This window comes from Amia ocellicauda, chromosome 13 (genome assembly GCF_036373705.1).
Source record: "Amia ocellicauda isolate fAmiCal2 chromosome 13, fAmiCal2.hap1, whole genome shotgun sequence".
Classification (NCBI taxonomy): Eukaryota; Metazoa; Chordata; class Actinopteri; order Amiiformes; family Amiidae; genus Amia; species Amia ocellicauda.
In genome coordinates, this window is record NC_089862.1 from 4,173,813 (window position 1) to 4,245,901 (window position 72,089).

At 44.4% G+C, this 72,089-nt stretch overlaps 12 non-coding genes across 12 annotated transcripts; 10 read left to right on the forward strand and 2 right to left on the reverse strand.

Moving 5' to 3' along the window:
- Window positions 1–279: 279 nt before the first annotated feature.
- trnar-ucu (transfer RNA arginine (anticodon UCU)) lies at window positions 280–370 on the reverse strand. Its single transcript is given in 2 exon segments — window positions 280–315; window positions 334–370. It is a non-coding gene; the product is annotated as a tRNA-Arg (tRNA).
- Window positions 371–2,120: 1,750 nt separating this feature from the next.
- trnar-ucu (transfer RNA arginine (anticodon UCU)) lies at window positions 2,121–2,212 on the reverse strand. Its single transcript is given in 2 exon segments — window positions 2,121–2,157; window positions 2,176–2,212. It is a non-coding gene; the product is annotated as a tRNA-Arg (tRNA).
- Window positions 2,213–12,742: 10,530 nt separating this feature from the next.
- On the forward strand, window positions 12,743–12,833 carry trnar-ucu (transfer RNA arginine (anticodon UCU)). The gene is given in 2 exon segments: window positions 12,743–12,779; window positions 12,798–12,833. It is a non-coding gene; the product is annotated as a tRNA-Arg (tRNA).
- Window positions 12,834–18,741: 5,908 nt separating this feature from the next.
- Window positions 18,742–18,832, forward strand: trnar-ucu (transfer RNA arginine (anticodon UCU)). The gene is given in 2 exon segments: window positions 18,742–18,778; window positions 18,797–18,832. It is a non-coding gene; the product is annotated as a tRNA-Arg (tRNA).
- A 1,712-nt stretch (window positions 18,833–20,544) lies between these two features.
- trnar-ucu (transfer RNA arginine (anticodon UCU)) lies at window positions 20,545–20,635 on the forward strand. The gene is given in 2 exon segments: window positions 20,545–20,581; window positions 20,600–20,635. It is a non-coding gene; the product is annotated as a tRNA-Arg (tRNA).
- A 1,696-nt stretch (window positions 20,636–22,331) lies between these two features.
- Window positions 22,332–22,422, forward strand: trnar-ucu (transfer RNA arginine (anticodon UCU)). Its single transcript is given in 2 exon segments — window positions 22,332–22,368; window positions 22,387–22,422. It is a non-coding gene; the product is annotated as a tRNA-Arg (tRNA).
- A 4,118-nt stretch (window positions 22,423–26,540) lies between these two features.
- trnar-ucu (transfer RNA arginine (anticodon UCU)) lies at window positions 26,541–26,631 on the forward strand. The gene is given in 2 exon segments: window positions 26,541–26,577; window positions 26,596–26,631. It is a non-coding gene; the product is annotated as a tRNA-Arg (tRNA).
- A 1,706-nt stretch (window positions 26,632–28,337) lies between these two features.
- Window positions 28,338–28,428, forward strand: trnar-ucu (transfer RNA arginine (anticodon UCU)). The gene is given in 2 exon segments: window positions 28,338–28,374; window positions 28,393–28,428. It is a non-coding gene; the product is annotated as a tRNA-Arg (tRNA).
- A 1,696-nt stretch (window positions 28,429–30,124) lies between these two features.
- Window positions 30,125–30,215, forward strand: trnar-ucu (transfer RNA arginine (anticodon UCU)). Its single transcript is given in 2 exon segments — window positions 30,125–30,161; window positions 30,180–30,215. It is a non-coding gene; the product is annotated as a tRNA-Arg (tRNA).
- A 1,716-nt stretch (window positions 30,216–31,931) lies between these two features.
- trnar-ucu (transfer RNA arginine (anticodon UCU)) lies at window positions 31,932–32,022 on the forward strand. The gene is given in 2 exon segments: window positions 31,932–31,968; window positions 31,987–32,022. It is a non-coding gene; the product is annotated as a tRNA-Arg (tRNA).
- A 16,810-nt stretch (window positions 32,023–48,832) lies between these two features.
- Window positions 48,833–48,923, forward strand: trnar-ucu (transfer RNA arginine (anticodon UCU)). Its single transcript is given in 2 exon segments — window positions 48,833–48,869; window positions 48,888–48,923. It is a non-coding gene; the product is annotated as a tRNA-Arg (tRNA).
- Window positions 48,924–50,635: 1,712 nt separating this feature from the next.
- On the forward strand, window positions 50,636–50,726 carry trnar-ucu (transfer RNA arginine (anticodon UCU)). The gene is given in 2 exon segments: window positions 50,636–50,672; window positions 50,691–50,726. It is a non-coding gene; the product is annotated as a tRNA-Arg (tRNA).
- Window positions 50,727–72,089: the final 21,363 nt, after the last annotated feature.

Sequence of the window (72,089 nt, forward strand, 5' to 3'; positions counted from 1 at the left end):
GTGCAAAACACAACGGCTTAGTAGTCCATGGCCTTAAGTACAAGGCCACCTGATCCAGCTGTTCCCGGAGATGCAACTGACACGGAGGGGGACTGGTACAGTGACAGTGGCTAGGAAAAGAAGCAGGGTATGAGGTCTTGATAGTCAAGCAAGGATTTGGGACAAAGTTGGCATTCCAGAAAAGTAAGAAGTGAAGGCGTCAGCGAGGCACTTGACTGCAAGATACCTCTGGCTGTCACAAGGAAGCCCAGCAAGCTGTAAGTTTCATGAAGTGAGCACTGACTCTGGTCGGACTCAAACCCACAACCTTTGAATGACCACTGCCCTTTTCACTAGAAGTCCAACGCGCTATCCATTGCGCCACAGAGCCCCACAAGACATTTATCGCCATACTGTTCTGCACGCCTACTGATGACGGGGCATCTCAGCGTGCTTGTACAAGTAGCATTTACAGATGTGTTTTTTTAATCCCTGTCTCGCTGATATTGAGACGAAAGGAAATGAATGGTTCTTCTTTTAGATAATGCGACTCATGTTGACTTGACTGTGAGGGGAAGTATTTGTCAGGCACACTGTGTGTTTGTCTGTTTATCTGTGGCTGTCTTTGTGTCTGTGGCAGTCTGTCTGTGTGTGTGTGTCTGTCTGTGTGTCTATCTGTGGCTGTCTGTGTGTCTGTTGCAGTCTGTGCTTGTGGCTGTCTGTGTGTGTGTCTGTGGCTGGACCGTTGGGGCTGGTTGGAAACATCATCGACCTGGGTTTCTCTTCATCACAAATACATCTTTCCCTGCCCACATGCCCGAATTGCTTTTCAGCTGGATCACAGCCTCGCCCCAGGTGGGCAAAACCTCCAAAAGTGGTACAAACTCATCCACGTATTGCAGTGTTTCTGGGAAAGCTGGCATAGTGAGTGAGAAAGTCAACCCTGACAGTGTGGCGAGAGACGGGAAGCCACGGAATTTATGCGCTCTGTGAAGTCATAGAAGTCAGCTGTGAGAGAGTTCTGAGATGTCATCGCTGAACTGGCAGTGAAGGGAGAGGGAGAGGAAGGCAAAGCATGTACGTGGCTTCTCTCGCTGACTGGGCAAGATTGGATGAATGAGAGAGTGCAGAGATGGGAACGCAGTAAATATACAATGGTATTATGCAAATTCTGAATCGATTTATAATGTATATTCATGATTTCTTGATTGAGAGAGTTCTGTATCTTAAGGTTAAACTTGTTTGCACATTGAATATTTAATTGCTGTGTGTGTGTGTGTGTGTGTGTGTGTGTGTGTGCGTGTGTGTGTGTGTGTGTGTGTGTGTGTGTGTGTGTCACTAGAAGTCCAGCACACTATCCATTGTGGCACAGAACCACAAAACTGTACGACGAAGGTACTCTTCTGCATGCCTGCAGATGACCGGGTGTCTCAGTGTGATTTGACAAGTAGCATTTACAGCTGTGTTTTTTAAATCCCTGTCTCATTGATATTGAGACGGATGGAAATGATGGGTTCTTCTATTTGGTACAAGCGGCTCATGTTGACTTGAGTCTTCAGCTTGCAAGCAAGTGCAATGGGTATGCTTTCCAGCCTGTCCCTGCAGGGTTAGGCAAGATCTTGCAGGCCCATCCCTCCCGACGAGCGTGGTGTATACTCTGTCCGATTCCACCGTCTTGATTTCTGTTGCAGCCACTTTCCATGCTTTGCTCACTCGAGAGGCAGCCAGGTTAAGCGGGCAATAATGCACAAGTAGCTCTGTCTTGCGAATCTTGGAACTGTCCATTGGACGTACACGGCGTCACTCGTCAAGAAATGTCAATCAAGGAATGCCCACGACGAAGGTGGGATAGAAAGCCACGTGTGCAAAACACAACGGCTTAGTAGTCCATGGCCTTAAGTACAAGGCCACCTCATCCAGCTGTTCCCGGAGATGCAACTGACACGGAGGGGGACTGGTACAGTGACAGTGGCTAGGAAAAGAAGCAGGGTATGAGGTCTTGATAGTCAAGCAAGGATTTGGGACAAAGTTGGCATTCCAGAAAAGTAAGAAGTGAAGGCGTCAGCGAGGCACTTGACTGCAAGATACCTCTGGCTGTCATGAGGCAGACTAGCAAGCTGTAAGTTTCATGAAGTGAGCACTGACTCTGGTGGGACTCAAAACCCACAACCTTTGAATGACCACTGCCCTTTTCACTAGAAGTCCAACGCGCTATCCATTGCGCCACAGAGCCCCACAAGACATTTATCGCCATACTGTTCTGCACGCCTACTGATGACGGGGCATCTCAGCGTGCTTGTACAAGTAGCATTTACAGATGTGTTTTTTTAATCCCTGTCTCGCTGATATTGAGACGAAAGGAAATGAATGGTTCTTCTTTTAGATAATGCGACTCAAGTTGACTTGACTGTGAGGGGAAGTATTTGTCAGGCACACTGTGTGTTTGTCTGTTTATCTGTGGCTGTCTTTGTGTCTGTGGCAGTCTGTCTGTGTGTGTGTGTCTGTCTGTGTGTCTATCTGTGGCTGTCTGTGTGTCTGTGGCAGTCTGTGCTTGTGGCTGTCTGTGTGTGTGTCTGTGGCTTGACCGATGGGGCTGGTTGGAAACATCATCGACCTGGGATTCTCTTCATCACAAATACATCTTTCCCTGCCCACATGCCCGAATTGCTTTTCAGCTGGATCACAGCCTCGCCCCAGGTGGGCAAAACCTCCAAAAGTGGTACAAACTCATCCCCGTATTGCAGTGTTTCTGGGAAAGCTGACATAGTGAGTGAGAAAGTCAACCCTGACAGTGTGGCGAGAGACGGGAAGCCACGGAATTTATGCGCTCTGTGATGTCATAGAAGTCAGCTGTGAGAGAGTTCTGAGATGTCATCGCTGAACTGGCAGTGAAGGGACTACCATGGCCATGGACTACTAAGTCGTTGTGTTTTGCACACGTGGCTTTCTATCCCACCGTCGTCGTGGGCATTCCTTGATTGACATTTCTTGACGAGTGACGCCGTGTACGTCCAATGGACAGTTCCAAGATTCACAAGACAGAGCTACTTGTGCATTATTGCCCGCTTAACCTGGCTGCCTCTCGAGTGAGCAAAGCATGGAAAGTGGCTGCAACAGAAATCAAGACGGTGGAATCGGACAGAGTATACACCACGCTCGTCGGGAGGGATGGGCCTGCAAGATCTTGCCTAACCCTGCTGGGACAGGCTGGAAAGCATACCCATTGCACTTGCTTGCAAGCTGAAGACTCAAGTCAACATGAGCCGCTTTTACCAAATACAAGAACCCATCATTTCCATCCGTCTCAATATCAGCGAGACAGGGATTTAAAAAACACAGCTGTAAATGCTACTTGTCAAATCACGCTGAGACGACCGGTCATCTGCAGGCATGCAGAAGAGTATCTTCGTCGTACAGTTTTGTGGTTCTGTGCCACAATGGATAGTGTGCTGGACTTCTAGTGACACACACACACACACACACAGACACTACAATTCAATATTCAATGTGCAAACAAGTTTAGCCAGAAGAAACAGAACTCTTTCAATCAATAAATCATGAATATACAATACAAATCGATTCAGAATATGCATAATACAATGTAAAAGCCAGACACAGGGAGGGAGAGAATCTTTGGTTCCGTTGGTGTCCGGGCTTTATTGTGGTTCACAGGGTAAACGGGACAAAATACAAGGGGTAAAAACAACCAAAACAAAACGTCCACACAAAACAGGGTGCTCCGGGCAGTCAGGGTTGGGAGTGTCAGCAGTCAGGGTTGGGAGTGTCAGTCCTCCTTATCAGCGGGTTAGCTGCCTCCGTCTGGGAAGGAGAGGGATTAAATAGATAAGGCACAGCTCACAATCGCCTCGGTACTCATTGCCCGCAACCGTGAGTCCACAGCCTGTTAGCGAGGGAGCAACAACACAGCTGTGGCACATGAGCACCTCATCAGCAGACGTCAGCAGCAGCCGTGCCGTGACAGACAGCGGCCTGTCACATACAATTGTATATTTCGTGCGTTCCGTTCCTGCACTCTCTCATTCACCCATTCTAGCTGAGGCAGCCAGTGAGCCCACACATGTGCTATCCCTTCCTCTTCCTCTCACTTCACTGCTATATCAGTGATGACATCATAGAAATCTCTCACCTGACAGCAATGACATTACAGAGCACATACATTATGTCTCTCGCCACACTGTCAGTGTTGACTTTCTCGCTCAGTATGCCAGCTTTCCCGGAAACACTGCAATACGTGGATGAGTTTGTACCATTTTTGGATGCTCTACCCTGCTGGGGCGGAGCTGTGATCCAGCTGAAAAGCAGGTAAGGCATGTGGGCACCTGGGCAGCGAAAGATGTATTCGTAATGAAGAGAAACCCAAGTCCAACCCTCCGGTCCAGCCACAGACAGCCACAGAAGTAGTATAGATGGCGGCATCACTTATTTTGACAGCTGGAAGTCCCGCCCTCCCTATGTACCTTTGAACCGGAACTCCTCTCTCCTTCCCAGCACCCCCCTTGGGTTACCATTTGACCCTCCCTTGTCAGCCATCTTGGATGATATCGGCTATTTTGAAACACTTAAGTTTCTATTCCTTTGGAAATACCTTAATTTTCAAACCTACAAATACATGGTGACAACTGCAAGCATGACACACATACAAAACACAGAAATAGGGACCACATTGCAAGGATATAATAAGCACAAATGGTATTTTACTGCAAATTTTAAGTTTTGTAAAATTATTTATATAACTTCTAGGAGTAATCTGCAAACTACATAGTGAAAATTCAATCAGTCTTCAGGAAACACACACAGCATGAAGTTGCATGAATAGATTAATAATACCCCTGTACTACTGGTAAACCTTTAAGTTTACATCATAATTTTTGTAAGTGTTGGAATATGTTGAGGGTGAGCCTATTTGTTTCTGTGTCTGTGAAATAAGCCATTTTACAAAACATAGAGTTTGTAGTGATTTTTCAGAGTTTCAGGGTTTAGTAGAATGCAGTTTTGGTTCATATAAATATGACGTTGTGCTTATTTCAGTCTGCTGTGTGTGTTTCCTGAAGACTGATTGCATTTTCACTATGTAGTTTGCAGATTACTCCTATAAGTTATATAAATAATTTTACAAAACTTAAAATTTGCAGTAAAATACCATTTGTGCTTATTATATCCTTGCAATGTGGTCCCTATTTCTGTGTTTTGTATGTGTGTCATGCTTGCAGTTGTCACCATGTATTTGTAGGTTTGAAAAATAAGGTATTTCCAAAGGAATAGAAACTTAAGTGTTTCTCACTTTATTTACAATAGATACCTGATGTACTTTGTCGCCAGAACCTGGTATAACTTTGAAAAAGAAGCCAAGAGTGAAAGACTGAATAGAATATATATGGAATATGCTGGAAATGACATTACTCCGTACAGGTCAGTGTTTCTTTCTGTCCAATGTTGGTGTTGTGAACCAGAAATTAATGATTACAAGTATCTATACAACATTTCATGGAGTATCTTTTTCTACTTCTGACTATGTTCCATGTTGTAAAATGCTTGTTTGTCACAATAAAAGTCACCATTGTGTGTGTGTGTGTGTGTGTGTATTTTATTAATTCTACACATTTGAGCACAAACAAATCATATATACATATATTATTTATTACATATGAGTATTCACAAATAGTGCTTCACTGTGTCTCTCTAAGAAAAGTGGTGTGCATGTCTTTAGTGTCTATTGATAAATAAAACCTAACAAGATATATATATATATATATATATATATATATATATATATATATATATATATATATATATATATATATACATTTCACTGTTGTTCTCTATTGTCTATTGATAAATATAAACTAAAGAGATATAGGTATGTGTGTTTATCTGTGTTTGCTTAAATATATATGTAATGACATGCAATATATGTAAGTCTATACATTTCTTAATTGATTTTTTCTTACCTTTTTATTTTGCAAACACAGTATCATCCTAAGACTAATCATTAAACATATAAACAAAAAACACATGTGGGTTCAAATATTCATTTTATTTTTTAATTTACTAAAACAGTATCATAAAACAATATAACCTATTGATATATATATATATATATATATATATATATATATATATATACACTCACCTAAAGGATTATTAGGAACACCATACTAATACTGTGTTTGACCCCCTTTCGCCTTCAGAACTGCCTTGACATTGATTCAACAAGGTGCTGAAAGCATTCTTAAGAAATGTTGGCCCATATTGATAGGATAGCATCTTGCAGTTGATGGAGATTAGTGGGATGCACATCCAGGGCACGAAGCTCCCGTTCCACCACATCCCAAAGATGCTCTATTGGGTTGAGATCTGGTGACTGTGGGTGCCAGTTTAGTACAGTGAACCCATTGTCATGTTCAAGAAACCAATTTGAAATGATTCAACCTTTGTGACATGGTGCATTATCCTGCTGGATGTAGCCATCAGAGGATGGGTACATGGTGGTCATAAAGGGATGGACATGGTCAGAAACAATGCTCAGGTAGGCCGTGGCATTTAAACGATGCCCAATTGGCACTAAGGGGCCTAAAGTGTGCCAGGAAAACATCCCCCACACCATTACACCACCACCACCAGCCTGCACAGTGGTAACAAGGCATGATGGATCCATGTTCTCATTCTGTTTACGCCAAATTCTGACTCTACCATCTGAATGTCTCAACAGAAATCGAGACTCATCACACCAGGCAACATTTTTCCAGTCTTCAACTGTCCAATTTTGGTGAGCTTGTGCAAATTGTAGCCTCTTTTTCCTATTTGTAGTAGAGATGAGTGGTACCTGGTGGGGTCTTCTGCTGTTGCAGCCCATCCGCCTCAAGGTTGTACGTGTTGTGGCTTCACAAATGCTTTGCTGCATACCTCGGTTGTAACGAGTGGTTATTTCAGTCAAAGTTGCTCTTCTATCAGCTTGAATCAGTCGGCCCATTCTCCTCTGACCTCTAGCATCAACAAGGCATTTTCGCCCACAGGACTGCCGCATACTGGATGTTTTTCCCTTTTCACACCATTCTTTGTAAACCCTAGAAATGGTTGTGCGTGAAAATCCCAGTAACTGAGCAGATTGTGAAATACTCAGACCGGCCCGTCTGGCACCAACAACCATGCCACGCTCAAAATTGCTTAAATCACCTTTCTTTCCCATTCAGACATTCAGTTTGGAGTTCAGGAGATTGTCTTGACCAGGACCACACCCCTAAATGCATTGAAGCAACTGCCATGTGATTTGGTTAGTTAGATAATTGCATTAATGAGAAATTGAACAGGTGTTCCTAATAATCCTTTAGGTGAGTGTAAATATATATATATAATATAATGTATATATATAAAACTTAAAATTTTCTTATTTTTTAATTCACTAAAACAGTATCATAAAACAATATAAACTATATATATATATATATACATATATATATATATATATATATATATATATATATCTGTATTTAAAACTTGTATTCTCTTTTTATTTACTAAAATAGTATCATAAAACAATATAACTTTAAATATATATATGTATTTAAAACTTTTCTTATTCTCTTTATATTTACTTAAACAGTATCATAAAACAATATAACATAAAATATATTAAACTTTTATTTTCTTATTTTTTAATTTACCAAAACAGTATCATAAAACAATATAACCTTAAAAACACAGTTTATGCTATTAAACATTACACCAGCAGGGTGAGGTGCCCTTGGACATTCACCATGATGGATGTCACCCTAACAAAATGGCTACCATCTCACCAGATGACCGATGACCTTACAAATGGCCGATATCAGCCAAAATGGCTGATATCATCCAAGATGGCTGACAAGGGAGGGTCAAATGGTAACCCAGGGGGGTGCTGGGAAGGAGAGAGGAGTTCTGGTTCAATGGTACATAAGGAGGGAGGGTCAAAGGGTAACCCAGGGGGGTGCTGGGAAGGAGAGAGGAGTTCCAGTTCAAAGGTACATAGGGAGGGCGGGACTTCCGGCTGTCAAAATAAGTGATGCTGCCATCTATACTACTCACAGACACAGTTAGCCACAGCCACGGCTTCTTCCAATTCTCGTCAGTGTTCCAGATTCGATGTTTTTTTTCTTCAGTGACATTGTAAACACGCACGTGGGGAGCACATCAAAACCCAGTTTTGTGATTCAGTTACAGCAACAACTGACACAGCGGAGCAGTAGGGGTTGTAGCATTTTTTGGTCCAAGGTCTGGACCACAGCGACTGAGTGGTCCGGACCTCGGCACTGTGGTCCACGGAGTGGTCCCGATCACGTAACGCAAATTGGGATGGGTTTTTGTTTCGTTTTTTTGGACACACCATATAAAACCCATTTACTGTCAAATATATTATCGACATATCCAAACTACAAACATAATGATCATAAATGTACAATATTAATAGTATAATTCTCATTTGTAACATAGCCGATAGCTGATTTCTTTTTTAATCTTATCTATCAGACAATTTGTAGGAAGCTGTGCTAACGTTACTCTGAAAAATGCGCTTACATTGAGCAACTTTGTCATTCTGAATGAAATTATTTAAGTTATTAATTTTTCCTCATCATGACTGAAGAGAAAAGATAGCTTATTTAGAATCTTATCTTTAATTTAATGTCAGCCTATTTACATGTCCTCTGTTTGCGTTCTGCCAAGAAATGTTTTATCAACTTTTTTGGTTAAACCATATCTTCCTTACTTTATCACTGTGAGATCTAGCAACATTAAAAACAAAAGCATAGGTTGTTTTGTTTATGTATGGTTAACATTGTAATAGTTGGTATTTTAAAGAGAGATTATAAGAGATGTATTAACGTATTGATCATCTGATGCCCTTTGTCTTTTCTTGAAGGATAATGTCATTATGAAGAAGATAAAACTTTTTTTTTTTTAAACACCTCCCCCCACCAGGATTAGGGTCGCCTCCGCACTGTTTCTACTGAAACAAAAAAACAAGTGTCAATCTCTGCAGGAATCTACTCCGGCTCCCCCTTCTGGTGATGAAGAGGAACCCGAGTCCAAGATGCTTCCAACCAGCCCTCAGGCGCTCCCTTCGGCTGTAGGTCACGCTCCAGGGGGCCGGGGGAGTTAAGAGGGAGTCACTGGACGGGGACGACAAACGCCTCCAGTGACAGACGGACGCACACAGAGAGAGAAAGAGACAGAGAGAGAGAGTTGCACTTCCTCCTGCAATGCAATAAATATGCCCAAAATAAGGGACACATTCCTTAACAAAATAATGAATGCCACCCTACCTTTGACAAAACTGAGAAAAAATAAAAATGGTCAGTCCTCCTGGAGGAGGGACACACAGCCTCCCTGGCTGCCCAATATGTCACCGCCTGCCACAGCCTGAGGGGCACAGTGACACATGAGCACCAGCTGTAAATAAAATGTAAATACTCATTTGTAATGCATGTCATTGTATTTCCAAAAAGGAATCTGTAAACACTAAACCTATTTTCTTTAGTTCTATGTATTAAAGATCATTTATAGTTTATTACATTTTGTTTTTCTGTACTTTTATACATCTTATTGTGATTTTGGCAGGACGCTGTCTGTCACGGCATGGCTGCTGCTGACGCACACTAATTAGGTGCTCATGTGTTGCAGCCGTGTTGTCCGCTGCTTCGCAGACAGCTTGTGAGCTCATGGCTGCAGGCAATGAGCACTGAGGCAACTGTGACGTCATTGGCAGGTGTGCTTCATCTATTTAATTCCTCTCCTTCCCCGAGGGAGACAGCTAACCATTGAGAAGGAGGACTGGTGATCCTACCTCTGACTGCCCGGAGCACCCTGTTTGTGTGGATGTTTTGTGTGCTGGTTTTGCCTTGTTTTCCCCTTTTTGTGTTTTTTTCTGTTAGACTATTGTGAACCCCAATAAAGCTCGGACACCGCCGGAACCCGAGACTCTCTCCGTTTATTGTGTCCGGCATTTACATTTGGTGACCAATGTGGGGAAGCTTTGTGACATACTTACCCTGAACTCTGTACCCGGAAGGACAGCTATGGAGGCGTCTCCAGTGGAACAGTTGTTGGCCCCAGAGGTGAAGCTGCAGGCTCAAAAACAACAAACTCTCGAGACGCTTGTCCAGCAACTTCAAGTACCAGCTCCTGCACCTAACCCTGCTGTGGCCGCAGCAAACCCGGCTTGGGCAGGTCTGCAGATTCCAAAGATGGGACCGGAGGACGACCCAGAGGCTTTCTTCATCATCTTTGAACGTACTGCCCGGTGTTGCGGCTGCTCTGAATTTCTGTCCAATATTAAAGATCCTAGGCTCTCATTGTCTGATTTGGCTGGGGCACAATTGGGACATGTCTCTGGGGACCGGTCACCATTAGTGACTGCAGGTGATGAGCAGGGCAGGGACAGCCTTCCCTCTGACTCCAGTCGTGTAGCAGCCAACAGTACCCTGTTGGACCCAGGGGAAAGAACGAGTTCTGGGACTCACCTCCTCTCTCCTTCTTCCAGTGGAAGGCCCGACACTGGATCCCGCCTTCAACCGGGTTTCCGATTTCGCTATGGACCAGACACAGGATGATGCCCTGGGACGTATATATGACCAGGTCAGAGTTGTTGATGGTTGCATAGTGAATACACAGAGGGCACTTTGTGTTTCTCTCCAAACCAGCAGCCAAACCGGTCATGCTGGATGATGTTGCAGGCAGAATAACGTTCACCACGGTGCCTCCAGGCTCTTTCACGAATACCAATCGAGCTGCACGGTGCTGGGCTGTGAACACAGGTCCCACTAGAGGATGACGGGCCCTCATGCCACCCTCATAGAGTCTGTTTCTGACAGTTTGGTCAGAAACATGCACACCAGTAGACCGCTGGAGGACATTTTGGAGGGCTCAGGCAATGCTCCTACTGTTCCTCCTCGCACAAAGAAGCAGATACTGGTCCTTCTGGTTCTTCTGATAGCACGTATGGATGTGACATCCTGGAGGAGCTGGACTTCCTATTCTACCTGAATGGGCTGCAGGGAGCGCCTCATATTACCAGTAGTGACAAGGACACTAGCAAAAGGCAAAACGAGAGAAGAATCAGTCGGGAAGGATAAGGAGAGAGCAATCGTCTGTGGCCACCACCTGCAAAACCATTCCCTTTTTGGGGTTGTCTTGCTGTTGCCTCTCTCCGGTGCACCTGCTGTCACTTTCATTTGCACCAAAACAGGAGACAGTGATTCAAAACCACTTAGGCTTCCTAACTGTACAGATTGATATGCCTGAAGTGTAATTGACTTGGTGTTATGCTGTGATGATTACGTGTTCCCTTATTATTTTGAGAGGTGTATTATAGAAGATAGCCTTGAGAATGCGGCCACAGAATTGCGGGAATCCGTGACTTTCAACACTTATGCAACCGAGTCGAGGTGACCAACAGCTCAATGTCTGGTTGGCACCATGGCTTAGATGTGCCATTCATGAAACTTGCGTTGAATCTTGAAGCCACTGGCATTGCTTCCCTCTCCAAGTCTGTGTAATAAGGAATTGGCAGGAGCCCACGAGTTGAAACAATCAGAGGACAGAATGCAAATGAAGTGTTCTGAGAAAAGCAAAGCAGAGAAAGGACATTTTCCCGTGTGCATGTAGATGGCTGACTTTGACACGGCTTGATGAAGTCTTGTGGATCCTACCACTGCTTAAGTGCACTACTACGCTTGCCTTCAGGGAGTTTCATCTCAAACTTTCATAAAACAGGACTCGTACTAGACGGATGAGCACCTTGGACTGGTCTTGGCCGATGTGGGGATCGAACCCAGGACCTTGGCATTATTAGGACGTTATTAGGCATTTGCTCATGTTTATGTAATATGGCTGCAAAATGCATTACACACAAGTGTGAAAAGAACACTGTTGCAATTCCTAGCATTGGTGATGCTATAAATCAGTCTATCAGAAGTGGGATTTGAACCCACACCTCCATCAGGAGACCAGAAAACTCTTATACACTATTTGAGGGAACAACTGCATTTCCATCCTAGCACTCTCTCATTAATCCAATCTTGCCCAGTCAGCGAGAGAAGCCATGTATATGCTTTGCCTTCCTCTTCCTCTCCCTTCACTGCCAGTTCAGCGATGACATCTCAGAACTCTCTCACAGCTGACTTCTATGACATCACAGAGCGCATAAATTCCGTGGCTTCCCGTCTCTCGCCACACTGTCAGGGTTGACTTTCTCACTCACTATGCCAGATTTCCCAGAAACCCTGCAATACATGGATGAGTTTGTACCACTTTTGGAGGTTTTGCCCACCTGGGGCGAGGCTGTGATCCAGCTGAAAAGCAATTCGGGCATGTGGGCGGGGAAAGATGTATTTGTGATGAAGAGAATCCCAGGTCGATGATGTTTCCAACCAGCCCCAACGCCCAGCCACAGACACACACACAGACAGCCACAAGCACAGACTGCCACAGACACACAGACAGACACACACACACAGACAGACTGCCACAGACACAAAGACAGCCACAGATAAACAGACAAACACACAGTGTGCCTGAGAAATACTTCCCCTCACAGTCAAGTCAACATGAGTCGCATTATCTAAAAGAAGAACCATTCATTTCCGTTCGTCTCAATATCAGCAAGACAGGGATTAAAAAAACACATCTGTAAATGCTACTTGTACAAGCACGCTGAGATGCCCCGTCATCAGTAGGCGTGCAGAACAATATGGTGATAAATGTCTTGAGGGGCTCTGTGGCGCAATGGATAGCGCGTTGGACTTCTAGTGAAAAGGGCAGTGGTCATTCAAAGGTTGTGGGTTCGAGTCCCACCAGGGTCAGTGCTCACTTCATGAAACTTACAGCTTGCTGGGCTTCCTCGTGACAGCGAGAGGTATCTTGCAGTCAAATGCCTCGCTGACGCCTTCACTTCTTACTTTTCTGGAATGCCAACTTTGTCCCAAATCCTTGCTTGACTATCAAGACCTCATACCCTGCTTCATTTCCTAGCCACTGTCACTGTACCAGTCCCCCTCCGTGTCAGTTGCATCTCCGGGAACAGCTGGATCAGGTGGCCTTGTACTTAAGGCCATGGACTACTAAGCCGTTGTGTTTTGCACACGTGGCTTTCTATCCCACCTTCGTTGTGGGCATTCCTTGTTTGACATTTCTTGATGACTCACGCCGTGTACGTCCAATGGACAGTTCCAAGATTCGCAAGACAGAGCTACTTGTGCATTATTGCCCGCTTAACCTGGCTGCCTCTCGAGTGAGCAAAGCATGGAAAGTGGCTGCAACAGAAATCAAGACGGTGGAATCGGACAGAGTATACACCACGCTCGTCGGGAGGGATGGGCCTGCAAGATCTTGCCTAACCCTGCTGGCACGGGCTGGAAAGCATACCCATTGCACTTGCTTGCAAGCTGAAGACTCAAGTCAACATGAGCCGCTTGTACCAAATAGAAGAACCCATCATTTCCATCCGTCTCAATATCAGTGAGACAGGGATTTAAAAAACACAGCTGTAAATGCTACTTGTCAAATCACACTGAGACGCCCGGTCATCTGCAGGCATGCAGAAGAGTATCTTCGTCGTACAGTTTTGTGGTTCTGTGCCACAATGGATAGTGTGCTGGACTTCTAGTGACACACACACACACACACACACACACACACACACAGCAATTAAATATTCAATGTGCAAACAAGTTTAACCTTAAGAAACAGAACTCTCTTAATCAAGAAATCATGAATATACATTATAAATCGATTCAGAATTTGCATCATACCATTGTATATTTACTGCGTTCCCATCTCTGCACTCTCTCATTCATCCAATCTTGCCCAGTCAGCGAGAGAAGCCACGTACATGCTTTGCCTTCCTCTCCCTCTCCCTTCACTGCCAGTTCAGCGATGACATCTCAGATCTCTCTCACAGCTGACTTTTATGACATCACAGAGCGCATAAATTCCGTGGCTTCTCGTCTCTCGCCACACTGTCAGGGTTGACTTTCTCACTCACTATGCCAGCTTTCCCAGAAACACTGCAATACGTGGATGAGTTTGTACCACTTTTGGAGGTTTTGCCCACCTGGGGTGAGGCTGTGATCCAGCTGAAAAGCAATTCCGTCATGTGGGCAGGGAAAGATGTATTTGTGATGAAGAGAATCCCAGGTCGATGATGTTTCCAACCAGCCCCAACGGTCCAGCCACAGACACACACACAGACAGCCACAAGCACAGTCTGCCACAGACACACAGACAGCCACAGATAGACAGACAGACAGACAGACACACACAGACAGACTGCCACAGACACAAAGACAGCCACAGATAAACAGACAAACACACAGTGTGCCTGACAAATACTTCCCCTCACAGTCAAGTCAACATGAGTCGCATTATCTAAAAGAAGAACCATTCATTTCCTTTCGTCTCAATATCAGCGAGACAGGGATTAAAAAAACACATCTGTAAATGCTACTTGTACAAGCACGCTGAGATGCCCCGTCATCAGTAGGCGTGCAGAACAATATGGCGATAAATGTCTTGAGGGGCTCTGTGGCGCAATGGATAGCGCGTTGGACTTCTAGTGAAAAGGGCAGTGGTCATTCAAAGGTTGTGGCTTTTGAGTCCCACCAGAGTCAGTGCTCACTTCATGAAACTTACAGCTTGCTAGTCTGCCTCATGACAGCCAGAGTGCCTCGCTGACGCCTTCACTTCTTACTTTTCTGGAATGCCAACTTTGTCCCAAATCCTTGCTTGACTATCAAGACCTCATACCCTGCTTCTTTTCCTAGCCACTGTCACTGTACCAGTCCCCCTCCGTGTCAGTTGCATCTCCGGGAACAGCTGGATCAGGTGGCCTTGTACTTAAGGCCATGGACTACTAAGCCGTTGTGTTTTGCACACGTGGCTTTCTATCCCACCTTCGTTGTGGGCATTCCTTGTTTGACATTTCTTGATGACTCACGCTGTGTACGTCCAATGGACAGTTCCAAGATTCGCAAGACAGAGCTACTTGTGCATTATTGCCCGCTTAACCTGGCTGCCTCTCGAGTGAGCAAAGCATGGAAAGTGGCTGCAACAGAAATCAAGACGGTGGAATCGGACAGAGTATACACCACGCTCGTCGGGAGGGATGGGCCTGCAAGATCTTGCCTAACCCTGCTGGCACGGGCTGGAAAGCATACCCATTGCACTTGCTTGCAAGCTGAAGACTCAAGTCAACATGAGCCGCTTGTACCAAATAGAAGAACCCATCATTTCCATCCGTCTCAATATCAGTGAGACAGGGATTTAAAAAACACAGCTGTAAATGCTACTTGTCAAATCACACTGAGACGCCCGGTCATCTGCAGGCATGCAGAAGAGTATCTTCGTCGTACAGTTTTGTGGTTCTGTGCCACAATGGATAGTGTGCTGGACTTCTAGTGACACACACACACACACACACACACACACACAGCAAGTAAATATTCAATGTGCAAACAAGTTTAACCTTAAGAAACAGAACTCTCTCAATCAAGAAATCATGAATATACATTATAAATCGATTCAGAATTTGCATAATACCATTGTATATTTACTGCGTTCCCATCTCTGCACTCTCTCATTCATCCAATCTTGCCCAGTCAGCGAGAGAAGCCACGTACATGCTTTGCCTTCCTCTCCTTCTCCCTTCACTGCCAGTTCAGCGATGACATCTCAGATCTCTCTCACAGCTGACTTCTATGACATCACAGAGCGCATAAATTCCGTGGCTTCCCGTCTCTCGCCACACTGTCAGGGTTGACTTTCTCACTCACTATGCCAGCTTTCCCAGAAACACACGGGGAGATCGGCGGCCGACATCGCCATGCTGCTCAGGGATGTCGTGGCCTACTCGAACGAGAGAGGGCTTCCCCTGGTCCTAATCAGCTTGGACCAGGAGAAAGCCTTCGACAGAGTGGGCCACGAATACCTGCAGCTCGTCATGGAGAGGATGGGTCTCGCTCTTGGCCTGAGGAAGTGGGTTAAGATCATCTACAGCGGCCTAAGCAGCAGGGTCCTTGTGAACCGCCACCTGACCGAACCATTTCCGGTCAGGTCGGGGGTCCGGCAGGGTTGTCCCCTGTCGGCCCTGCTGTACGTCCTCTGCTTGGAGCCGTTCATGCAGGCGATCCGCCGGGACGTCCGGGTGACAGGTTTCCATCTCCCAGGTTCCGGCGGAGAGCAACTGAAGGCCCTGTCCTATATGGACGACGTGGCCGTGGTTTGCACGGACGCTCCGTCCGTGGCCAGGGTCGAGGAACTGCTGGACGGCTTCTGCAGGGCGACGGGGGCCGCTGTGAACAAGGCCAAGAGCGAGGTCTACCTCTCCAGGGCATGGCCTGTCGGCCGGGGCCCGCCGACCGTGTTCCCTGTGAAGCCGTCTATCAAGGTTCTGGGGATCATGATCGACGGGACCAACACGGGCACCCGGAGCTGGGAGGAGGCCATAGCGAAGGTCCAAAGGAAGATCCACGGCTGGAGCACAAGGACCTTGACGATGGCTGGTAAGGTGCTGGTCGTAAAGGCCATCCTCTTCCCGATACTCCTCTACGTAGGAATGATCTTCCCCCCAGACAAGGTCATCGCAAAATTAGTGACCCGAATTATATTCCGGTTTGTCTGGGGGAGCAAAATGGAGAGGCTGAAAAGAGTGCAGATGGTGAAGGGTACCCTGGATGGAGGCAGGGGGGTCCCGGACGTTGTGCGGCTGATAAAGGCGCAGGGGCTGGCCTATGTGGTCAAGAACATCCAGGCTGCTGGCAAGAAAGTGAGTTTCATGAACCGCTTTTATTTTGCCAGCAGCCTGAGACCATTCGGCCTCTGCGCCATGAATAACACCAGGCCGCACTCGTGGGATCCCCCGCCGTTCTACAGGGCGCTCCGAGCCTTTGCGCTCGAAGTAGGCCTCCATAAAGTCGTGCTGGCCTCCTGGGATTATAAGACCATCTGTAGCCAGATGAGATCTACCCAGGAGACCAGCCGGATAGAAGATTTCCCTCCCGAAACCTGCCGGTTTATCTGGGCTAACGCTACGCATGTTTGCCTCACGAATACGCAGAAAGATGTCTCCTGGATGGCTGTGAGTCGGTGTCTCCCCACCCGAGTGTTCATGCACAGAAGGGGCATAGCTCCTTATGACACCTGCCCCTATAAGGGTTGCCTGGGGAAGGAGACGGAGGCTCACATCTTTAGTGAGTGCCCCTCCGCCCACAGGGTCTGGCTCCTGTTTTCTCCGTTCCTCCACAGGTTTGCCGTTCCTGTGCGGGCGACCGCCCAGCAGATCCTGTACGGTCCGGCCAGGGGAATATCATCATCCACCCTGAGGTGCTGGTGGCGTGTCGTCTGCGCAGTGAAGCAGGCACTGTGGGAGGGACGGAACATCTGTCTGTTCAACAAGCAGGAGCTGGACCCGATCGTCATCGCGCGGAGGGGCATGGTGTTCGTAAGAGACTATGTCAATCTGGAGGTCCATCAGAGGGGCAAGGAGGAAGCCTATAAGAACTGGCACATACAAGATCTGGGGGAGCTCAGGATCCCATGATGGGACCCACCTCCGGGGACGGTCAGTTCCCCCTGCTGGAGCCCGAGTCCAAGATCTTTTAAAGATTTTATGGATGATTGTTTTTAAAAAAGATTTTAAAAATGAATCTTAATTGTTTTTAAAGATTTAGTTGTTTTTAAACCACATTGTTTAGGGTCTTTTGATTTAGTTTTGTTATATTCTTTTGTCAAATACATTGACCGTTTTGGATTTAATTTTAAATGCATTGGACTTTTTTTTGTTTGTTTTTTATTTTTACCTTTTTAATTGTTTCTTTATTTTGTCCAATGCATTTTCAGTTATTTTCAATGTATTTGACCTTTATGTTGGTGAGCAGTTTTTGCTTTTATCATGTTTGTTTTGTTGTTTTGGGCACGTTTATTTTGAAGTTAATTGTCTTGTTCTTTGTTAAAATCACAGATTTTAAAAATTTTAAGTGATTTTAAGGATTGATATTTTAATGATTTTAATCATGAGCATTAAAAAATTTGAATTGTTTTTATTTAATGTAAATGTAAAATACTAAACCAAATAAACAGTATTTCCCAGAAACACTGCAAACACTGCACTGACATCACAGAGCGCATAAATTCCGTGGCTTCCCGTCTCTCGCCACACTGTCAGGGTTGACTTTCTCACTCACTATGCCAGCTTTCCCAGAAACACTGCAATACGTGGATGAGTTTGTACCACTTTTGGAGGTTTTGCCCACCTGGGGCGAGGCTGTGATCCAGCTGAAAAGCAATTCGGGCATGTGGGCAGGGTAAGATGTATTTGTGATGAAGAGAATCCCAGGTCGATGATGTTTCCAACCAGCCCCATCGGTCAAGCCACAGACACACACACAGACAGCCACAAGCACAGTCTGCCACAGACACACAGACAGCCACAGATAGACAGACAGACAGACAGACACACACAGACAGACTGCCACAGACACAAAGACAGCCACAGATAAACAGACAAACACACAGTGTGCCTGACAAATACTTCCCCTCACAGTCAAGTCAACATGAGTCGCATTATCTAAAAGAAGAACCATTCATTTCCTTTCGTCTCAATATCAGCGAGACAGGGATTAAAAAAACACATCTGTAAATGCTACTTGTACAAGCACGCTGAGATGCCCCGTCATCAGTAGGCGTGCAGAACAGTATGGCGATAAATGTCTTTTGGGCTCTGTGGCGCAATGGATAGTGCATTGTACTTCTAGTGAAAAGGGCAGTGGTCATTCAAAGGTTGTGGGTTCGAGTCCCACCAGAGTCAGTACTCACTTCATGAAACTTACAGCTTGCTGGTCTTCCTCGTGACAGCGAGAGGTATCTTGCAGTCAAATGCCTCGCTGACGCCTTCACTTCTTACTTTTCTGGAATGCCAACTTTGTCCCAAATCCTTGCTTGACTATCAAGACCTCATACCCTGCTTCTTTTCCTAGCCACTGTCACTGTACCAGTCCCCCTCCGTGTCAGTTGCATCTCCGGGAACAGCTGGATCAGCTGGCCTTGTACTTAAGGCCATGGACTACTAAGCCGTTGTGTTTTGCACACGTGGCTTTCTATCCCACCTTCGTTGTGGGCATTCCTTGTTTGACATTTCTTGACGACTCACGCCGTGTACGTCCAATGGACAGTTCCAAGATTCGCAAGACAGAGCTACTTGTGCATTATTGCCCACTTAACCTGGCTGCCTCTCGAGTGAGCAAAGCATGGAAAGTGGCTGCAACAGAAATCAAGACGGTGGAATTGGACAGAGTATACACCACACTCGTCGGGAGGGATGGGCCTGCAAGATCTTGCCTAACCCTGCTGGCACGGGCTGGAAAGCATACCCATTGCACTTGCTTGCAAGCTGAAGACTCAAGTCAACATGAGCCGCTTGTACCAAATAGAAGAACCCATCATTTCCATCCGTCTCAATATCAGTGAGACAGGGATTTAAAAAACACAGCTGTGAATGCTACTTGTCAAATCACGCTGAGACGCCTGGTCATCTGCAGGCATGCAGAAGAGTATCTTCGTCGTACAGTTTAGTGGTTCTGTACCACAATGGATAGTGTGCTGGACTTCTAGTGACACACACACACACACACACACACACACACACAGCAATTAAATATTCAATGTGCAAACAAGTTTAACCTTAAGAAACAGAACTCTCTCAATCAAGAAATCATGAATATACATTATAAATCGATTCAGAATTTGCATAATACCATTGTATATTTACTGCGTTCCCATCTCTGCACTCTCTCATTCATCCAATCTTGCCCAGTCAGCGAGAGAAGCCACGTACATGCTTTGCCTTCCTCTCCCTCTCCCTTCACTGCCAGTTCAGCGATGACATCTCAGATCTCTCTCACAGCTGACTTCTATGACATCACAGAGCGCATAAATTCCGTGGCTTCCCGTCTCTCGCCACACTGTCAGGGTTGACTTTCTCACTCACTATGCCAGCTTTCCCAGAAACACTGCAATACGTGGATGAGTTTGTACCACTTTTGGAGGTTTTGCCCACCTGGGGCGAGGCTGTGATCCAGCTGAAAAGCAATTCGGGCATGTGGGCAGGGTAAGATGTATTTGTGATGAAGAGAATCCCAGGTCGATGATGTTTCCAACCAGCCCCATCGGTCAAGCCACAGACACACACACAGACAGCCACAAGCACAGTCTGCCACAGACACACAGACAGCCACAGATAGACAGACAGACAGACACACACACACAGACAGACTGCCACAGACACAAAGACAGCCACAGATAAACAGACAAACACACAGTGTGCCTGACAAATACTTCCCCTCACAGTCAAGTCAACATGAGTCGCATTATCTAAAAGAAGAACCATTCATTTCCTTTCGTCTCAATATCAGCGAGACAGGGATTAAAAAAACACATCTGTAAATGCTACTTGTACAAGCACGCTGAGATGCCCCGTCATCAGTAGGCGTGCAGAACAGTATGGCGATAAATGTCTTGTGGGGCTCTGTGGCGCAATGGATAGCGCATTGTACTTCTAGTGAAAAGGGCAGTGGTCATTCAAAGGTTGTGGGTTCGAGTCCCACCAGAGTAAGTACTCACTTCATGAAACTTACAGCTTGCTGGTCTTCCTCGTGACAGCGAGAGGTATCTTGCAGTCAAATGCCTCGCTGACGCCTTCACTTCTTACTTTTCTGGAATGCCAACTTTGTCCCAAATCCTTGCTTGACTATCAAGACCTCATACCCTGCTTCTTTTCCTAGCCACTGTCACTGTACCAGTCCCCCTCCGTGTCAGTTGCATCTCCGGGAACAGCTGGATCAGCTGGCCTTGTACTTAAGGCCATGGACTACTAAGCCGTTGTGTTTTGCACACGTGGCTTTCTATCCCACCTTCGTTGTGGGCATTCCTTGTTTGACATTTCTTGACGACTCACGCCGTGTACGTCCAATGGACAGTTCCAAGATTCGCAAGACAGAGCTACTTGTGCATTATTGCCCGCTTAACCTGGCTGCCTCTCGAGTGAGCAAAGCATGGAAAGTGGCTGCAACAGAAATCAAGATGGTGGAATCGGACAAAGTATACACCACACTCGTCGGGAGGGATGGGCCTGCAAGATCTTGCCTAACCCTGCTGGCACGGGCTGGAAAGCATACCCATTGCACTTGCTTGCAAGCTGAAGACTCAAGTCAACATGAGCCGCTTGTACCAAATAGAAGAACCCATCATTTCCATCCGTCTCTATATCAGTGAGACAGGGATTTAAAAAACACAGCTGTGAATGCTACTTGTCAAATCACGCTGAGACGCCTGGTCATCTGCAGGCATGCAGAAGAGTATCTTCGTCGTACAGTTTAGTGGTTCTGTACCACAATGGATAGTGTGCTGGACTTCTAGTGACACACACACACACACAGCAATTAAATATTCAATGTGCAAACAAGTTTAACCTTAAGAAACAGAACTCTCTCAATCAAGAAATCATGAATATACATTATAAATCGATTCAGAATTTGCATAATACCATTGTATTTTTACTGCGTTCCCACCTCTGCACTCTCTCATTCATCCAATCTTGCCCAGTCAGCGAGAGAAGCCACGTACATGCTTTGCCTTCCTCTCCCTCTCCCTTCACTGCCAGTTCAGCGATGACATCTCAGATCTCTCTCACAGCTGACTTCTATGACATCACAGAGCGCATAAATTCCGTGGCTTCCCGTCTCTCGCCACACTGTCAGGGTTGACTTTCTCACTCACTATGCCAGCTTTCCCAGAAACACTGCAATACGTGGATGAGTTTGTACCACTTTTGGAGGTTTTGCCCACCTGGGGCGAGGCTGTGATCCAGCTGAAAAGCAATTCGGGCATGTGGGCAGGGTAAGATGTATTTGTGATGAAGAGAATCCCAGGTCGATGATGTTTCCAACCAGCCCCATCGGTCAAGCCACAGACACACACACAGACAGCCACAAGCACAGTCTGCCACAGACACACAGACAGCCACAGATAGACAGACAGACAGACACACACACACAGACAGACTGCCACAGACACAAAGACAGCCACAGATAAACAGACAAACACACAGTGTGCCTGACAAATACTTCCCCTCACAGTCAAGTCAACATGAGTCGCATTATCTAAAAGAAGAACCATTCATTTCCTTTCGTCTCAATATCAGCGAGACAGGGATTAAAAAAACACATCTGTAAATGCTACTTGTACAAGCACGCTGAGATGCCCCGTCATCAGTAGGCGTGCAGAACAGTATGGCGATAAATGTCTTGTGGGGCTCTGTGGCGCAATGGATAGCGCATTGTACTTCTAGTGAAAAGGGCAGTGGTCATTCAAAGGTTGTGGGTTCGAGTCCCACCAGAGTCAGTACTCACTTCATGAAACTTACAGCTTGCTGGTCTTCCTCGTGACAGCGAGAGGTATCTTGCAGTCAAATGCCTCGCTGACGCCTTCACTTCTTACTTTTCTGGAATGCCAACTTTGTCCCAAATCCTTGCTTGACTATCAAGACCTCATACCCTGCTTCTTTTCCTAGCCACTGTCACTGTACCAGTCCCCCTCCGTGTCAGTTGCATCTCCGGGAACAGCTGGATCAGCTGGCCTTGTACTTAAGGCCATGGACTACTAAGCCGTTGTGTTTTGCACACGTGGCTTTCTATCCCACCTTCGTTGTGGGCATTCCTTGTTTGACATTTCTTGACGACTCACGCCGTGTACGTCCAATGGACAGTTCCAAGATTCGCAAGACAGAGCTACTTGTGCATTATTGCCCGCTTAACCTGGCTGCCTCTCGAGTGAGCAAAGCATGGAAAGTGGCTGCAACAGAAATCAAGACGGTGGAATCGGACAGAGTATACACCACGCTCGTCGGGAGGGATGGGCCTGCAAGATCTTGCCTAACCCTGCTGGCACGGGCTGGAAAGCATACCCATTGCACTTGCTTGCAAGCTGAAGACTCAAGTCAACATGAGCCGCTTGTACCAAATAGAAGAACCCATCATTTCCATCCGTCTCAATATCAGTGAGACAGGGATTTAAAAAACACAGCTGTAAATGCTACTTGTCAAATCACACTGAGACGCCCGGTCATCTGCAGGCATGCAGAAGAGTATCTTCGTCGTACAGTTTTGTGGTTCTGTGCCACAATGGATAGTGTGCTGGACTTCTAGTGACACACACACACACACACACACACACACACAGCAAGTAAATATTCAATGTGCAAACAAGTTTAACCTTAAGAAACAGAACTCTCTCAATCAAGAAATCATGAATATACATTATAAATCGATTCAGAATTTGCATAATACCATTGTATATTTACTGCGTTCCCATCTCTGCACTCTCTCATTCATCCAATCTTGCCCAGTCAGCGAGAGAAGCCACGTACATGCTTTGCCTTCCTCTCCTTCTCCCTTCACTGCCAGTTCAGCGATGACATCTCAGATCTCTCTCACAGCTGACTTCTATGACATCACAGAGCGCATAAATTCCGTGGCTTCCCGTCTCTCGCCACACTGTCAGGGTTGACTTTCTCACTCACTATGCCAGCTTTCCCAGAAACACACGGGGAGATCGGCGGCCGACATCGCCATGCTGCTCAGGGATGTCGTGGCCTACTCGAACGAGAGAGGGCTTCCCCTGGTCCTAATCAGCTTGGACCAGGAGAAAGCCTTCGACAGAGTGGGCCACGAATACCTGCAGCTCGTCATGGAGAGGATGGGTCTCGCTCTTGGCCTGAGGAAGTGGGTTAAGATCATCTACAGCGGCCTAAGCAGCAGGGTCCTTGTGAACCGCCACCTGACCGAACCATTTCCGGTCAGGTCGGGGGTCCGGCAGGGTTGTCCCCTGTCGGCCCTGCTGTACGTCCTCTGCTTGGAGCCGTTCATGCAGGCGATCCGCCGGGACGTCCGGGTGACAGGTTTCCATCTCCCAGGTTCCGGCGGAGAGCAACTGAAGGCCCTGTCCTATATGGACGACGTGGCCGTGGTTTGCACGGACGCTCCGTCCGTGGCCAGGGTCGAGGAACTGCTGGACGGCTTCTGCAGGGCGACGGGGGCCGCTGTGAACAAGGCCAAGAGCGAGGTCTACCTCTCCAGGGCATGGCCTGTCGGCCGGGGCCCGCCGACCGTGTTCCCTGTGAAGCCGTCTATCAAGGTTCTGGGGATCATGATCGACGGGACCAACACGGGCACCCGGAGCTGGGAGGAGGCCATAGCGAAGGTCCAAAGGAAGATCCACGGCTGGAGCACAAGGACCTTGACGATGGCTGGTAAGGTGCTGGTCGTAAAGGCCATCCTCTTCCCGATACTCCTCTACGTAGGAATGATCTTCCCCCCAGACAAGGTCATCGCAAAATTAGTGACCCGAATTATATTCCGGTTTGTCTGGGGGAGCAAAATGGAGAGGCTGAAAAGAGTGCAGATGGTGAAGGGTACCCTGGATGGAGGCAGGGGGGTCCCGGACGTTGTGCGGCTGATAAAGGCGCAGGGGCTGGCCTATGTGGTCAAGAACATCCAGGCTGCTGGCAAGAAAGTGAGTTTCATGAACCGCTTTTATTTTGCCAGCAGCCTGAGACCATTCGGCCTCTGCGCCATGAATAACACCAGGCCGCACTCGTGGGATCCCCCGCCGTTCTACAGGGCGCTCCGAGCCTTTGCGCTCGAAGTAGGCCTCCATAAAGTCGTGCTGGCCTCCTGGGATTATAAGACCATCTGTAGCCAGATGAGATCTACCCAGGAGACCAGCCGGATAGAAGATTTCCCTCCCGAAACCTGCCGGTTTATCTGGGCTAACGCTACGCATGTTTGCCTCACGAATACGCAGAAAGATGTCTCCTGGATGGCTGTGAGTCGGTGTCTCCCCACCCGAGTGTTCATGCACAGAAGGGGCATAGCTCCTTATGACACCTGCCCCTATAAGGGTTGCCTGGGGAAGGAGACGGAGGCTCACATCTTTAGTGAGTGCCCCTCCGCCCACAGGGTCTGGCTCCTGTTTTCTCCGTTCCTCCACAGGTTTGCCGTTCCTGTGCGGGCGACCGCCCAGCAGATCCTGTACGGTCCGGCCAGGGGAATATCATCATCCACCCTGAGGTGCTGGTGGCGTGTCGTCTGCGCAGTGAAGCAGGCACTGTGGGAGGGACGGAACATCTGTCTGTTCAACAAGCAGGAGCTGGACCCGATCGTCATCGCGCGGAGGGGCATGGTGTTCGTAAGAGACTATGTCAATCTGGAGGTCCATCAGAGGGGCAAGGAGGAAGCCTATAAGAACTGGCACATACAAGATCTGGGGGAGCTCAGGATCCCATGATGGGACCCACCTCCGGGGACGGTCAGTTCCCCCTGCTGGAGCCCGAGTCCAAGATCTTTTAAAGATTTTATGGATGATTGTTTTTAAAAAAGATTTTAAAAATGAATCTTAATTGTTTTTAAAGATTTAGTTGTTTTTAAACCACATTGTTTAGGGTCTTTTGATTTAGTTTTGTTATATTCTTTTGTCAAATACATTGACCGTTTTGGATTTAATTTTAAATGCATTGGACTTTTTTTTGTTTGTTTTTTATTTTTACCTTTTTAATTGTTTCTTTATTTTGTCCAATGCATTTTCAGTTATTTTCAATGTATTTGACCTTTATGTTGGTGAGCAGTTTTTGCTTTTATCATGTTTGTTTTGTTGTTTTGGGCACGTTTATTTTGAAGTTAATTGTCTTGTTCTTTGTTAAAATCACAGATTTTAAAAATTTTAAGTGATTTTAAGGATTGATATTTTAATGATTTTAATCATGAGCATTAAAAAATTTGAATTGTTTTTATTTAATGTAAATGTAAAATACTAAACCAAATAAACAGTATTTCCCAGAAACACTGCAAACACTGCACTGACATCACAGAGCGCATAAATTCCGTGGCTTCCCGTCTCTCGCCACACTGTCAGGGTTGACTTTCTCACTCACTATGCCAGCTTTCCCAGAAACACTGCAATACGTGGATGAGTTTGTACCACTTTTGGAGGTTTTGCCCACCTGGGGCGAGGCTGTGATCCAGCTGAAAAGCAATTCGGGCATGTGGGCAGGGTAAGATGTATTTGTGATGAAGAGAATCCCAGGTCGATGATGTTTCCAACCAGCCCCATCGGTCAAGCCACAGACACACACACAGACAGCCACAAGCACAGTCTGCCACAGACACACAGACAGCCACAGATAGACAGACAGACAGACAGACACACACAGACAGACTGCCACAGACACAAAGACAGCCACAGATAAACAGACAAACACACAGTGTGCCTGACAAATACTTCCCCTCACAGTCAAGTCAACATGAGTCGCATTATCTAAAAGAAGAACCATTCATTTCCTTTCGTCTCAATATCAGCGAGACAGGGATTAAAAAAACACATCTGTAAATGCTACTTGTACAAGCACGCTGAGATGCCCCGTCATCAGTAGGCGTGCAGAACAGTATGGCGATAAATGTCTTTTGGGCTCTGTGGCGCAATGGATAGTGCATTGTACTTCTAGTGAAAAGGGCAGTGGTCATTCAAAGGTTGTGGGTTCGAGTCCCACCAGAGTCAGTACTCACTTCATGAAACTTACAGCTTGCTGGTCTTCCTCGTGACAGCGAGAGGTATCTTGCAGTCAAATGCCTCGCTGACGCCTTCACTTCTTACTTTTCTGGAATGCCAACTTTGTCCCAAATCCTTGCTTGACTATCAAGACCTCATACCCTGCTTCTTTTCCTAGCCACTGTCACTGTACCAGTCCCCCTCCGTGTCAGTTGCATCTCCGGGAACAGCTGGATCAGCTGGCCTTGTACTTAAGGCCATGGACTACTAAGCCGTTGTGTTTTGCACACGTGGCTTTCTATCCCACCTTCGTTGTGGGCATTCCTTGTTTGACATTTCTTGACGACTCACGCCGTGTACGTCCAATGGACAGTTCCAAGATTCGCAAGACAGAGCTACTTGTGCATTATTGCCCACTTAACCTGGCTGCCTCTCGAGTGAGCAAAGCATGGAAAGTGGCTGCAACAGAAATCAAGACGGTGGAATTGGACAGAGTATACACCACACTCGTCGGGAGGGATGGGCCTGCAAGATCTTGCCTAACCCTGCTGGCACGGGCTGGAAAGCATACCCATTGCACTTGCTTGCAAGCTGAAGACTCAAGTCAACATGAGCCGCTTGTACCAAATAGAAGAACCCATCATTTCCATCCGTCTCAATATCAGTGAGACAGGGATTTAAAAAACACAGCTGTGAATGCTACTTGTCAAATCACGCTGAGACGCCTGGTCATCTGCAGGCATGCAGAAGAGTATCTTCGTCGTACAGTTTAGTGGTTCTGTACCACAATGGATAGTGTGCTGGACTTCTAGTGACACACACACACACACACACACACACAGCAATTAAATATTCAATGTGCAAACAAGTTTAACCTTAAGAAACAGAACTCTCTCAATCAAGAAATCATGAATATACATTATAAATCGATTCAGAATTTGCATAATACCATTGTATATTTACTGCGTTCCCATCTCTGCACTCTCTCATTCATCCAATCTTGCCCAGTCAGCGAGAGAAGCCACGTACATGCTTTGCCTTCCTCTCCCTCTCCCTTCACTGCCAGTTCAGCGATGACATCTCAGATCTCTCTCACAGCTGACTTCTATGACATCACAGAGCGCATAAATTCCGTGGCTTCCCGTCTCTCGCCACACTGTCAGGGTTGACTTTCTCACTCACTATGCCAGCTTTCCCAGAAACACTGCAATACGTGGATGAGTTTGTACCACTTTTGGAGGTTTTGCCCACCTGGGGCGAGGCTGTGATCCAGCTGAAAAGCAATTCGGGCATGTGGGCAGGGTAAGATGTATTTGTGATGAAGAGAATCCCAGGTCGATGATGTTTCCAACCAGCCCCATCGGTCAAGCCACAGACACACACACAGACAGCCACAAGCACAGTCTGCCACAGACACACAGACAGCCACAGATAGACAGACAGACAGACACACACACACAGACAGACTGCCACAGACACAAAGACAGCCACAGATAAACAGACAAACACACAGTGTGCCTGACAAATACTTCCCCTCACAGTCAAGTCAACATGAGTCGCATTATCTAAAAGAAGAACCATTCATTTCCTTTCGTCTCAATATCAGCGAGACAGGGATTAAAAAAACACATCTGTAAATGCTACTTGTACAAGCACGCTGAGATGCCCCGTCATCAGTAGGCGTGCAGAACAGTATGGCGATAAATGTCTTGTGGGGCTCTGTGGCGCAATGGATAGCGCATTGTACTTCTAGTGAAAAGGGCAGTGGTCATTCAAAGGTTGTGGGTTCGAGTCCCACCAGAGTAAGTACTCACTTCATGAAACTTACAGCTTGCTGGTCTTCCTCGTGACAGCGAGAGGTATCTTGCAGTCAAATGCCTCGCTGACGCCTTCACTTCTTACTTTTCTGGAATGCCAACTTTGTCCCAAATCCTTGCTTGACTATCAAGACCTCATACCCTGCTTCTTTTCCTAGCCACTGTCACTGTACCAGTCCCCCTCCGTGTCAGTTGCATCTCCGGGAACAGCTGGATCAGCTGGCCTTGTACTTAAGGCCATGGACTACTAAGCCGTTGTGTTTTGCACACGTGGCTTTCTATCCCACCTTCGTTGTGGGCATTCCTTGTTTGACATTTCTTGACGACTCACGCCGTGTACGTCCAATGGACAGTTCCAAGATTCGCAAGACAGAGCTACTTGTGCATTATTGCCCGCTTAACCTGGCTGCCTCTCGAGTGAGCAAAGCATGGAAAGTGGCTGCAACAGAAATCAAGATGGTGGAATCGGACAAAGTATACACCACACTCGTCGGGAGGGATGGGCCTGCAAGATCTTGCCTAACCCTGCTGGCACGGGCTGGAAAGCATACCCATTGCACTTGCTTGCAAGCTGAAGACTCAAGTCAACATGAGCCGCTTGTACCAAATAGAAGAACCCATCATTTCCATCCGTCTCTATATCAGTGAGACAGGGATTTAAAAAACACAGCTGTGAATGCTACTTGTCAAATCACGCTGAGACGCCTGGTCATCTGCAGGCATGCAGAAGAGTATCTTCGTCGTACAGTTTAGTGGTTCTGTACCACAATGGATAGTGTGCTGGACTTCTAGTGACACACACACACACACAGCAATTAAATATTCAATGTGCAAACAAGTTTAACCTTAAGAAACAGAACTCTCTCAATCAAGAAATCATGAATATACATTATAAATCGATTCAGAATTTGCATAATACCATTGTATTTTTACTGCGTTCCCACCTCTGCACTCTCTCATTCATCCAATCTTGCCCAGTCAGCGAGAGAAGCCACGTACATGCTTTGCCTTCCTCTCCCTCTCCCTTCACTGCCAGTTCAGCGATGACATCTCAGATCTCTCTCACAGCTGACTTCTATGACATCACAGAGCGCATAAATTCCGTGGCTTCCCGTCTCTCGCCACACTGTCAGGGTTGACTTTCTCACTCACTATGCCAGCTTTCCCAGAAACACTGCAATACGTGGATGAGTTTGTACCACTTTTGGAGGTTTTGCCCACCTGGGGCGAGGCTGTGATCCAGCTGAAAAGCAATTCGGGCATGTGGGCAGGGTAAGATGTATTTGTGATGAAGAGAATCCCAGGTCGATGATGTTTCCAACCAGCCCCATCGGTCAAGCCACAGACACACACACAGACAGCCACAAGCACAGTCTGCCACAGACACACAGACAGCCACAGATAGACAGACAGACAGACACACACACACAGACAGACTGCCACAGACACAAAGACAGCCACAGATAAACAGACAAACACACAGTGTGCCTGACAAATACTTCCCCTCACAGTCAAGTCAACATGAGTCGCATTATCTAAAAGAAGAACCATTCATTTCCTTTCGTCTCAATATCAGCGAGACAGGGATTAAAAAAACACATCTGTAAATGCTACTTGTACAAGCACGCTGAGATGCCCCGTCATCAGTAGGCGTGCAGAACAGTATGGCGATAAATGTCTTGTGGGGCTCTGTGGCGCAATGGATAGCGCATTGTACTTCTAGTGAAAAGGGCAGTGGTCATTCAAAGGTTGTGGGTTCGAGTCCCACCAGAGTCAGTACTCACTTCATGAAACTTACAGCTTGCTGGTCTTCCTCGTGACAGCGAGAGGTATCTTGCAGTCAAATGCCTCGCTGACGCCTTCACTTCTTACTTTTCTGGAATGCCAACTTTGTCCCAAATCCTTGCTTGACTATCAAGACCTCATACCCTGCTTCTTTTCCTAGCCACTGTCACTGTACCAGTCCCCCTCCGTGTCAGTTGCATCTCCGGGAACAGCTGGATCAGCTGGCCTTGTACTTAAGGCCATGGACTACTAAGCCGTTGTGTTTTGCACACGTGGCTTTCTATCCCACCTTCGTTGTGGGCATTCCTTGTTTGACATTTCTTGACGACTCACGCCGTGTACGTCCAATGGACAGTTCCAAGATTCGCAAGACAGAGCTACTTGTGCATTATTGCCCGCTTAACCTGGCTGCCTCTCGAGTGAGCAAAGCATGGAAAGTGGCTGCAACAGAAATCAAGACGGTGGAATCGGACAGAGTATACACCACGCTCGTCGGGAGGGATGGGCCTGCAAGATCTTGCCTAACCCTGCTGGCACGGGCTGGAAAGCATACCCATTGCACTTGCTTGCAAGCTGAAGACTCAAGTCAACATGAGCCGCTTGTACCAAATAGAAGAACCCATCATTTCCATCCGTCTCAATATCAGTGAGACAGGGATTTAAAAAACACAGCTGTGAATGCTACTTGTCAAATCACGCTGAGACGCCTGGTCATCTGCAGGCATGCAGAAGAGTATCTTCGTCGTACAGTTTAGTGGTTCTGTACCACAATGGATAGTGTGCTGGACTTCTAGTGACACACACACACACACACACACACACACACACACACAGCAATTAAATATTCAATGTGCAAACAAGTTTAACCTTAAGAAACAGAACTCTCTCAATCAAGAAATCATGAATATACATTATAAATCGATTCAGAATTTGCATAATACCATTGTATTTTTACTGCGTTCCCATCTCTGCACTCTCTCATTCATCCAATCTTGCCCAGTCAGCGAGAGAAGCCACGTACATGCTTTGCCTTCCTCTCCCTCTCCCTTCACTGCCAGTTCAGCGATGACATCTCAGATCTCTCTCACAGCTGACTTCTATGACATCACAGAGCGCATAAATTCCGTGGCTTCCCGTCTCTCGCCACACTGTCAGGGTTGACTTTCTCACTCACTATGCCAGCTTTCCCAGAAACACTGCAATACGTGGATGAGTTTGTACCACTTTTGGAGGTTTTGCCCACCTGGGGCGAGGCTGTGATCCAGCTGAAAAGCAATTCGGGCATGTGGGCAGGGTAAGATGTATTTGTGATGAAGAGAATCCCAGGTCGATGATGTTTCCAACCAGCCCCATCGGTCAAGCCACAGACACACACACAGACAGCCACAAGCACAGTCTGCCACGGACACACAGACAGCCACAGATAGACAGACAGACAGACAGACACACACAGACAGACTGCCACAGACACAAAGACAGCCACAGATAAACAGACAAACACACAGTGTGCCTGACAAATACTTCCCCTCACAGTCAAGTCAACATGAGTCGCATTATCTAAAAGAAGAACCATTCATTTCCTTTCGTCTCAATATCAGCGAGACAGGGATTAAAAAAACACATCTGTAAATGCTACTTGTACAAGCACGCTGAGATGCCCCGTCATCAGTAGGCGTGCAGAACAGTATGGCGATAAATGTCTTGTGGGGCTCTGTGGCGCAATGGATAGCGCATTGTACTTCTAGTGAAAAGGGCAGTGGTCATTCAAAGGTTGTGGGTTCAACTCCCACCAGGGTCAGTACTCACTTCATGAAACTTACAGCTTGCTGGTCTTCCTCGTGACAGCGAGAGGTATCTTGCAGTCAAATGCCTCGCTGACGCCTTCACTTCTTACTTTTCTGGAATGCCAACTTTGTCCCAAATCCTTGCTTGACTATCAAGACCTCATACCCTGCTTCTTTTCCTAGCCACTGTCACTGTACCAGTCCCCCTCCGTGTCAGTTGCATCTCCGGGAACAGCTGGATCAGGTGGCCTTGTACTTAAGGCCATGGACTACTAAGCCGTTGTGTTCTGCACACGTGGCTTTCTATCCCACCTTCGTTGTGGGCATTCCTTGTTTGACATTTCATGACGACTCATGCCGTGTATGTCCAATGGACAGTTCCAAGATTCGCAAGACAGAGCTACTTGTGCATTATTGCCCGCTTAACCTGGCTGCCTCTCGAGTGAGCAAAGCATGGAAAGTGGCTGCAACAGAAATCAAGACGGTGGAATCGGACAGAGTATACACCACACTCGTCGGGAGGGATGGGCCTGCAAGATCTTGCCTAACCCTGCTGGCACGGGCTGGAAAGCATACCCATTGCACTTGCTTGCAAACTGAAGACTCAAGTCAACATGGCTTTCTATCCCACGTGTCGGTTAAAGTGGAGAGTTTCCCCAGCAGCGGCAATGATGACAATAACTAAGGAAGTGACGAGTGCCACAGAGAAGGTGACCTCAGACTACCACTCGGGCTCCACCTCGGTCTAAGAGAGCAGCACCTGGGACGCCCAGCACGCCCCCCCCACCCTGGATCCAGCGATAATATAGAGAGCACAGAATTAAAGCGAGAAAAGTAAATTCGGATACTTGTGAAAGTCTACAGAAGCCCCCGCACTGCGACTGTCTGTTTACTCTGATGGTGCTCAATTCATGTTGCCGTTCTAGACAAGCGGCCTGTGTCATTAATGCTGGCTGAACACGGCTGATCGTGGGCACAGAGCGCCAGCAATTGTGAAAAGGCACATTAAATCGGTTATGGTTCCTTTCATCACTTAGCTGGCTTGCCCTGTGTGATAAATGTCTGAGCATTTATCGAGATCATGTATTCTACAATTTATGACAGTTGAGCAATAACATATAAACTGTTTTGCAGGTGCCTGATTTTGTGTGCCAGCCTGTTCCAGCATGGCAGCAGCTACCCAGGAATAAGTGTGTTCTGTACATAGCGTAGTGCTTTGCCAAACATAGTGCATTGTTTCTCTGACAGCAGATGGTGAAAGTTATCTAATATGTAAACATTGGTACAGGATTAAGTTAGTAACTCAAAGGTGTTGCCCTTTGGGTCAGATTGCAACACAAGTGGAGGATACGCACTAAATTGCAGCCTAGTATATAATTTCCTGGGGGATTGTACGCACCTGGGGAGCCCTGTGAGCACATTCTGCTTCTTATTTTGAAAATGGAAATGGAAAGCTTGGTAAGCTTGTGAAGAGCTCTGTTGAGGTGCACCACTACACAGTTAATATGTTTATGCTGTCAAAGACTCTCCATTTAGCAATCTACACAACATTACTGAGAGGGTATCGAGCTTCTGTAGCAAATTAACTGAACCACCAGTTTTTTTTTAAAAAGGACAAATTAATAAAATCGTCTTGAATGGTTCAAAAACTGTACTCCTTGGTTATAGTACATTTGAAGAAAGTACTAAGAGCAACAGGTGACCAAGTCTTGGATGGATATCATATGTATAATCACCAAATATGTATTATCAATAAACAAATGGTTCTTTCATTAGAATATAAAAACGTGACTCTTCAGAGCACCGGTCGGGCTGCAGCCTCGCAGTCCTACACTGCAGTCTGCCTGAACTCCCAGCATAACCTGACCCCGATCGTAGATCCATGCCTGGGGGCATCGAATAAATCACATAATCCTGAAATTGAATCTTATACAAACAAAATGAATAGTTATCCTATTAAAACAGTAATTTTTCATTGGCTTGGAGAGACCTGGTTAAGACCAGACGACACTATTCCATTAGTAGAAGCCTCCCCTATTGACTTCTCTTAATGCCAGAAGGCCCGTACAACAGGCTGTGGGGGGGGCCTAGCCACCATCTACCGCACAGACTACTAAGCCATTTGACAGCTTCACATCTTTTGAAATTCACCAGGTTTAGGCTTAATCCACCTTCAGCTTATAGCTGTTTATAGGCCATCAGGCCCCTATTCCTGTATTATGACCGAATTTAGCGATCTCTTATCTGACCATTCACCATGGTAAACTCTGGTAAAATGTTTTGGGGGACTTTAACATACATATTGACATTAAAGACGACCCCCTCAGTGTTAGTTTCTTGTCCCTATTGGAGTCTGTAGGCTTCACTCAGCATGTGTCAGGACCCACACATCATCACAATCACACACTGGATCTAGTTATTAGCCATGGGGTACAGATTCACAACTTAATAATATCACCCCAGAACCAGATGATTTCTGACCACTGCCTTATTACATTTGAGCTGCCTGGAGTAGAATCAGACACACAGGAGAGGAACATAGAAACTTGCTGCCTAAATCCTACTGCTATTCATAAGTGTACTACTCTGTTGCCAAATGCTAGCTTTATCAAAACGGGATCTGTAGATGAATTATTAAATAATTTCAACAATACACTAAGCACTGCTTTAGATACAGTAGCTCCATTAAGGACACGACAGATTAAAGCAACAAACCACTCACCATGGTTTAACGAACACACTCGCTCACTTTAAACAGGATGCCGTAGATATGAACGTAAATGGAGAGCAACAAAACTTCCATATGGTCTTCCATATGGCATTATAAAAAGATACAAGCAAGCCCTGTCCTCTGCTAGGTCTGCCTACTACTCTAATTGAATAGAGACGCATAAGAATAACCCACGTTTTCTTTTTAATACAATATCGACACTTACTAATCAGCATTTAAAGCCTTCAGAGGTTATCCCCCCCAATATTACCTGCAATGACTTCATGGATCATTTCAATAGCAAAGTTAACGGCATTAGAAAACAGACAGAAGTGGAAACACACACAAATGCTTTAGCCGATGTCTGCAGTCCTTCACAGCCCCTGCCTACCTTGGACTCATTTAACGCAGTAAATCACCAGGAATTGGTCTCCTTAATTACTAAAATGAATACTACAACCTGCGCACTAGACCCTATATCCACTAAACTGCTAAAACAATCTCTGCCATTCATTATTCACATAATACACAATATTATTAATTCATTATTAGTTTTTTGTTTTTCTCTCCTCCGTGCCTAAATGGTTTATTTATTTAAATGTTCACTTACTTTATTTTAGATCATGTAAACTGTTTACAGGTCTATATTTATTTTACTTATTTTACTTGTATTTACGTATTATTTTATTTTGCTGTACATTTGTTGTGTTAACCACTCTGTAAAGCACTCTGTGGCTACCCTGTGAAGGGCGCTATACAAATAAAAATTGATTGATTGATTGATTGATTATTGATTGAATATACTAAACCAAAAGAAGTCCAATGACACTGGTGCTTTAGTAAAGGATGGCACAATTGGTGAAGTCAGCATATGTTTGCTTCGAACGTGTCCAGTGCAGAGAGTTTCTTTTACTGACTTTACTATATGTTCTGGATTGTCTGTTACATAACCAAGCTATACATATGGTTTGTTTTTGTTTTCCCTTGCCTTGCCATATACCATTTTCTAATATTTTGGTTAGGTACTGTGTTATTTTATGAGGGGTAAAAAATACATTACATTTCCTATTAAAAGTAAGATAAGACAGAGTTGAGAAAATAAAGTAAAATTAAATGTAATTTGTATATTTTGTTTAATTGTGAATGTATTGTATACAAATTACAGATTGTTTTGTTGAATTTTGTAACTTTCGGTGACAATCATGTTACACAGTTAATTTGTTTTATTTAAACTATTTGAATTCTTCTGATTAAAATATAAAAGTGTAATTCTAGTAGTCCCACAGTTGGTTAGTACAATTCCTAAGAGAAACTACATCATTAAATCAAATCCGGAATATGGTTCTTTAAAAGCACCAATCAGGGGTAGGAAATAAGAACGTTTCCAAGGCATTGAATATCCCCTGGAACACAGTAAAGGCCATTATTAAGAAATGGAGATAAAATGTCAAGACTGTGAATCTGCCTAGATCAGGTCATCCTCAAAAACTGAGTATCTGGGCGAGAAGGGCACTAGTCACAGAGGCCACCAAGAGTTACAGTCTTCCACGGCTGAGCTGGGAGACACAGTGCAGACTGCAGCAATAGCCTGGGTGCTTCACAAAAGTGGCCTTCATGGGAGAGTGGCAAAACGAAAGCCATTGTTGAAACAAACTCACATCAAATCTCGGCTAGATGAGTCTGATAAGACCAAAATAGAGCTTTTTGGCCTCAACGCCAAGCACTATGTTTAGCGCAAGCCTAACACTGCACATCATCCTGAGAACACCATCCCTACCGTGAAGCATGGTGCTGGCAGCATCATGCTATGGGGATGCTCTGCATCAGGACAAATACAGGGCAAAATGGATGCAGCAAAGTACAGAGAAACCCTGGAAGAAAACCTGCTGGAGTCTGCAAGAGACCTGGGACTTGGGAGAAGATTCACCTTCCAGCAGGACAATGACCCCAAACATACAGTCAAAGCCACACTGGAGTGACTTAAAAACAAAAAGGTGAATGTCCTGGAGTGGCCCAGTCAAAGCCAGGGCCTCAATCCAATTGAGAATATGTGGAAAGATTTGAACATTGCTGTTCACCAAAGGTCCCCATCCAACTTGATGGAGCTTGAGCAATTTTACAAACAATGGGCAAACATTGCTGTTTCCAGATGTGCAAAGCTGGTAGAGACTTATCCACATAGACTCATGGCTGTAATTGCTGCCAAAGGTGCCTCTACCAAATACTGACTGAAGTGGGTGATTACTTATGCATTCAATTATTTTCTGTTTTGTATTTGTAATTCATTTAGAACAATTTGCAGTTTTCACTTTGACATTATGGACATTTTCTGTGTTGATCAGTGGCAAAAACTACAAAAACTGATTTCCTGTTGTAACACCAAAGTCCAAGGGGAGTGAATACTTTTGAGAGCCACTGTATACAGTGTATATAAATGTGTGTGTGTGTTTGTGTGTGTGTGTATATATATATATATATATATATATATATATATATATATATATATATATACACACACAAGTTAAATATAAAAACAATAGCACTAGTCAGCAACTTACAACCTACTTTTATTTTTCTATTTGCAGGGTTCACACAAACATATATATATATATATATATATATATATATATATATATATATATATATATAATCGTTTAATTCTATAATATTTAAATATAATAGCCTACATTTAAAAATAAAATAAAAATATGACTTACCTGTACTACTCACCCATTCCCAGTCACCTCTCCCAGCTCCCTTCATTCAATCATTCAATCACATTCCTGAAACCCATGTGCACTTCCACAATGCCCCTCTGCTGCCATTCACCCTGCACCTCCCAACCTGGTTTTCTGTTCCACTTATAAACCCCTCACTGTCTCTCACACATTGTGAAGTTCTGTCAGCTCTTTCTACAATTCCAAGCATTCTTTCTTGTTTAGCCTTGTCTCAGCCTTGCTCCTTGACTTCCCGACCACGACCTTGCTCTTCCCGTTTGCCTCATCGCCAGACTCTTGCCTGTGACCACGACCACGTCTTTGCCTTGCCCTTGATTGCCCTGTTCTGATCGTATCTGACCCACGACTGTCTGACCACTTCTACCACGCACTGCAACTGGTTCCCATGTTCCTGTGCCCCACGGTACGTTACAGAAACTTTACCTGCTTCTTAGAGATTTGAAACGCTCTTCATTGTAACGCGTGCAGGTTACCTGCAGGTGACGGCGAGTAGTTAAGAGAAATAACCCACACGCTGGGTTGAGATCTCAGAGCAGTAAGAAACTAGACTCAACACACAACCCAATGATTGGGTTCAAATTATTACCCAGCACATTTCACAGTGTAGACTCAGGGTAGAAAAGGCTACTCTCCATGCATGCTGGGAGAGGCTTAGAGCAAGGAGTGCTGTTTTACTCATCTGTGTTCAACTCTCAATAAAGGAATTTAATTAAAAAACATAACATTTTGTATTCATATATTTTTTTATTATTTTTAAATAACAATGCTGGAGATTTATGGGAATTTGCATATCAAATACACAAGAAAACATGAGCTATAACACAGGGAATTAAGGCTATTTAAGATTGTGGAGAACAATAATAGCAGATTATAAGATAATTGGGATTTTAAACCTGACTCTCGTGTATTATTGATAAGTGCATGCAACTTCATAATTGATCACTAATAACCACCTTGAGCATACATTGCTTTAGATCTTGATCAAGGCTGAAAGAAAGATCATCTCATTGCCAGTTTAGCTGGTCACTTTAGCCAGGTTTAGCCAGGTTACATGGTCAACAAACCAGCTTGACCAAGTTGGTCTTTCAAATGACCATCTCCCACCATCATATTGTCATTTACCAGCTTTACCAGCATCAAACCAGCTAAACCTACTTGGACCAGCAATAGACCAGCATTGCCCATCATGAACCACCTTAGACCATCTTGGAATTGAAGCTGGTCTGAGCTGATTTTCTCAGCAGGGCAGGGAGACAGTAGACAGGTGAAGTTGATAATAAAATTATTAGAAGGGAAACCACAAAACTTGAGACAGGGGTGACAGCTAGCGGTGATCTGGGGAATCCATGCAGCAGGTCCGACAACGAGACACTTGGCACCGGCAGCACATGCTTCAGTGCTCTGGGAGTGTTTATAGCCTGTGAGTTTAACACTTCATGACTGACAGCTGCCCTTCATGCCAACACAATACACATCAACAATGGCTTTCATCACCATGTTCATCTGGACACTCTGCACTCAGGGTGGGAATTATTTTGATTTTATTATTTCCGTTTTGTATGTATTTCTTTGTAATATCTAAACAGGCACACATCAAACTCATAGACCAAATCAGATTGTTTTCATGTATATTACATATATATGTAAGCATTGTTTTTATTCTTCGTTTCCAGAATCCAGCGGACAGTATACTGTGACTCAGACTCCATCAGTGAAATCTGTTCAGCCAGGAGACACTCACTGTGACCTGTAAACCCAGCAGTGCAGTGTATATTAACAACATCCTACACTGAGACCAACAGAAAACTGATTTATTTTGCTACTACCCATCAGTCTGGGATCCCCATTATAGTGTTTTGGGCTGTGGTGAATGAGGGCCCAGAGTGTGAGCCATCTCTGAGTGACTGTGCTACACTGCTCCACAATATCACAATATGTACTGCTGGTCATAGCAATACAACAATAACAATACCCTGCACACAACACATGCCCTTAATAAGCTCCTTCTCTGTCAGAGGGCAGCCTGAGACACGTCTTGGAATCCAGCATGACTTCACCATTGACAAATAGTACATAGATAAAAAAAAAAAAAGTTTCTACCTACTTTAGTCAGCTAATGTGTCACCTCACCCCTTTCTAGAAAATAAAATGATATTTGTTACATCAGTAATACTTGCATATCATATGAAAGAGGGAGACTGGGACACAGATTAATCTGATTAGACATTAGTATTAAACTGGGATCTCTGACAGGGATAAAAATAGAAGGAAACCAGGAAAGTGTCCCACCCCTATCAAGTCCCACCTGTGTTCACAACCCCCCAACTCATCTAACTGTCTGTGACAGGATTTGGATATAGGAAGCTGCTGCATACCTGTCCTCCCCGAGGTTACTGGATTTAAACTGCATTTTAGGTAACTTTTGTTTAATCATGCTGACAATGGATTTTATGTATTTTTTGCTTTGTTTTTTTTCCATCTATAAACTATTGTTATATTATGATTTGTAACGTACAATAGTTTTAAAAGTCATCTGTCTAATTGCCACTTGGTGAACGGGTAGTTGGGGTTTCTTATTTGAATGGTTTCTTTTTTGGAGTTGAGTTGTTACAATGATCACGATTTGTTTTCACATTTAGAGTTTGGTTTGTAGTGTGCTTTATTTGTTTATTTTACTTCACTAACCCCAGTTTGCCTGTGGCATTTAAGATGAATAATTATTGAATCGTTTATTGCATATCCTGCTTTTATTCTTGGATTTTTGCTTGTAATAAACTGTTAAACATTTTGTACAATTTATTCCGGTCTCTGCTTACTTTTATTTGATTAAAAAGATCTTGTAGGGGGAAACCTGAGTTGTGCACATTATATCTAAAACTATTTGGGCGAAACGAGTGGCATGGTCAGTAATTTAGCCAAGGGTAAATTATTATGATGCACAAGACAATATGCATTATTGTGAAAAAATATATATAGAGAGAGAGTCTGCCCATGATGACATCTGTCTAGGTCACTCACAGCAATAATTGCCCTCATAGAAATCTTGCACAGCGTCAGGGGCGGCGGCGGGGTATGGCTTGGTTAGGCTACAGCCCCAACTTAGCACCACCATGGAACAACCAAGAATATCACCGAGCAGAATAAGTGCCAGCCAGTTCCATTTGCGTCACTGCGTCATTGCTGCGTGAAACTGCGGGCGTTAGCATGCAGTGTAGTGATGCAGCGCATCACACATTACACTGATCTGAGTCAAATTAGTTAACGCTAGCTAGCTAAGTAATTTGGGAAATTGGAACATTGTTAGCATTATTATGGATCGATCCAACCACGACAACCGGCAGATTGTGCTCCTTTGAAAACGTAAATGCCGAGTTTGAATATATTTTACATAATAGGGTCGATTTGGAAACTGTGCTGACTTTGTCGTGTTTTGTGTGGCCTCGGCGGCCACCTCTTGTGCTCCGTTAATTACTGTAGCGCTCTCTCTCTATCTGTCTCTCTCGGTGTCTCTCTATCTCTTACTTTGTGTGCGTGTGTGTGAGGGGAGTGTGACGCGTGATGTACAATCCGCTGGGTTTGACAGACAATGTGAACGACTTTAAATAGCATGCATAGTAATTATTGCCTGAACTCAGTAGTAGTGACCGTCCACGTCTGTTGCTCTCGATGTAATTTTGCGTGTGAAAAAAGGAGTCAGTGCAATCGTCTAACCCAGTGGTTTTCAAACCGGTCCTGGAGTACCCCCTGCCCTGCTGGTTTTTGTTCCAACTGCAGCGTACATTTTGTTGTCTCAAATTTGCATAGCAGTTATGCTAATCAAATATAATTTTGCTTAGCAACACGAGTTGCTTGATTAGCAACTTAAATTGGTCTACCAATTATCAAAAGTGGTGATTATGATTTGTTCTCATGACATATGATATGTGCATTCTTATCTACATTACTTTGCATGCATTTTAGATTGTGAAATGCATTTTACAGATATTTGCATTGTTGTTTAATGATTGCATGTTGCAGGTGTGTGACTGTAGATAATATCCTGCCCTATGCTCATCCCTGTACCCAAGTTATACCACCAAGACTTCCATGCTTCTCCTGTAGTATGTAGTCAAGCCTTTCCAGAATCCTGCACAGTACTATCCATCTCTGCTCACAGACTCTGACTGCATTGTCTACTTATTAAATAATGCCTGCATTCACCATTGCATAGGAGAGGAACTGGTGTGCTAATACAAGTTTGAAACTCTATAGATGCATAACATTCAGCATCAGCCTGAATGCAGATCATAATATCTGTCTTGACTAATACAGTTATGCGCTTGACTTTCAATACAACTTCTTTATTTAACCCACTGAGGCCCCCCATTTTTGCCTGATTTTACTGTTGTCATATAGCTCTGTAACTACAAGGGCTAAAGGCAAGTATCTTATATCTCAGCACAAAATGGAAATTTGGAAATTAACAAATAATTGTGTTTGCCCCACCAGAGTTAATACAGAACTCACAAAAGTGAAGAAAATCAAAAGCGCTTATAAGAAAAAATTAATTTATTGTAAATATAACACTTTTTTAGTACTCCAGGTAGACTTTTGACACTGGACAGTGAAACTTCGAAGTCTTATGAACTTGTGTAAAAATAACTACTCAAATCTGACCTCCAGAACAGAAATTACAGCCATTTATATTAGACTACCACCAGCCGGAATAACTATATACAAGTACATAAGAATGCTAAACAGGGAAACAGAATTCCAAACATCTGGCTTTTGAATATTGTCACTTCAGGCCTTACATAGACACAGGCTATTCTTTACAAGAGCTCCTATCTATGTTGATGCAGTAACTCATCCCAGCTACCACGCCGCCCTGGCGTTTTATTCTTGCAAACAACACACTGTCAGTGGCTTTCATAGTGCTGTAAACAGACTCCGCATGTATGATTTGTTTCTGAAAGCTGAGGTGTTTTATTTATTTTGTCAGATTGCATTTTTTCTACTTTGTATTTGTTTTTTCGTGCTGTATGGCGTCTTTCTGCTGTCTGTGAATCGCCTCTATTCTGTGTGCGCCCCGTCTTCCCCATGTGCGCTCTGTGCCTCTCACACAAACACGCAGCGCAGCCAAGTGCTCGGATATGGGCGTGTCTGGTGTAATTGGAAAGCTACAGCCCTGCCCTGTATGAGTGACAGACCCGCTGGCCAATGAGGGACGGGATTCGGGTAACAGGGCACGGAGTGCGGGCCGCCTCTCGAGCGTCACAATAAATTTAAAAAATACGCGTTTCTTAAAGGGGAGGTACCTCAGCATTGCTTATACGCATTTTCGATGCTTGATTTGGGTCGGAAAAACGTATTTTAATGCATCGCAGAATCAGCAAATCGATGAAGAAAATACATCGCAAATGGAGTTGAATTTGTCTCACTTTTTGCGATGTGAACCCTGACAAAATGTTCACTGCAACTGAGGTCTTAAATTGCTTAATTGAATCCTTAATTGACCTAACAAAGCAATATACCATTCAATTAAGTAATTAAAACCTAAATTGGAACAAAAACTAGGGGGTACTCCAGGACCGGTTTGAAAACCCATGATCTAACCCATAGCAGCCTAATGCGTGGTATTTCTAGCTACTGGGAAGGGTGCTATTTTATTGTGTATGTATTCTCACTGAAATTCAGACGTTGCATTATGGATCAGGTGGCCTTGTACTTAAGGCCATGGACTACTAAGCCGTTGTGTTTTGCACACGTGGCTTTCTATCCCACCTTCGTCGTGGGCATTCCTTGTTTGACATTTCTTGATGACTCACGCCGTGTACGTCCAATGGACAGTTCCAAGATTCGCAAGACAGAGCTACTTGTGCATTATTGCCCGCTTAACCTGGCTGCCTCTCGAGTGAGCAAAGCATGGAAAGTGGCTGCAACAGAAATCAAGACGGTGGAATCGGACAGAGTATACACCACGCTCGTCGGGAGGGATGGGCCTGCAAGATCTTGCCTAACCCTGCTGGCACGGGCTGGAAAGCATACCCATTGCACTTGCTTGCAAGCTGAAGACTCAAGTCAACATGAGCCGCTTGTACCAAATAGAAGAACCCATCATTTCCATCCGTCTCAATATCAGTGAGACAGGGATTTAAAAAACACAGCTGTAAATGCTACTTGTCAAATCACACTGAGACGCCCGGTCATCTGCAGGCATGCAGAAGAGTATCTTCGTCGTACAGTTTTGTGGTTCTGTGCCACAATGGATAGTGTGCTGGACTTCTAGTGACACACACACACACACACACACACACACACACACACAGCAATTAAATATTCAATGTGCAAACAAGTTTAACCTTAAGAAACAGAACTCTCTTAATCAAGAAATCATGAATATACATTATAAATCGATTCAGAATTTGCATCATACCATTGTATATTTACTGCGTTCCCATCTCTGCACTCTCTCATTCATCCAATCTTGCCCAGTCAGCGAGAGAAGCCACGTACATGCTTTGCCTTCCTCTCCCTCTCCCTTCACTGCCAGTTCAGCGATGACATCTCAGATCTCTCTCACAGCTGACTTTTATGACATCACAGAGCGCATAAATTCCGTGGCTTCCCGTCTCTCGCCACACTGTCAGGGTTGACTTTCTCACTCACTATGCCAGCTTTCCCAGAAACACTGCAATACGTGGATGAGTTTGTACCACTTTTGGAGGTTTTGCCCACCTGGGGTGAGGCTGTGATCCAGCTGAAAAGCAATTCCGTCATGTGGGCAGGGAAAGATGTATTTGTGATGAAGAGAATCCCAGGTCGATGATGTTTCCAACCAGCCCCAACGGTCCAGCCACAGACACACACACAGACAGCCACAAGCACAGTCTGCCACAGACACACAGACAGCCACAGATAGACAGACAGACAGACAGACACACACAGACAGACTGCCACAGACACAAAGACAGCCACAGATAAACAGACAAACACACAGTGTGCCTGACAAATACTTCCCCTCACAGTCAAGTCAACATGAGTCGCATTATCTAAAAGAAGAACCATTCATTTCCTTTCGTCTCAATATCAGCGAGACAGGGATTAAAAAAACACATCTGTAAATGCTACTTGTACAAGCACGCTGAGATGCCCCGTCATCAGTAGGCGTGCAGAACAATATGGCGATAAATGTCTTGAAGGGCTCTGTGGCGCAATGGATAGCGCGTTGGACTTCTAGTGAAAAGGGCAGTGGTCATTCAAAGGTTGTGGCTTTTGAGTCCCACCAGAGTCAGTGCTCACTTCATGAAACTTACAGCTTGCTAGTCTGCCTCATGACAGCCAGAGTGCCTCGCTGACGCCTTCACTTCTTACTTTTCTGGAATGCCAACTTTGTCCCAAATCCTTGCTTGACTATCAAGACCTCATACCCTGCTTCTTTTCCTAGCCACTGTCACTGTACCAGTCCCCCTCCGTGTCAGTTGCATCTCCGGGAACAGCTGGATCAGGTGGCCTTGTACTTAAGGCCATGGACTACTAAGCCGTTGTGTTTTGCACACGTGGCTTTCTATCCCACCTTCGTTGTGGGCATTCCTTGTTTGACATTTCTTGATGACTCACGCTGTGTACGTCCAATGGACAGTTCCAAGATTCGCAAGACAGAGCTACTTGTGCATTATTGCCCGCTTAACCTGGCTGCCTCTCGAGTGAGCAAAGCATGGAAAGTGGCTGCAACAGAAATCAAGACGGTGGAATCGGACAGAGTATACACCACGCTCGTCGGGAGGGATGGGCCTGCAAGATCTTGTCTAACCCTGCTGGCACGGGCTGGAAAGCATACCCATTGCACTTGCTTGCAAGCTGAAGACTCAAGTCAACATGAGCCGCTTGTACCAAATAGAAGAACCCATCATTTCCATCCGTCTCAATATCAGTGAGACAGGGATTTAAAAAACACAGCTGTAAATGCTACTTGTCAAATCACACTGAGACGCCCGGTCATCTGCAGGCATGCAGAAGAGTATCTTCGTCGTACAGTTTTGTGGTTCTGTGCCACAATGGATAGTGTGCTGGACTTCTAGTGACACACACACACACACACACACACACACACAGCAAGTAAATATTCAATGTGCAAACAAGTTTAACCTTAAGAAACAGAACTCTCTCAATCAAGAAATCATGAATATACATTATAAATCGATTCAGAATTTGCATAATACCATTGTATATTTACTGCGTTCCCATCTCTGCACTCTCTCATTCATCCAATCTTGCCCAGTCAGCGAGAGAAGCCACGTACATGCTTTGCCTTCCTCTCCTTCTCCCTTCACTGCCAGTTCAGCGATGACATCTCAGATCTCTCTCACAGCTGACTTCTATGACATCACAGAGCGCATAAATTCCGTGGCTTCCCGTCTCTCGCCACACTGTCAGGGTTGACTTTCTCACTCACTATGCCAGCTTTCCCAGAAACACACGGGGAGATCGGCGGCCGACATCGCCATGCTGCTCAGGGATGTCGTGGCCTACTCGAACGAGAGAGGGCTTCCCCTGGTCCTAATCAGCTTGGACCAGGAGAAAGCCTTCGACAGAGTGGGCCACGAATACCTGCAGCTCGTCATGGAGAGGATGGGTCTCGCTCTTGGCCTGAGGAAGTGGGTTAAGATCATCTACAGCGGCCTAAGCAGCAGGGTCCTTGTGAACCGCCACCTGACCGAACCATTTCCGGTCAGGTCGGGGGTCCGGCAGGGTTGTCCCCTGTCGGCCCTGCTGTACGTCCTCTGCTTGGAGCCGTTCATGCAGGCGATCCGCCGGGACGTCCGGGTGACAGGTTTCCATCTCCCAGGTTCCGGCGGAGAGCAACTGAAGGCCCTGGCCTATATGGACGACGTGGCCGTGGTTTGCACGGACGCTCCGTCCGTGGCCAGGGTCGAGGAACTGCTGGACGGCTTCTGCAGGGCGACGGGGGCCGCTGTGAACAAGGCCAAGAGCGAGGTCTACCTCTCCAGGGCATGGCCTGTCGGCCGGGGCCCGCCGACCGTGTTCCCTGTGAAGCCGTCTATCAAGGTTCTGGGGATCACGATCGACGGGACCAACACGGGCACCCGGAGCTGGGAGGAGGCCATAGCGAAGGTCCAAAGGAAGATCCACGGCTGGAGCACAAGGACCTTGACGATGGCTGGTAAGGTGCTGGTCGTAAAGGCCATCCTCTTCCCGATACTCCTCTACGTAGGAATGATCTTCCCCCCAGACAAGGTCATCGCAAAATTAGTGACCCGAATTATATTCCGGTTTGTCTGGGGGAGCAAAATGGAGAGGCTGAAAAGAGTGCAGATGGTGAAGGGTACCCTGGATGGAGGCAGGGGGGTCCCGGACGTTGTGCGGCTGATAAAGGCGCAGGGGCTGGCCTATGTGGTCAAGAACATCCAGGCTGCTGGCAAGAAAGTGAGTTTCATGAACCGCTTTTATTTTGCCAGCAGCCTGAGACCATTCGGCCTCTGCGCCATGAATAACACCAGGCCGCACTCGTGGGATCCCCCGCCGTTCTACAGGGCGCTCCGAGCCTTTGCGCTCGAAGTAGGCCTCCATAAAGTCGTGCTGGCCTCCTGGGATTATAAGACCATCTGTAGCCAGATGAGATCTACCCAGGAGACCAGCCGGATAGAAGATTTCCCTCCCGAAACCTGCCGGTTTATCTGGGCTAACGCTACGCATGTTTGCCTCACGAATACGCAGAAAGATATCTCCTGGATGGCTGTGAGTCGGTGTCTCCCCACCCGAGTGTTCATGCACAGAAGGGGCATAGCTCCTTATGACACCTGCCCCTATAAGGGTTGCCTGGGGAAGGAGACGGAGGCTCACATCTTTAGTGAGTGCCCCTCCGCCCACAGGGTCTGGCTCCTGTTTTCTCCGTTCCTCCACAGGTTTGCCGTTCCTGTGCGGGCGACCGCCCAGCAGATCCTGTACGGTCCGGCCAGGGGAATATCATCATCCACCCTGAGGTGCTGGTGGCGTGTCGTCTGCGCAGTGAAGCAGGCACTGTGGGAGGGACGGAACATCTGTCTGTTCAACAAGCAGGAGCTGGACCCGATCGTCATCGCGCGGAGGGGCATGGTGTTCGTAAGAGACTATGTCAATCTGGAGGTCCATCAGAGGGGCAAGGAGGAAGCCTATAAGAACTGGCACATACAAGATCTGGGGGAGCTCAGGATCCCATGATGGGACCCACCTCCGGGGACGGTCAGTTCCCCCTGCTGGAGCCCGAGTCCAAGATCTTTTAAAGATTTTATGGATGATTGTTTTTAAAAAAGATTTTAAAAATGAATCTTAATTGTTTTTAAAGATTTAGTTGTTTTTAAACCACATTGTTTAGGGTCTTTTGATTTAGTTTTGTTATATTCTTTTGTCAAATACATTGACCGTTTTGGATTTAATTTTAAATGCATTGGACTTTTTTTTGTTTGTTTTTTATTTTTACCTTTTTAATTGTTTCTTTATTTTGTCCAATGCATTTTCAGTTATTTTCAATGTATTTGACCTTTATGTTGGTGAGCAGTTTTTGCTTTTATCATGTTTGTTTTGTTGTTTTGGGCACGTTTATTTTGAAGTTAATTGTCTTGTTCTTTGTTAAAATCACAGATTTTAAAAATTTTAAGTGATTTTAAGGATTGATATTTTAATGATTTTAATCATGAGCATTAAAAAATTTGAATTGTTTTTATTTAATGTAAATGTAAAATACTAAACCAAATAAACAGTATTTCCCAGAAACACTGCAAACACTGCACTGACATCACAGAGCGCATAAATTCCGTGGCTTCCCGTCTCTCGCCACACTGTCAGGGTTGACTTTCTCACTCACTATGCCAGCTTTCCCAGAAACACTGCAATACGTGGATGAGTTTGTACCACTTTTGGAGGTTTTGCCCACCTGGGGCGAGGCTGTGATCCAGCTGAAAAGCAATTCGGGCATGTGGGCAGGGTAAGATGTATTTGTGATGAAGAGAATCCCAGGTCGATGATGTTTCCAACCAGCCCCATCGGTCAAGCCACAGACACACACACAGACAGCCACAAGCACAGTCTGCCACAGACACACAGACAGCCACAGATAGACAGACAGACAGACACACACACACAGACAGACTGCCACAGACACAAAGACAGCCACAGATAAACAGACAAACACACAGTGTGCCTGACAAATACTTCCCCTCACAGTCAAGTCAACATGAGTCGCATTATCTAAAAGAAGAACCATTCATTTCCTTTCGTCTCAATATCAGCGAGACAGGGATTAAAAAAACACATCTGTAAATGCTACTTGTACAAGCACGCTGAGATGCCCCGTCATCAGTAGGCGTGCAGAACAGTATGGCGATAAATGTGTTGTGGGGCTCTGTGGCGCAATGGATAGCGCATTGTACTTCTAGTGAAAAGGGCAGTGGTCATTCAAAGGTTGTGGGTTCGAGTCCCACCAGAGTCAGTACTCACTTCATGAAACTTACAGCTTGCTGGTCTTCCTCGTGACAGCGAGAGGTATCTTGCAGTCAAATGCCTCGCTGACGCCTTCACTTCTTACTTTTCTGGAATGCCAACTTTGTCCCAAATCCTTGCTTGACTATCAAGACCTCATACCCTGCTTCTTTTCCTAGCCACTGTCACTGTACCAGTCCCCCTCCGTGTCAGTTGCATCTCCGGGAACAGCTGGATCAGCTGGCCTTGTACTTAAGGCCATGGACTACTAAGCCGTTGTGTTTTGCACACGTGGCTTTCTATCCCACCTTCGTTGTGGGCATTCCTTGTTTGACATTTCTTGACGACTCACGCCGTGTACGTCCAATGGACAGTTCCAAGATTCGCAAGACAGAGCTACTTGTGCATTATTGCCCGCTTAACCTGGCTGCCTCTCGAGTGAGCAAAGCATGGAAAGTGGCTGCAACAGAAATCAAGACGGTGGAATCGGACAGAGTATACACCACGCTCGTCGGGAGGGATGGGCCTGCAAGATCTTGCCTAACCCTGCTGGCACGGGCTGGAAAGCATACCCATTGCACTTGCTTGCAAGCTGAAGACTCAAGTCAACATGAGCCGCTTGTACCAAATAGAAGAACCCATCATTTCCATCCGTCTCAATATCAGTGAGACAGGGATTTAAAAAACACAGCTGTGAATGCTACTTGTCAAATCACGCTGAGACGCCTGGTCATCTGCAGGCATGCAGAAGAGTATCTTCGTCGTACAGTTTAGTGGTTCTGTACCACAATGGATAGTGTGCTGGACTTCTAGTGACACACACACACACACACACACACACACACACAGCAATTAAATATTCAATGTGCAAACAAGTTTAACCTTAAGAAACAGAACTCTCTCAATCAAGAAATCATGAATATACATTATAAATCGATTCAGAATTTGCATAATACCATTGTATTTTTACTGCGTTCCCATCTCTGCACTCTCTCATTCATCCAATCTTGCCCAGTCAGCGAGAGAAGCCATGTACATGCTTTGCCTTCCTCTCCCTCTCCCTTCACTGCCAGTTCAGCGATGACATCTCAGATCTCTCTCACAGCTGACTTCTATGACATCACAGAGCGCATAAATTCCGTGGCTTCCCGTCTCTCGCCACACTGTCAGGGTTGACTTTCTCACTCACTATGCCAGCTTTCCCAGAAACACTGCAATACGTGGATGAGTTTGTACCACTTTTGGAGGTTTTGCCCACCTGGGGCGAGGCTGTGATCCAGCTGAAAAGCAATTCGGGCATGTGGGCAGGGTAAGATGTATTTGTGATGAAGAGAATCCCAGGTCGATGATGTTTCCAACCAGCCCCATCGGTCAAGCCACAGACACACACACAGACAGCCACAAGCACAGTCTGCCACGGACACACAGACAGCCACAGATAGACAGACAGACAGACAGACACACACAGACAGACTGCCACAGACACAAAGACAGCCACAGATAAACAGACAAACACACAGTGTGCCTGACAAATACTTCCCCTCACAGTCAAGTCAACATGAGTCGCATTATCTAAAAGAAGAACCATTCATTTCCTTTCGTCTCAATATCAGCGAGACAGGGATTAAAAAAACACATCTGTAAATGCTACTTGTACAAGCACGCTGAGATGCCCCGTCATCAGTAGGCGTGCAGAACAGTATGGCGATAAATGTCTTGCGGGGCTCTGTGGCGCAATGGATAGCGCATTGTACTTCTAGTGAAAAGGGCAGTGGTCATTCAAAGGTTGTGGGTTCGACTCCCACCAGGGTCAGTACTCACTTCATGAAACTTACAGCTTGCTGGTCTTCCTCGTGACAGCGAGAGGTATCTTGCAGTCAAATGCCTCGCTGACGCCTTCACTTCTTACTTTTCTGGAATGCCAACTTTGTCCCAAATCCTTGCTTGACTATCAAGACCTCATACCCTGCTTCTTTTCCTAGCCACTGTCACTGTACCAGTCCCCCTCCGTGTCAGTTGCATCTCCGGGAACAGCTGGATCAGGTGGCCTTGTACTTAAGGCCATGGACTACTAAGCCGTTGTGTTCTGCACACGTGGCTTTCTATCCCACCTTCGTTGTGGGCATTCCTTGTTTGACATTTCATGACGACTCACGCCGTGTATGTCCAATGGACAGTTCCAAGATTCGCAAGACAGAGCTACTTGTGCATTATTGCCCGCTTAACCTGGCTGCCTCTCGAGTGAGCAAAGCATGGAAAGTGGCTGCAACAGAAATCAAGACGGTGGAATCGGACAGAGTATACACCACACTCGTCGGGAGGGATGGGCCTGCAAGATCTTGCCTAACCCTGCTGGCACGGGCTGGAAAGCATACCCATTGCACTTGCTTGCAAACTGAAGACTCAAGTCAACATGGCTTTCTATCCCACGTGTCGGTTAAAGTGGAGAGTTTCCCCAGCAGCGGCAATGATGACAATAACTAAGGAAGTGACGAGTGCCACAGAGAAGGTGACCTCAGACTACCACTCGGGCTCCACCTCGGTCTAAGAGAGCAGCACCTGGGACGCCCAGCACGCCCCCCCCACCCTGGATCCAGCGATAATATAGAGAGCACAGAATTAAAGCGAGAAAAGTAAATTCGGATACTTGTGAAAGTCTACAGAAGCCCCCGCACTGCGACTGTCTGTTTACTCTGATGGTGCTCAATTCATGTTGCCGTTCTAGACAAGCGGCCTGTGTCATTAATGCTGGCTGAACACGGCTGATCGTGGCACAGAGCGCCAGCAATTGTGAAAAGGCACATTAAATCGGTTATGGTTCCTTTCATCACTTAGCTGGCTTGCCCTGTGTGATAAATGTCTGAGCATTTATCGAGATCATGTATTCTACAATTTATGACAGTTGAGCAATAACATATAAACTGTTTTGCAGGTGCCTGATTTTGTGTGCCAGCCTGTTCCAGCATGGCAGCAGCTACCCAGGAATAAGTGTGTTCTGTACATAGCGTAGTGCTTTGCCAAACATAGTGCATTGTTTCTCTGACAGCAGATGGTGAAAGTTATCTAATATGTAAACATTGGTACAGGATTAAGTTAGTAACTCAAAGGTGTTGCCCTTTGGGTCAGATTGCAACACAAGTGGAGGATACGCACTAAATTGCAGCCTAGTATATAATTTCCTGGGGGATTGTACGCACCTGGGGAGCCCTGTGAGCACATTCTGCTTCTTATTTTGAAAATGGAAATGGAAAGCTTGTTAAGCTTGTGAAGAGCTCTGTTGAGGTGCACCACTACACAGTTAATATGTTTATGCTGTCAAAGACTCTCCATTTAGCAATCTACACAACATTACTGAGAGGGTATCGAGCTTCTGTAGCAAATTAACTGAACCACCAGTTTTTTTTTAAAAAGGACAAATTAATAAAATCGTCTTGAATGGTTCAAAAACTGTACTCCTTGGTTATAGTACATTTGAAGAAAGTACTAAGAGCAACAGGTGACCAAGTCTTGGATGGATATCATATGTATAATCACCAAATATGTATTATCAATAAACAAATGGTTCTTTCATTAGAATATAAAAACGTGACTCTTCAGAGCACCGGTCGGGCTGCAGCCTCGCAGTCCTACACTGCAGTCTGCCTGAACTCCCAGCATAACCTGACCCCGATCGTAGATCCATGCCTGGGGGCATCGAATAAATCACATAATCCTGAAATTGAATCTTATACAAACAAAATGAATAGTTATCCTATTAAAACAGTAATTTTTCATTGGCTTGGAGAGACCTGGTTAAGACCAGACGACACTATTCCATTAGTAGAAGCCTCCCCTATTGACTTCTCTTAATGCCAGAAGGCCCGTACAACAGGCTGTGGGGGGGGCCTAGCCACCATCTACCGCACAGACTACTAAGCCATTTGACAGCTTCACATCTTTTGAAATTCACCAGGTTTAGGCTTAATCCACCTTCAGCTTATAGCTGTTTATAGGCCATCAGGCCCCTATTCCTGTATTATGACCGAATTTAGCGATCTCTTATCTGACCATTCACCATGGTAAACTCTGGTAAAATGTTTTGGGGGACTTTAACATACATATTGACATTAAAGACGACCCCCTCAGTGTTAGTTTCTTGTCCCTATTGGAGTCTGTAGGCTTCACTCAGCATGTGTCAGGACCCACACATCATCACAATCACACACTGGATCTAGTTATTAGCCATGGGGTACAGATTCACAACTTAATAATATCACCCCAGAACCAGATGATTTCTGACCACTGCCTTATTACATTTGAGCTGCCTGGAGTAGAATCAGACACACAGGAGAGGAACATAGAAACTTGCTGCCTAAATCCTACTGCTATTCATAAGTGTACTACTCTGTTGCCAAATGCTAGCTTTATCAAAACGGGATCTGTAGATGAATTATTAAATAATTTCAACAATACACTAAGCACTGCTTTAGATACAGTAGCTCCATTAAGGACACGACAGATTAAAGCAACAAACCACTCACCATGGTTTAACGAACACACTCGCTCACTTTAAACAGGATGCCGTAGATATGAACGTAAATGGAGAGCAACAAAACTTCCATATGGTCTTCCATATGGCATTATAAAAAGATACAAGCAAGCCCTGTCCTCTGCTAGGTCTGCCTACTACTCTAATTGAATAGAGACGCATAAGAATAACCCACGTTTTCTTTTTAATACAATATCGACACTTACTAATCAGCATTTAAAGCCTTCAGAGGTTATCCCCCCCAATATTACCTGCAATGACTTCATGGATCATTTCAATAGCAAAGTTAACGGCATTAGAAAACAGACAGAAGTGGAAACACACACAAATGCTTTAGCCGATGTCTGCAGTCCTTCACAGCCCCTGCCTACCTTGGACTCATTTAACGCAGTAAATCACCAGGAATTGGTCTCCTTAATTACTAAAATGAATACTACAACCTGCGCACTAGACCCTATATCCACTAAACTGCTAAAACAATCTCTGCCATTCATTATTCACATAATACACAATATTATTAATTCATTATTAGTTTTTTGTTTTTCTCTCCTCCGTGCCTAAATGGTTTATTTATTTAAATGTTCACTTACTTTATTTTAGATCATGTAAACTGTTTACAGGTCTATATTTATTTTACTTATTTTACTTGTATTTACGTATTATTTTATTTTGCTGTACATTTGTTGTGTTAACCACTCTGTAAAGCACTCTGTGGCTACCCTGTGAAGGGCGCTATACAAATAAAAATTGATTGATTGATTGATTGATTATTGATTGAATATACTAAACCAAAAGAAGTCCAATGACACTGGTGCTTTAGTAAAGGATGGCACAATTGGTGAAGTCAGCATATGTTTGCTTCGAACGTGTCCAGTGCAGAGAGTTTCTTTTACTGACTTTACTATATTTTCTGGATTGTCTGTTACATAACCAAGCTATACATATGGTTTGTTTTTGTTTTCCCTTGCCTTGCCATATACCATTTTCTAATATTTTGGTTAGGTACTGTGTTATTTTATGAGGGGTAAAAAATACATTACATTTCCTATTAAAGGTAAGATAAGACAGAGTTGAGAAAATAAAGTAAAATTAAATGTAATTTGTATATTTTGTTTAATTGTGAATGTATTGTATACAAATTACAGATTGTTTTGTTGAATTTTGTAACTTTCGGTGACAATCATGTTACACAGTTAATTTGTTTTATTTAAACTATTTGAATTCTTCTGATTAAAATATAAAAGTGTAATTCTAGTAGTCCCACAGTTGGTTAGTACAATTCCTAAGAGAAACTACATCATTAAATCAAATCCGGAATATGGTTCTTTAAAAGCACCAATCAGGGGTAGGAAATAAGAACGTTTCCAAGGCATTGAATATCCCCTGGAACACAGTAAAGGCCATTATTAAGAAATGGAGATAAAATGTCAAGACTGTGAATCTGCCTAGATCAGGTCATCCTCAAAAACTGAGTATCTGGGCGAGAAGGGCACTAGTCACAGAGGCCACCAAGAGTTACAGTCTTCCACGGCTGAGCTGGGAGACACAGTGCAGACTGCAGCAATAGCCTGGGTGCTTCACAAAAGTGGCCTTCATGGGAGAGTGGCAAAACGAAAGCCATTGTTGAAACAAACTCACATCAAATCTCGGCTAGATGAGTCTGATAAGACCAAAATAGAGCTTTTTGGCCTCAACGCCAAGCACTATGTTTAGCGCAAGCCTAACACTGCACATCATCCTGAGAACACCATCCCTACCGTGAAGCATGGTGCTGGCAGCATCATGCTATGGGGATGCTCTGCATCAGGACAAATACAGGGCAAAATGGATGCAGCAAAGTACAGAGAAACCCTGGAAGAAAACCTGCTGGAGTCTGCAAGAGACCTGGGACTTGGGAGAAGATTCACCTTCCAGCAGGACAATGACCCCAAACATACAGTCAAAGCCACACTGGAGTGACTTAAAAACAAAAAGGTGAATGTCCTGGAGTGGCCCAGTCAAAGCCAGGGCCTCAATCCAATTGAGAATATGTGGAAAGATTTGAACATTGCTGTTCACCAAAGGTCCCCATCCAACTTGATGGAGCTTGAGCAATTTTACAAACAATGGGCAAACATTGCTGTTTCCAGATGTGCAAAGCTGGTAGAGACTTATCCACATAGACTCATGGCTGTAATTGCTGCCAAAGGTGCCTCTACCAAATACTGACTGAAGTGGGTGATTACTTATGCATTCAATTATTTTCTGTTTTGTATTTGTAATTCATTTAGAACAATTTGCAGTTTTCACTTTGACATTATGGACATTTTCTGTGTTGATCAGTGGCAAAAACTACAAAAACTGATTTCCTGTTGTAACACCAAAGTCCAAGGGGAGTGAATACTTTTGAGAGCCACTGTATACAGTGTATATAAATGTGTGTGTGTGTTTGTGTGTGTGTGTATATATATATATATATATATATATATATATATATATATATATATATATATATATATATATACACACACAAGTTAAATATAAAAACAATAGCACTAGTCAGCAACTTACAACCTACTTTTATTTTTCTATTTGCAGGGTTCACACAAACATATATATATATATATATATATATATATATATATATATAATCGTTTAATTCTATAATATTTAAATATAATAGCCTACATTTAAAAATAAAATAAAAATATGACTTACCTGTACTACTCACCCATTCCCAGTCACCTCTCCCAGCTCCCTTCATTCAATCATTCAATCACATTCCTGAAACCCATGTGCACTTCCACAATGCCCCTCTGCTGCCATTCACCCTGCACCTCCCAACCTGGTTTTCTGTTCCACTTATAAACCACTCACTGTCTCTCACACATTGTGAAGTTCTGTCAGCTCTTTCTACAATTCCAAGCATTCTTTCTTGTTTAGCCTTGTCTCAGCCTTGCTCCTTGACTTCCCGACCACGACCTTGCTCTTCCCGTTTGCCTCATCGCCAGACTCTTGCCTGTGACCACGACCACGTCTTTGCCTTGCCCTTGATTGCCCTGTTCTGATCGTATCTGACCCACGACTGTCTGACCACTTCTACCACGCACTGCAACTGGTTCCCATGTTCCTGTGCCCCACGGTACGTTACAGAAACTTTACCTGCTTCTTAGAGATTTGAAACGCTCTTCATTGTAACGCGTGCAGGTTACCTGCAGGTGACGGCGAGTAGTTAAGAGAAATAACCCACACGCTGGGTTGAGATCTCAGAGCAGTAAGAAACTAGACTCAACACACAACCCAATGATTGGGTTCAAATTATTACCCAGCACATTTCACAGTGTAGACTCAGGGTAGAAAAGGCTACTCTCCATGCATGCTGGGAGAGGCTTAGAGCAAGGAGTGCTGTTTTACTCATCTGTGTTCAACTCTCAATAAAGGAATTTAATTAAAAAACATAACATTTTGTATTCATATATTTTTTTATTATTTTTAAATAACAATGCTGGAGATTTATGGGAATTTGCATATCAAATACACAAGAAAACATGAGCTATAACACAGGGAATTAAGGCTATTTAAGATTGTGGAGAACAATAATAGCAGATTATAAGATAATTGGGATTTTAAACCTGACTCTCGTGTATTATTGATAAGTGCATGCAACTTCATAATTGATCACTAATAACCACCTTGAGCATACATTGCTTTAGATCTTGATCAAGGCTGAAAGAAAGATCATCTCATTGCCAGTTTAGCTGGTCACTTTACCAGCATAGCCAGGTTACATGGTCAACAAACCAGCTTGACCAAGTTGGTCTTTCAAATGACCATCTCCCACCATCATATTGTCATTTACCAGCTTTACCAGCATCAAACCAGCTAAACCTACTTGGACCAGCAATAGACCAGCATTGCCCATCATGAACCACCTTAGACCATCTTGGAATTGAAGCTGGTCTGAGCTGATTTTCTCAGCAGGGCAGGGAGACAGTAGACAGGTGAAGTTGATAATAAAATTATTAGAAGGGAAACCACAAAACTTGAGACAGGGGTGACAGCTAGCGGTGATCTGGGGAATCCATGCAGCAGGTCCGACAACGAGACACTTGGCACCGGCAGCACATGCTTCAGTGCTCTGGGAGTGTTTATAGCCTGTGAGTTTAACACTTCATGACTGACAGCTGCCCTTCATGCCAACACAATACACATCAACAATGGCTTTCATCACCATGTTCATCTGGACACTCTGCACTCAGGGTGGGAATTATTTTGATTTTATTATTTCCGTTTTGTATGTATTTCTTTGTAATATCTAAACAGGCACACATCAAACTCATAGACCAAATCAGATTGTTTTCATGTATATTACATATATATGTAAGCATTGTTTTTATTCTTCGTTTCCAGAATCCAGCGGACAGTATACTGTGACTCAGACTCCATCAGTGAAATCTGTTCAGCCAGGAGACACTCACTGTGACCTGTAAACCCAGCAGTGCAGTGTATATTAACAACATCCTACACTGAGACCAACAGAAAACTGATTTATTTTGCTACTACCCATCAGTCTGGGATCCCCATTATAGTGTTTTGGGCTGTGGTGAATGAGGGCCCAGAGTGTGAGCCATCTCTGAGTGACTGTGCTACACTGCTCCACAATATCACAATATGTACTGCTGGTCATAGCAATACAACAATAACAATACCCTGCACACAACACATGCCCTTAATAAGCTCCTTCTCTGTCAGAGGGCAGCCTGAGACACGTCTTGGAATCCAGCATGACTTCACCATTGACAAATAGTACATAGATAAAAAAAAAAAAAGTTTCTACCTACTTTAGTCAGCTAATGTGTCACCTCACCCCTTTCTAGAAAATAAAATGATATTTGTTACATCAGTAATACTTGCATATCATATGAAAGAGGGAGACTGGGACACAGATTAATCTGATTAGACATTAGTATTAAACTGGGATCTCTGACAGGGATAAAAATAGAAGGAAACCAGGAAAGTGTCCCACCCCTATCAAGTCCCACCTGTGTTCACAACCCCCCAACTCATCTAACTGTCTGTGACAGGATTTGGATATAGGAAGCTGCTGCATACCTGTCCTCCCCGAGGTTACTGGATTTAAACTGCATTTTAGGTAACTTTTGTTTAATCATGCTGACAATGGATTTTATGTATTTTTTGCTTTGTTTTTTTTCCATCTATAAACTATTGTTATATTATGATTTGTAACGTACAATAGTTTTAAAAGTCATCTGTCTAATTGCCACTTGGTGAACGGGTAGTTGGGGTTTCTTATTTGAATGGTTTCTTTTTTGGAGTTGAGTTGTTACAATGATCACGATTTGTTTTCACATTTAGAGTTTGGTTTGTAGTGTGCTTTATTTGTTTATTTTACTTCACTAACCCCAGTTTGCCTGTGGCATTTAAGATGAATAATTATTGAATCGTTTATTGCATATCCTGCTTTTATTCTTGGATTTTTGCTTGTAATAAACTGTTAAACATTTTGTACAATTTATTCCGGTCTCTGCTTACTTTTATTTGATTAAAAAGATCTTGTAGGGGGAAACCTGAGTTGTGCACATTATATCTAAAACTATTTGGGCGAAACGAGTGGCATGGTCAGTAATTTAGCCAAGGGTAAATTATTATGATGCACAAGACAATATGCATTATTGTGAAAAAATATATATAGAGAGAGAGTCTGCCCATGATGACATCTGTCTAGGTCACTCACAGCAATAATTGCCCTCATAGAAATCTTGCACAGCGTCAGGGGCGGCGGCGGGGTATGGCTTGGTTAGGCTACAGCCCCAACTTAGCACCACCATGGAACAACCAAGAATATCACCGAGCAGAATAAGTGCCAGCCAGTTCCATTTGCGTCACTGCGTCATTGCTGCGTGAAACTGCGGGCGTTAGCATGCAGTGTAGTGATGCAGCGCATCACACATTACACTGATCTGAGTCAAATTAGTTAACGCTAGCTAGCTAAGTAATTTGGGAAATTGGAACATTGTTAGCATTATTATGGATCGATCCAACCACGACAACCGGCAGATTGTGCTCCTTTGAAAACGTAAATGCCGAGTTTGAATATATTTTACATAATAGGGTCGATTTGGAAACTGTGCTGACTTTGTCGTGTTTTGTGTGGCCTCGGCGGCCACCTCTTGTGCTCCGTTAATTACTGTAGCGCTCTCTCTCTATCTGTCTCTCTCGGTGTCTCTCTATCTCTTACTTTGTGTGCGTGTGTGTGAGGGGAGTGTGACGCGTGATGTACAATCCGCTGGGTTTGACAGACAATGTGAACGACTTTAAATAGCATGCATAGTAATTATTGCCTGAACTCAGTAGTAGTGACCGTCCACGTCTGTTGCTCTCGATGTAATTTTGCGTGTGAAAAAAGGAGTCAGTGCAATCGTCTAACCCAGTGGTTTTCAAACCGGTCCTGGAGTACCCCCTGCCCTGCTGGTTTTTGTTCCAACTGCAGCGTACATTTTGTTGTCTCAAATTTGCATAGCAGTTATGCTAATCAAATATAATTTTGCTTAGCAACACGAGTTGCTTGATTAGCAACTTAAATTGGTCTACCAATTATCAAAAGTGGTGATTATGATTTGTTCTCATGACATATGATATGTGCATTCTTATCTACATTACTTTGCATGCATTTTAGATTGTGAAATGCATTTTACAGATATTTGCATTGTTGTTTAATGATTGCATGTTGCAGGTGTGTGACTGTAGATAATATCCTGCCCTATGCCCTTCCCTGTACCCAAGTTATACCACCAAGACTTCCATGCTTCTCCTGTAGTATGTAGTCAAGCCTTTCCAGAATCCTGCACAGTACTATCCATCTCTGCTCACAGACTCTGACTGCATTGTCTACTTATTAAATAATGCCTGCATTCACCATTGCATAGGAGAGGAACTGGTGTGCTAATACAAGTTTGAAACTCTATAGATGCATAACATTCAGCATCAGCCTGAATGCAGATCATAATATCTGTCTTGACTAATACAGTTATGCGCTTGACTTTCAATACAACTTCTTTATTTAACCCACTGAGGCCCCCCATTTTTGCCTGATTTTACTGTTGTCATATAGCTCTGTAACTACAAGGGCTAAAGGCAAGTATCTTATATCTCAGCACAAAATGGAAATTTGGAAATTAACAAATAATTGTGTTTGCCCCACCAGAGTTAATACAGAACTCACAAAAGTGAAGAAAATCAAAAGCGCTTATAAGAAAAAATTAATTTATTGTAAATATAACACTTTTTTAGTACTCCAGGTAGACTTTTGACACTGGACAGTGAAACTTCGAAGTCTTATGAACTTGTGTAAAAATAACTACTCAAATCTGACCTCCAGAACAGAAATTACAGCCATTTATATTAGACTACCACCAGCCGGAATAACTATATACAAGTACATAAGAATGCTAAACAGGGAAACAGAATTCCAAACATCTGGCTTTTGAATATTGTCACTTCAGGCCTTACATAGACACAGGCTATTCTTTACAAGAGCTCCTATCTATGTTGATGCAGTAACTCATCCCAGCTACCACGCCGCCCTGGCGTTTTATTCTTGCAAACAACACACTGTCAGTGGCTTTCATAGTGCTGTAAACAGACTCCGCATGTATGATTTGTTTCTGAAAGCTGAGGTGTTTTATTTATTTTGTCAGATTGCATTTTTTCTACTTTGTATTTGTTTTTTCGTGCTGTATGGCGTCTTTCTGCTGTCTGTGAATCGCCTCTATTCTGTGTGCGCCCCGTCTTCCCCATGTGCGCTCTGTGCCTCTCACACAAACACGCAGCGCAGCCAAGTGCTCGGATATGGGCGTGTCTGGTGTAATTGGAAAGCTACAGCCCTGCCCTGTATGAGTGACAGACCCGCTGGCCAATGAGGGACGGGATTCGGGTAACAGGGCACGGAGTGCGGGCCGCCTCTCGAGCGTCACAATAAATTTAAAAAATACGCGTTTCTTAAAGGGGAGGTACCTCAGCATTGCTTATACGCATTTTCGATGCTTGATTTGGGTCGGAAAAACGTATTTTAATGCATCGCAGAATCAGCAAATCGATGAAGAAAATACATCGCAAATGGAGTTGAATTTGTCTCACTTTTTGCGATGTGAACCCTGACAAAATGTTCACTGCAACTGAGGTCTTAAATTGCTTAATTGAATCCTTAATTGACCTAACAAAGCAATATACCATTCAATTAAGTAATTAAAACCTAAATTGGAACAAAAACTAGGGGGTACTCCAGGACCGGTTTGAAAACCCATGATCTAACCCATAGCAGCCTAATGCGTGGTATTTCTAGCTACTGGGAAGGGTGCTATTTTATTGTGTATGTATTCTCACTGAAATTCAGACGTTGCATTACGGGTTCGCCATCCCTGCCATAGTGTGTGTGTGTGTGTGTGTGTGTGTCAGTCCGACAGAGCAGAGCAGCGTATGTATAGTGTGTTGGACTTCTAGTGAAAAGGACAGTGGTCATTCAAAGGCTGTGGATTTGAGTCCCACCAGAGTCTGTACTTATTCCCTTAAACTTAGTGCTTGCTAGTCTGCCTCATGACAGCCAGAGGTATCTTGCAGTCAAGTGCCTCGCTGAGACCTTCACTTCTTACTTTTCTGGAATCCCGACTTTGTCCCAAATCCTTGCCTGACTCTCAAAACCTCTAACGCTTCTTATTTTCCTAGCCACTGTCACTGTACCAGTCCCCCTCCGTGTCAGTTGCATCTCCGGGAACAGCTGGATCAGGTGGCCTTGTACTTAAGGCCATGGACTACTAAGCCGTTGTGTTTTGCACACGTGGCTTTCTATCCCACCTTCGTCGTGGGCATTCCTTGATTGACATTTCTTGACGAGTGACGCCGTGTACGTCCAATGGACAGTTCCAAGATTCACAAGACAGAGCTACTTGTGCATTATTGCCCGCTTAACCTGGCTGCCTCTCGAGTATACACCACGCTCATCGGGAGGGATGGGCCTGCAAGATCTTGCCTAACCCTGCTGGGACAGGCTGGAAAGCATACCCATTGCACTTGCTTGCAAGCTGAAGACTCAAGTCAACATGAGCCGCTTTTACCAAATACAAGAACCCATCATTTCCATCCATCTCAATATCAGCGAGACAGGGATTTAAAAAACACAGCTGTAAATGCTACTTGTCAAATCACGCTGAGACGCCCGGTCATCTGCAGGCATGCAGAAGAGTATCTTCGTCGTACAGTTTTGTGGTTCTGTGCCACAATGGATAGTGTGCTGGACTTCTAGTGACACACACACACACACACACAGACACTACAATTCAATATTCAATGTGCAAACAAGTTTAGCCAGAAGAAACAGAACTCTTTCAATCAATAAATCATGAATATACAATACAAATCGATTCAGAATATGCATAATACAATGTAAAAGCCAGACACAGGGAGGGAGAGAATCTCTGGTTCCGTTGGTGTCCGGGCTTTATTGTGGTTCACAGGGTAAACGGGACAAAATACAAGGGGTAAAAACAACCAAAACAAAACGTCCACACAAAACAGGGTGCTCCGGGCAGTCAGGGTTGGGAGTGTCAGTCCTCCTTCTCAGCGGGTTAGCTGCCTCCGTCTGGGAAGGAGAGGGATTAAATAGACAAGGCACAGCTCACAATCGCCTCGGTACTCATTGCCCGCAACCGTGAGTCCACAGCCTGTTAGCGAGGGAGCAACAACACAGCTGTGGCACATGAGCACCTCATCAGCAGATGTCAGCAGCAGCCGTGCCGTGACAGACAGCGGCCTGTCACATACAATTGTATATTTCGTGCATTCCGTTCCTGCACTCTCTCATTCACCCATTCTAGCTGAGGCAGCCAGTGAGCCCACACATGTGCTATCCCTTCCTCTTCCTCTCACTTCACTGCTATATCAGTGATGACATCATAGAAATCTCTCACCTGACAGCAATGACATTACAGAGCACATACATTATGTCTCTCGCCACACTGTCAGTGTTGACTTTCTCGCTCAGTATGCCAGCTTTCCCGGAAACACTGCAATACGTGGATGAGTTTGTACCATTTTTGGATGCTCTACCCTGCTGGGGCGGAGCTGTGATCCAGCTGAAAAGCAGGTCAGGCATGTGGGCACCTGGGCAGCGAAAGATGTATTCGTAATGAAGAGAAACCCAAGTCCAACCCTCCGGTCCAGCCACAGACAGCCACAGAAGTAGTATAGATGGTGGCATCACTTATTTTGACAGCTGGAAGTCCCGCCCTCCCTATGTACCTTTGAACCGGAACTCCTCTCTCCTTCCCAGCACCCCCCTTGGGTTACCATTTGACCCTCCCTTGTCAGCCATCTTGGATGATATCGGCTATTTTGAAACACTTAAGTTTCTATTCCTTTGGAAATACCTTATTTTTCAAACCTACAAATACATGGTGACAACTGCAAGCATGACACACATACAAAACACAGAAATAGGGACCACATTGCAAGGATATAATAAGCACAAGTGGTATTTAACTGCAAATTTTAAGTTTTGTAAAATTATTTATATAACTTCTAGGAGTAATCTGCAAACTACATGGTGAAAATTCAATCAGTCTTCAGGAAACACACACAGCAGACTGAAATAAGCACAACGTCATATTTATATGAACCAAAACTGCATTCTACTAAACCCTGAAACTCTGAAAAATCACTACAAACTTCATGTTTTGTAAAATGGCTTATTTCACAGACACAGAAACAAATAGGCTCACCCTCAACATATTCCAACACTTACAAAAATTATGATGTAAACTTAAAGGTTTACCAGTAGTACAGGGGTATTATTAATCTATTCATGCAACTTTTAGACACTTGTCTAATACAGAGCTAACAACTGCATTGATAGCGGGTAGCAGGGTTTTGACAATGCTGTGCGGTGGGGTTTAAAATGACTTTGTAGGCCAGGGCTTCAAAACCTTACCCCATTTTAGCATTTTCAAATTAGCCTCCAACCCCTAAAATACTAAGACATGTTTTTTTGTATCATATGTATCATGTTGTATTACTATGTACATTAATGTGGTTTATAATTTTGATTTAATTTGACATAATTTTATCATATTTTTAATTACAAATTCATATATATAAATAACAATATCGAGCGTGATATTGACGGTATGGAGAGACCCCGTTCCTCCTCCTCCCGTCCCCGCTGCTGTGCCACGTGTGGCCACCGCATGCTACCGGCTTGGAGTGGTGACGTGATCTGCCCCCTCTGTCAGGGACCGGACCCGCGGGGTCCTAGTCACGTCCTGAAAGACAGGGGGCGAGATGCTGCACCAGGATGGACCAGATCTGTGCCCTACTGGCTGCTCAAGGTTTATTTAGCCGCCCTCTCCTCATGTCATGTCAGGATTGATGGCGAGCCTCCGGGCCCTCATTTTTTAGCACCGCAGTTTCTGAAAGGTGCACGTAGGCAGAGGCCTACCCGCGCTCCTTCTTTGCCCGCATGGCGCCTTGATGTAGTGCTGGACGCGCTTTCTAAGGCCCCATTTGAGCCCTTGCAGTCATATGACTTAAGGTTTGCGTCACTGAAGACGGCGTTTTTGCTGGCAATCACGTCAGCAAAACATGTGAGCGAGTTACATGCCCTGTCTGTTCACCCTGTGTGTGTCCGTTTTGCAGGAGATGGTTCCAGGGTTACACTTTGACCTAATCCTGCATTCCTCCCGAAGGTGCTGTCTCCTTTCCATATCAACAGGCCTATTGAGTTGATGGCTTTCCATCCTCCACCCTTCTCTTCGGAGGAGGAGAGTAGGCTACACCTGTTGTGCCTGCTGCGAGCTCTCAGGTGCTATTTGAAGCGCACCAAGGACATTCGATGTTCGGACCAATTGTTTGTGGCCGGGCGCTTTCAAAGCAGCGCCTCTCGCACTGGATTGTGGACACCATTACCACGGCTTATGAGTCAACTGGAGCCCCAGTGCCTGAACACCTGGTGGCCTACTCGACTCAAGGTGTAGCCACGTCGTGGGCCCTTTTTCCAAGGCGCCCCACTGGCAGACATCTGTGCGGCTGCGAGTTGGGTCTCGCCGCACACCTTTGTTCGGTTCTACTGGCTGGACGTGACGGGCCCAGTTCCTTCTATTGGGAATCCGGTGTTGGCTTCAGCTGAGTCGCAGTAGCCTGCTAGGCACTGGCTCCTGGCTTTTCTATCCCTGTCTGCCCCTGTTGAGCATGCTTGGGAAAAGCAATGCAGAACCGTTATCCCTTCCTACCGGACTGTGACTTGTATACAGTTCATTCTATAGGTGGGAGTGCATGTGTTTTTTACACCTGTACCCCACCATTGTACATAGTTCCTTTGTCAGCAGGCCTTGGCCCCTCCCTAGCTATACTAGCTGTGCTGAGGGCCGCTGCTGCTGTATTCAGCAGTAGGCTTTGAGTTTGCTCTTGTGCCCCGCTGTGTATATAGTTCATTTATTGACATCAGTAGAGCATCTGTTGCCGCTAGCTGCCGCAGTGGGTAACCTGCTCCTGTGTCTTGTGTGTGGTGCATGAACTGGCTCCTGCGCCCCGCAGTGTATATAGTTCTTTAGAATATACAGTTGAGCTTGTCCGCTCCTTATTAAGTTTACCATGGACAACTGCTCCTGTTGTTAGCGAGGGCACTCGTGCTTCGCTATGTATATAGTTCCTTTGCCAGCAGTCTGTGGCCCCGCCCTAGCTATGCTAGTACTGAGGCCACTGCTGTGGTGTCCAGCGGAAGGCACTTAAGTTGGTTCTTGTTGGTCCACTGTGTATATTGTTCCATTATTCATAATTGAACTATCCAGCAGTGGCTATCTAGTCTGGTTAGCCCGCTGTATGTTGAGCACGGGCTGCGACACTACGCCCTGTGCTTATATGGTGTGGTCTGGGTATTGGCCCTGCTCCTAGCCCTGCTAGTAGAGCAGGAGGCTGCTATTACTAGGCTTCATGGTAGGCACAAGGTCTTGTTGCCTGTGGATACACCATTGCTTATTTCTTCCCAGTTCAGCGTGACTGTGGTCTTCGCGTCTGAGCAGCCCAGATGTGGCCCAAGGGGCCCCTGTGGTTCTATCATAGAGTTGGTACGGCTCCTAGTAGGTTCGCCTCAGGGCAGGCTCTCTTACCAGCTCTCTGCCTCCTCCCTTGTGACGGTTTGGTTATACTGTAACCCCTCCTTCTTGGGCAGTGCTTCTGACTCGAAAGATAACGATAGGTTGCGTATGAAACCCCGGTTATCTGAGAAAAGAAGCACTGCCCAAGGGTTGCAAGCTCGCGCGGGAGTTCAAGCTCCCGGCAAAAAGAGGAAGTCCTTGTGCAGACGTCACCTTTTATACAAACAGGAAGTGGAAGGGCCCTGTTTGAGTGACGGGCACAAGGGCCAATGGCAGCTTTGATAGACAAAAGTCTTCGATGCATTCCAGCGATGCACGCTGAAAACCCCTCCCCCTTGGGCAGTCCTTCTTTTCTCAGATAACCGGGGTTGCATATGCATTATTTTGAGCACTAATCTTACATTTCATAAAGAAAAGCATTTAATTCTTAGCAATTGTTAGGTGTATGCTGTACGTATTCCAGTTAGTTCACTGTAATGACAGAAATGAGAAGTTCATTTCTTTAGCACACTCACGGAAAACCATTTATTTTTAAACAGTTACTAGATAGCCAGTTTAGGCCTTCATCTTAGTTATTTCTAATAGCAAGAGTGCTTAAAATTATTAATTGAATTATATATCTTTGTTCCCCCTTTTTCTTACTGCTCTCTTAAAATAACATTTTATTCAAGCAATAACAGGGTAGCCTAAATATACAACATATCTTAAAGTACAAGGCATCTGAAAGCTGTGTATGGTCTCAATGCATTTGATGCGGAGGATTAATTCAACTGAAAATGGTCAAAACTGTGGACTTTTATTGAATGTTAAATTTGACAGTGTTCTCTCTTAAGGACCTGTTGCCTGTGGGACGTTGCTGCTTTGGTTGTGTCCAGTGCCATTTCACATAAGAGAGGCTCTGCAGGACAAGCAGGACAGAGACCCGTCTCACAGACACTCTGCCTGCTCTGCATCTCCATTTCCCCTCTCCACCGCACACAGCTGAACGTTATTCTGAATCTTACACAGAGCGCTCAGCTTCTGACGCTGATGGCAACATGGGGCCTGGCTCCGAGCCTGAGGAAAACCATGAGGTAATTCAAACTTATTTAATTTCTATACTGTGAAATGTCAGATTGAAAGTGGTTTCTGTTCTTAATGTTTGTATTGTTTACGTATTTCATGTATTTTTGTACAGTTTTGTGTTGACGAGTCCTACATCAACATGAATGTGAATTTCAATGTGAAGAGCACGTGTCATGCTCTGTAATGCAAGGGAGCAATGAGCGGCTGTAGAGACACTCATAAGAGTAGCAGATTTAACACTTTTTTATGAACTACTAATTTGTTCTATTTTAATAGAATATGAAATGTAGTAGAAAGTTGTATCAGATCAGACCACTGGACAGAAACACCCCACCAAGACTGAGTTTTCATGTTTCTGCACATGTCACCTACAAACTGTTGACAGAGTGGATGAGGGTCTACAGCAGAGGTTCCCCATCCTGAGGTTGTGACAAAGTCAGGGTGAGTTTTGTTTAATATGTTTTTAAATTATTATTATTATTATTAAATTATTATATTGTTATTTTATATAATTATTTTGTAAGTAAAAATATGATTGCTTAATATGTTTTTGCATTATTATTACTATTATTATATAGTATTTGTTATTTATATATATGAATTTGTAATTAAAAATATGATAAAATTATGTCAAATTAAATCAAAATTATAAACCACATTAATGTACATAGTAATACAACATGATACATATGATACAAAAAACATGTCTTAGTATTTTAGGGGTTGGAGGCTAATTTGACAATGTTAAAATGGGGTAAGGTTTTGAAGCCCTGGCCTACAAAGTCATTTTAAACCCCACCGCACAGCATTGTCAAAGCCCTGCTACCCGTTATCAATGCAGTTGTTAGCTCTGTATTACACAAGTGTCTAAAAGTTGCATGAATAGATTAATAATACCCCTGTACTACTGGTAAACCTTTAAGTTTACATCATAATTTTTGTAAGTGTTGGAATATGTTGAGGGTGAGCCTATTTGTTTCTGTGTCTGTGAAATAAACCATTTTACAAAACATAGAGTTTGTAGTGATTTTTCAGAGTTTCAGGGTTTAGTAGAATGCAGTTTTGGTTCATATAAATATGACGTTGTGCTTATTTCAGTCTGCTGTGTGTGTTTCCTGAAGACTGATTGCATTTTCACTATGTAGTTTGCAGATTACTCCTAGAAGTTATATAAATAATTTTACAAAACTTAAAATTTGCAGTATAATACCATTTGTGCTTATTATATCCTTGCAATGTGGTCCCTATTTCTGTGTTTTGTATGTGTGTCATGCTTGCAGTTGTCACCATGTATTTGTAGGTTTGAAAAATAAGGTATTTCCAAAGGAATAGAAACTTAAGTGTTTCTCACTTTATTTACAATAGATACCTGATGTACTTTGTCGCCAGAACCTGGTATAACTTTGAAAAAGAAGCCAAGAGTGAAAGACTGAATAGAATATATATGGAATATGCTGGAAATGACATTACTCCATACAGGTCAGTGTTTCTTTCTGTCCAATGTTGGTGTTGTGAACCAGAAATTAATGATTACAAGTATCTATACAACATTTCATGGAGTATCTTTTTCTACTTCTGACTATGTTCCATGTTGTAAAATGCTTGTTTGTCACAATAAAAGTCACCATTGTGTGTGTGTGTGTGTGTGTGTGTGTGTGTATTTTATTAATTCTACACATTTGAGCACAAACAAATCATATATACATATATTATTTATTACATATGAGTATTCACAAATAGTGCTTCACTGTGTCTCTGTAAGAAAAGTGGTGTGCATGTCTTTAGTGTCTATTGATAAATAAAACCTAACAAGATATATATATGTTTGTGTGTGTGTGTGTAATGGAATGAAATGCAGTATATTCTTAAATATGATACATGTTAAGGCTACGTTTGAGCATTCACTAATGTAACAAATATAATAAGTACAGTGCTGGTCAAAATGAACAGATAAAATTCTATACATTTCACTGTTGTTCTCTATTGTCTATTGATAAATATAAACTAAAGACATATAGGTATGTGTGTTTATCTGTGTTTGCTTAAATATATATGTAATGACATGCAATATGTGTAAGTCTATACATTTCTTAATCGATTTTTTCTTACCTTTTTATTTTGCAAACACAGTATCATCCTAAGCCTAATCATAAAACATATAAACTAAAAACACATGTGGGTTCAAATCCCACTCTGGGTAAATATTCATTTTTCTTTTTAATTTACTAAAACAGTATCATAAAACAGTGTAACCTTAAATATATATAAAACGTTTATTTTTCTTATAAAATATATATGTGTATTTACAACTTTTATTTTTCTCAAATGTATACAATATAACCTTGTATATATATATATATATATATATATAAAACTTTTTTTTTTCTTTTTTTTTAATTTACTAAAACGAATCATAAAACATTATAACCTAAAATAAAATATAAAACTTTTATTTTCTTATTCTCTATATAACCTTATATATATATATATATATATATATATATATATATATATATATATATATATATATATATATATATATATATATATATATATTTAAAACTTTTCTTATTTTTTAATTTACTAAAACAGTTTCATAAAACAATATAACCTAATATATATATATATATATATATATATATATATATATATATATATAACTTTTCTTATTCTTTTTATTTACTTAAACAGTATCATAAAACATTATAACCTAAAATATATCAAACTTTTATTTTCTTATTTCTTAATTTTCCAACACAGTATCATAAAACAATATAACCTTAAAAACACAGTTTACGCTATTAAACATTACATCTCCACACCAGCAGGGTGAGGTGCACTTGGACACTCACCATGATGGATGTCACCCTAACAAAATGGCTACCATCTTACCAGATGACCTATGACCTTACAAATGGCCGATATCAGCCCAGATGGCTGACATCCAAAATAGCCGATATCATCCAAGATGGCTGACAAGGGAGGGTCAAATGGTAACCCAAGGGGGGTGCTGGGAAGGAGAGAGGAGTTCCGGTTCAAAGGTACATAGGGAGGGCGGGACTTCCAGCTGTCAAAATAAGTGATGCCACCATCTATACTACTTCTGTGGCTGTCTGTGGCTGGACCGGAGGGTTGGACTTGGGTTCTCTTCATTACGAATACATCTTTCGCTGCCCAGGTGCCCACATGCCTGACCTGCTTTTCAGCTGGATCACAGCTCCGCCCCAGCAGGGTAGAGCATCCAAAAATGGTACAAACTCATCCACGTATTGCAGTGTTTCCGGGAAAGCTGGCATACTGAGCGAGAAAGTCAACACTGACAGTGTGGCGAGAGACATAATGTATGTGCTCTGTAATGTCATTGCTGTCAGGTGAGAGATTTCTATGATGTCATCACTGATATAGCAGTGAAGTGAGAGGAAGAGGAAGGGATAGCACATGTGTGGGCTCACTGGCTGCCTCAGCTAGAATGGGTGAATGAGAGAGTGCAGGAACGGAACGCACGAAATATACAATTGTATGTGACAGGCCGCTGTCTGTCACGGCACGGCTGCTGCTGACGTCTGCTGATGAGGTGCTCATGTGCCACAGCTGTGTTGTTGCTCCCTCGCTAACAGGCTGTGGGCTCACGGTTGCGGGCAATGAGTACCGAGGCGATTGTGAGCTGTGCCTTATCTATTTAATCCCTCTCCTTCCCAGACGGAGGCAGCTAACCCGCTGAGAAGGAGGACTGACACTCCCAACCCTGACTGCCCGGAGCACCCTGTTTTGTGTGGACGTTTTGTTTTGGTTGTTTTTACCCCTTGTATTTTGTCCCGTTTACCCTGTGAACCACAATAAAGCCCGGACACCAACGGAACCAGAGATTCTCTCCCTCCCTGTGTCTGGCTTTTACATTGTATTATGCATATTCTGAATCGATTTGTAATGTATATTCATGATTTATTGATTGAAAGAGTTCTGTTTCTTCTGGCTAAACTTGTTTGCACATTGAATATTGAATTGTAGTGTCTGTGTGTGTGTGTGTGTGTGTGTGTGTGTGTGTCACTAGAAGTCCAGCACACTATCCATTGTGGCACAGAACCACAAAACTGTACGATGAAGATACTCTTCTGCATGCCTGCAGATGACCGGGCGTCTCAGCGTGATTTGACAAGTAGCATTTACAGCTGTGTTTTTTAAATCCCTGTCTCGCTGATATTGAAACGGATGGAAATGATGGGTTCTTGTATTTGGTAAAAGCGGCTCATGTTGACTTGAGTCTTCAGCTTGCAAGCAAGTGCAATGGGTATGCTTTCCAGCCCGTGACAGCAGGGTTAGGCAAGATCTTGCAGGCCCATCCCTCCCGACGAGCGTGGTGTATACTCTGTCCGATTCCACCGTCTTGATTTCTGTTGCAGCCACTTTCCATGCTTTGCTCACTCGAGAGGCAGCCAGGTTA